This window comes from Rosa rugosa, chromosome 5 (assembly GCF_958449725.1).
Source record: "Rosa rugosa chromosome 5, drRosRugo1.1, whole genome shotgun sequence".
Lineage (NCBI taxonomy): Eukaryota > Viridiplantae > Streptophyta > Magnoliopsida > Rosales > Rosaceae > Rosa > Rosa rugosa.
The window spans coordinates 42517394-42588104 of NC_084824.1; the positions used below are offsets into that span (position 1 = coordinate 42517394).

Consider the following 70711-nt stretch of genomic DNA (forward strand, 5'->3'; position numbering starts at 1 on the left):
AAATAAAAGCTCCAAGAGGGTGAAAATCGCAGCTGGTACTATGGAGCAAGTTAATCAAAGTTTCAGAGTCGCACTCAACGATAAGATTTTTAATGCCTATTCCCGAAGCAATTTGTAAACCAAGGTATAAACCCCACATCTCAGCTTCAAGAATTTGACCAACGCCAATATTAGCTGCAAAACCATGCACCCAATCTCCATTACTGCATCTAATTACACCTCCACAACCAATTCTTCCACTTTGACCAAATCTGGTGTCGTCAACATTTAATTTGCACCAACCCTGGTCTGGTTTGCTCCACGCAAGTTGTTCAACCCGCCTAGGCAGTTTTGTGGGAGCATTTTGGTTGGCTTTATGCCAATCCCAAGCATAAGAAAGGATGATATTCATAAAATTGCTTGGGAGAACAAAGGAAGACTCAAATATAAGACTATTCCTCCATTTCCAAATGTACCAACAGATATAAATAAATAGCTCGCTCCATCTTAAAACATTATAGCAACTGGTATGACAATGCAAGTTAGAAGCAAGCCAGCCATCCCACTCAAGATTGAAAGCAGGAGCCACACTAATAGGGATAATAAAAGCATTCCAAACCTGGTTAGCACGAGGGCAGTCCCTTAGTAGATGTAGCATAGATTCAACGTCATTACCGCATAGAGCACATAGAGGGTTAGGGACAATTTTCCTTTTGAATCTTTGGAGGTTGGTGAGTAGCCTTCCTTGAGTAACTATCCAAGAGAAACATTGGAGCTTAGGAGGAATCTTTAGCTTCCAAATGAATTTCCAGACAGAGTCAATAACCAACTCATCAGAATAGAATAATTGATAGGCAGATTTAACCGTGAACACACCAGATGAACTACTGGACCATATTTGCTTATCTGGAAGATCGCCCCAAATACCGGCTGGGATCTTGATAATTCTCTCTAAAATTTCATTGGGCAGTAAAGTATGCAATTTACTGATATCCCAACCATTACCACTCCATAAATCTTGGACTTTCAAGTCGAGATTGACATCTGCATCATTCAAGGCATGATTTGATAATTTACCAACACCAGCCCAATTATCACCCCAAAAAAGAGTAGAAGCCCCATTACCAATCCTCCAGGATAAACCTCATCGTAGAAGAGATGCTCCAAACACAATACCAGACCAAGTGCTTGAAGAACCAGAAGGTTTTTTGTAGTTTGGATCAAGAAGGCTAGAAGTTTTCAGGTATTTAGCACTGAGAACCTTAGCCCACAAACCTTGATCATGTTGTTGAAGTCTCCACCCCACTTTAGCCAACATAGCTTGGTTCATCTCATTAGTTTTTTTAATTCCAAGCCCACCCTTAGCCTTTGGTTTGCAAACTGTATCCCACTTAGATAAGTGAACCTTTTTATGACCAGCGATGTCACCCCACAGAAAATCTCTGTTGAGTTTATCAAGTTTCTTGCATAAATGGATGGGAAGTTGAGCGGTTTGCATGGAGTAGATGGGCATAGATGAGGTCACGGAATGAATCAGCGTAACTCTTCCGGCCATATTAAGAACTTTGCTTTTCCAAGACGCCAATCTTCCTTGCACCTTATCTAGAATCCCTGCATAAGTTGTTTTAGAGACTCTGGAGTGAATCAATGGCATTCCCAGGTACTTGCCTAAGTTTTGAGTTATTGGGGATCCAATGATCCTGCCAATTTGTCTTGCAACACATCTATTGGTGTTGGGGGAGCAATAGAGAAGAAACTTATCAAAATTCACCGTTTGGCCAGACCACTCACAGAAAATATCCATGCATTGTCGAACAACCTTGGCTTGCTTTGGAGTGGCTCTGGTAAACAATAAGAGATCATCTGCAAAAAAGAGGTGAGAAATGGGGGGGCCAGATTGTGAAGCCCTTACAGCCTTCCAATCACCAATTTGGGTAGCAGAAGTAATTAAATGACTCAACTTTTCCATACATAACACAAAGAGATAAGGAGAGAGAGGGTCACCTTGCCTAATCCCTCTATTGGCTGTAAAGGGGTCTGAGAGTTCACCATTAAGAGTAACTTGGAAGCTAGTGGTGGAGACGCAACTCATTATGAGCTTGACAATAGATTGCGGCAGGTTAATCTCACATAAAACTTTCTCAATGAAAGACCAATTGAGTTTGTCATATGCTTTGGAGAGGTCTACCTTCCAGGCCAAAAAACCAGTCTTACCTTTGGATCATTTGAACTTGTGAAGGACTTCTTGCGCAATAATAACATTATCAGAGATATTTCTTCCAGGCACGAAACTGACTTGGTTGGGGCTAATTAACTCACTGAGCAGTGGACGAAGTCTAGCAACAAGCACTTTGGAGATTACTTTATAAATGGTGTTGCAGAGGCTGATGGGCCTAAAGAGATGCATGTGTTGAGGACTAGAAACTTTAGGAACCAGGGTGATCAGAGCATGATTCAAACTAGTCGGAATTATCCCTGAAGAAAAAGCATTTGAAACCATCTCAAACACATCATTACCACACATATTCCAGTGCTTTTGATAAAAAAGAGCCGGGAAGCCATCAGGACCTGGTGCCTTCAGCCCACCAATATTAAACATAGCACATTTGACCTCATCAACTGTAATGGCACTTGTGAGATTGAAAATAGATGAATCTGCAACGGTAGGGAATAGCATGGGGATCTGAAATCTACTGTCTGAACCTGCATTAAAAGCAAATAAGTTCTTATTGTAATTGGCAGCAGTCAATTGTAGGTCCCTCGGTTCAGTCACCCAATTATTATGCTCATCAAATAAGCCAATCACCTTATTTCTTCGTCTCCTAACCAAGGTGGTGAGATGGAAGAACTTAGTATTTTTATCACCATTTTTAAGCCACTTATCTCTTGATTTTTGTTGCCAAAAGGTAGCTTCTTGGCTGAGAATAGACTCATATTCAGTAGTAAGCTCAGACTCTAGAATCTTGAGGAAAGGATTATCCGCTCTAGCCAAAGCTTTCTGAATGCCTCCAATTCTTGCCAATATCTTTCTTTTTTTCCTGAAAATGTTGCCAAAAACAGATACATTCCAAGCAGATAAATCATTGGCTATTTTACCTGTTTTCTCAAGGATACCACCGTTGTGGAGATTCCAAGATGTGGTAATCATGTTAGTGTAGCTCTCATGGCTCATCCACATGGCTTGGAATTTAAAAGGGATTTTCCTAGAGTTGAACCTTACCATTGGATCCAACTGGAGGAATATAGGGCAGTGATCAGATTTAATTCTTGGAAGGTGGGTGATAAAGGCTTCAGGGAAAGAGCTTCTCCAATCACCATTGCAAAATCCTCTATCAAGTCTCTCATAGACATGGTTATTAGTCCAAGTGAAATCTTGGCCTTGATAACCAAGATCAATCATTGCAGTCTTGTTGATCCAATTTCGAAGCCCCCCAATTCTTCTAGGACTAGCACCACCTCTTTTATCATCAGGAGAAACTAATTCATTGAAGTCGCCAATAATGAGCCAAGGGAGATTGTAGCGATCCTCAATGTAGTCAAGATGGTTCCATAGTCTACTCCGCATAGTAGGACAAGGGCTAGCATAGATAGCCGAGAGAAGCCATTTATTCACACTAGAAGAGGAGATAGCAATGCTAATAACCTGGTGATGAAGATCCACAACATCAATATTATAATTATTATCTTTCCACAAAATCCAAATGTCACCTGAGAAACCAACAGCTTCAGTAATGGCAGAATTGGGATAATTTAATTTCACAAAAAAAGATTTAACCCTAGAGAAAGGTACTCTAGGTTCGCAGATTACCAATAGCTCAGGTGTGTGAGCTTCCAAGTAGTCAGAGATAGCATTCCTGAACTTCTTGCTACCAGCCCCTCTTGCATTCCAGAATAAAATTTTATTCATTGACAATAATATAGATGAGGGAAGGAACCAACAGGCCATGCCTTAAGAACAAGGGGCCATTTCCTCCTCAAGGATAGAGGAGGAAGGCTGCACAACAAGATTACCTGTTACATCAGAGACAAAGTTAGTAGCCATCATGTCGACTAAGGGATTACACAATTCCACATCAACTATAAAAGTACTATCATGAGTTTTGCTGTTGAAGGTTGCAGGGTCTGGAGCTGCAGGAATTGGTTTGTCTTCATTTAGAATGGGCTCGGGAGAGAATGTGCTGTCAGAATCAGTAACACAAAATCCTGCCTCAGTAGTTTTGCTTGGGTTCACAAGGATGCCATTGGAAAAGTTCTTCATGGGTTTCTTGCTTTTGTCTGCTTTTCTTATTTCCCTTCCAAACTTCGCAGGTTTGAGGCCATTAGTCTTTCCCATGTTAGCGTTGTGTGGAGGTGGAAAGGGAGGGGTTGGGGAGGACTGACTAGTACTATTATTGCTTGAGGGTGTCTCAGTCACTTTTGGTGAAGATTGTGGTGTAGGTGCTTCATTCAAGGGTGCGTTTGTGTCCACTTTCACCTTTTGCTTAGCTTTGACTTGAAGGGAGCGCCAAAGTTGCACAATTCCTGGCAAGTCAGCTTCTAGCTCTGTTTCAATGCTTTCAATAGTTCCACCTCCATCTTCATCATTTAGGACACTGAATCTAGAGCCAATATTGTTTTGCTTACCTGGGTTTGGTTGCTTCCCTTTCACAGTTTTCTTCTTGCCTCGCTTCCGAGTAACATCATTCCATGGGCCTAAACCATTCTGGTATGTCTTTGTTTCCTCACAAGGTGGAGTAGGTGTGTTAGTAGGTTTGGTAGAGGTCATGGCAATATCCATAGAATCATTCACATCATTGTTGGTAACGTCAACCCGCATACGGAATTCTATGGTATCTTTGCAAAGACAGAGTTATATCTTTGCAAATACATCTCAATCCAATCAGCAGTTCACAAACAAGAAGATTATATCATCCAAGGGAAGCCTTCTGAGAAGGAAATCCTCAGTTTCCAAATGCGCGCACTCATGATCAACCAAATGGGATTCAATGTTCAGATGTATCGTGTGGGTTCTTTTCTTCAATAGATCGTCCCAGCAAAAATAATCAAATCGAGAAATTGATCTTGGGCACTGCAGAGACATAAACGCTGATTGACTTGTGAACCGGCAGACATTTGACAACAATGACCTCGACAAATGATGGCAGTTCAGATGATTAGATTGCACTCATTGCAGGATGTGGTTTCTTTTTTGAAAAGACACTGCCTCCAGAAGTACTAAAACAAATAACAGTTCATTGCCCATATGATATGCTAGAATAGGATATACGACCTTAATTTCATCTTGCTTGTAAGGTGGGTGACAGATACAAGACTAAAATTGCCACCCAGACTTTAAGGGAATTGTCAACAAAAAATAGACCAACTCATCCACAAACTCTAAGGGCAATATTCTATATCTTCTCTGACATGGGAAAAAAGAGGAGTGGGTCTGAAACAATGAAAAAATTCCCAATCAACAGCTAGCTTAACACAGATTGTGCTGCCAGATTCCTATGCTATCTCAAGCGTAATTAGAGCAGCGCACTGCTGTAATAATCCTAAAGAAAATTAGATATAAAATCCTGCTTGTTCCTCTAACATGATGTTGCAATCAAACCCAGTGGTCCCAGTCCAGGCTGCAAAAAGAAATGGCATGCATAAGGACTGCCATCTTCTGAGTTGGAAACATGACAAGGAATTTTCACGAAACAAATGGTATAGGAAGGCATTTTACCTGGTTTAGATGCATGAAGAGCACACATCTAACTTGTTGCACAGACCATAGCCCAATCCTGTAGTTAACAATCATAATCAGAAAACACCAACTCTACCAGCCACTGCTTGCTACTGGCTGGTTCAGTGATAACTTGGGTGAATAAGAATACAAGCTTCTGTGGAACAAGTGTTTTGCTTAAGGTGCTGTAAAAGCTAAACTAAAAAAGTGAAACTAAAAAGAAAGACCCAAAATACCAACATTCACCGAGAGAATCTTTCAGCAACAAAATTGGAAGCGAAGACTGAAAATATTTCAAAATAAATAAAGGTCTTCTGACACCAACAATGCTGCCAGGGATATCAAAATCATAATACGACTATGAGCACATACTTTCCATAGAAAAAAAAAAACTGCATTATGAAAAGGAGCAATAATTAGATATATAAGCAAATCACTTGCTCCGGCTAAGCAAAAGGAACCGACACTTCCCTTTGTCCAATAGACATTCGCCGAAACACCAGATCTGTAGTAGATATGACACTTACCATCAGTTAAAAGACAACAATAATAAGTTCAGAAAATTATCTTATTAATACATGGCCAACATAAACTCTGCAATATAACATCAAAAAAAGGTAAACTAACAGTCTGATATATTGCATATTCTCATTGTAACAAGAAAATTCCAGCAACAACCTTAATCAGCCTCATGAAAATATCTGTTCATCGCTTTCTACCACCTCGTTCTCTCAATGAAAGAGCAAGCGTTTCTCCTGCTCCAACATTGTAATATGCAAGAGACAAATTGTCCTTGAGAAAGCCAGGTTTTGCACTCAATTTCTGTTTGTTTGCCGGAAGCTGGATCTCCCCAGAAATTTTCTCTTTCAGACTTCCAACAGTTTCAGATAAAGACTGAACTGTGATCTCCAAAAGTTGTCCTTTGAGATTGCCTTCATCAACATTGGGAACAGATACGGTGATACGAAGAGGCCCCTGCATCCAAAAAGTTAAAATTGAAAATGGAAGAATTCTGTCAGGCTACCAACAAAGAAACAAATAAGATGTTAAGTAATCAAGAATTTTCAGTAGTGAAGAGACAAGTATATGGAAGGTATTCATACCGGATGCTGTGCCAGAAATTTATCTTCTGCAATAAGCATGGAGTCATCAAGCTTCTGCCGCTTGGGCTCAGGTTCCTCTGGGAGCGGTGGAGGAGCTTCCTCAGGTGGAGGTGGCGGAGGCATCATTCCATGAGGCATAGGTGGTGGAGGCATCATTTGCATTGAAGGTGGTGGAGGCATCATTTGCATATAAGGCCGGGGAGCTTGCATAGGTGTAAACTGAGAACCAGGTGGAGGAGGTACCGGATTACTAGGAGCATTCATAGACATTGATGGATGCATAGGTGGTGGTCGATTCACCAAAAGTGACTGCTGTCCAGAACTCATGGGCATTGGAGGTCCAGGTGGTCGAACTGATGAATATTGGACTGGCGGCCTCAGTTGAGGTACTGGGAGGCCACCACTAGATGGAGCAGAATACTGAACTGTGTTTGGAGGAACACGAGGAAGATTCAAGGCAAGACCAGGTGGTGGGGGAAGAGGACGAGGAATTGAAGGCACACCAGGTCTTGGAGGAGGCGCTGCTGGACCAGGAAGATTGTTAACATCGTTCTGATCCTCTCCATTGATATTCTGTGACATGGCCTGATTTGCTGTACGGCCAATGCTTCCAGTGTGACCATCCCATATGACCTGCTTTGGTTGCTCATCTTTCTTTTTCTCGATCTCAGCCTTGACAGCATTAGAAACTTCTTCCTCTGTAGTACCAAAAATATCCGGACGGGTTCGTGCAAGGCCCACAATGTTCCTTGAGATTTCATCATCCTGAGCAAGAGTAGTCTCCCTAATCTTCGCAAACATCCTTTCTTTTTGCTCTTTGTATTTTGGATCAATGAGCGAAATTCTCATATGTTCAGACATCTCATTGATAGGGATAAGCTCCCCAGTAATCGGGGAAATGACAACCTTTGTTGGATCTCTTTCAGCAGGAATCCTCTCCTCAGGTCTCTTCCAGTTCTTCACAATTCTCATTGGGGGTTCAGGATCATCTGTTACCTTATTCTCATTCTTCTGTTCATTGCTCTCTTCAAGTCTTGCTTGCCTCATGCCCTCTTCAACAAGCTGCATTTCTTCTTCATCCATTTCCATTTCCATCTCCTTTCCAGGCTCAATAATATCTTCTTCCATATCTGTAACCTTGCTTCTTCTTATAACCTCCTCAAGGGTCATTGGAGGAGGTAAATCCTCATCCTCATCATCAGCAAAGTCTATTGTTTCAACCACAACAAAATCATGCCAATCAATCATAGCCATTTGTATCCTTTCCTGCTCTATCTCATCTTCAGCCTTCTGCCTTGCCTGCTCTTGAGATCGCTCCCACTCCAGCCGATGCACACAGCGTTCAAGCACAGTTGTCATGTCTGCAACACCTTTCTTAAGCTTCTCTGTCAAACCTTTTGGAGGCATCAAGACCTTCGAATATGCATCGGCCAGAGAAGTGAAAAACATGAACATACTATGGGTAGGCTTCAGAAAATGGAACTGGGGGTTATTGATCTCTCTGCTTGTCAATCCTGTCAAAAATGATTTCCCATTTCGAGCAACAAACTGGGCTGTGAGCTTAATAATATCCAATTCTTCTCCAGTAATCCCTTCTGGAAGCCTAACAGTATACTGCTCGGCTTCTGGTGGTTCAAGAACTTTTCGTACCGGTCTAAACTGGGCAGAGGGATCAGGCTTAGTTGTTTCTGCTTCACCATCAGCAGCTGGAGCTGGCAGGCCTGATTCAGGTGCAGCAGAATCATCAGGCTCCAAAGAAGGTTGCTGGCCAGAAGACTGAGCCTGGGCACGAAATTCAGACAACCGGTGCTGATAATAGGCATGGTACGGATCTGAGGAACTCAAAAAGTTAAACTTTGGATTTCCGTTATTACTAGCTATAATCCTCTTCTCAAATTCTGGTCCATTCTTTGCGACAAACTGGGAAGTTTTGTCAACAATGTTTCTGATATCGGGAGGAGGATGTATGATACCAATCGTCCTAGTATGCGTAGCAACTGAGACAGGCACCGAGTTGGCTCTGTTCAGCTCCTCGTTCAATTCATTCTCTTCATTCTTCACTTCAGTGACCTGGGCTAGCGGTAAAGGCCCCAGGTTTCCATCAGTAGGAGGAGCTGGCAAGGGTAATATGGAACCGATCATTTTTCCTTTCGGACAAACAAACAGAACGCTTATAGCAAACTAAAGGGCATCAAAACAAACTCCGTACTTATCTGAACCTGAAAATAACAAATTTAAGGCACATCCAGATTAGTTATTCCAAGATTTACATGAGAAATCATACAGTCTTCAGCAAAAATTGATCGAACACACGACTCTGTTAAATTCAATTTCGCAATACTTCAAAATAAAACTAGTCAAGTTTCACCGCAGGCTCTACATCAAAATCTATTACGCAAGTCTTTGATATTTCGAAATCGAACAGAGAATTAGGGTTTGAGTTTCATAAATCTAGAACCAATTCAGAGAGAGCCTCAAATCCAAAGGAAATTCGAAACCGAAAGAAAACTAGAATTTGCAGAACCAGAGAAGAAGCGTAGTGAATAAAAATTTAGGGAAGGAACTAATCGGCCCTATGCATCGTATCGTGTGTAGTTAACAAACAAGATCCTTGAAGTTTGAGCAATACCAGAAGATTAGGGTTTTAAGGAGAGAGAGAGAGAGAGAGTACCTTAGGGATCCAATTCGACGATTGCACCTCGTCTAGGGTTTCTTTCTGAGCGCAACCGTGTAGGAGAGAGTAGAGGATATTTATACTTCTCAAGATTCCTTAAGAGGATTATATAACTCGATTTCGTAATTGAGTACTAATTTGTTAAAATAAAAATATTCGATTAAAAACAATAAGAACAAGAAATAAAAAACTGATTTGAGTTGCATTTTTTGAATCAATTCATCAATGATTGCATTACTCAAGCCAGAATGGCCATTACATACCCCTCCGCTACCATTCAAAGATAGACAAGAAGTTGTGGAGGTAACACACGGTACATAGTACTAGACCACTCATTAGACAACCAGTTCTCACTTATGAAAGCAAGACTATTACTGCGATAACCTAGGACGTAGTAATAGACCGAGTAAAACTATACTCATTAGTGCTCGAAAGAAAACTAACAAGCATAGGTTCCTAATACAAGGAATTATTTTAATTTAGACAAAACTAAAACATAGTAAAGGCCTAGGGCAATAACCCTAGCCCAAAATAGCAGGCCCAACAGCATCCAAAAGAAAAGTCCAACTCCAGAGCCCATCAAGCTGGTCCGGCCCCAGCCCATCCATCCTCAACGACATGTTGTCTGCCACAATCCCAGCGTGCCTGACGCCATGCCGCAAGTCACAAACCCAGCAGCACTGCCCGACCCGCTCTGCCACGCCGATCTACGCCGCCGCGACTACTCACCGCTTCGGCCCAAACCCCCGCGCCTCACGCCGCCACAGCTCATGCCTGAGACACGCCGCCACAGCTCATGTCGCACCGTACGCCGTTCGAAAACCCGTTGGTCTTGATCAGCACACCCCGTCGCCGATTGAGATGCGGCCAGAACCCCAACCCCGAGCAGTCTGGAAACCCCGAAGCGCACCACCCATGGATGATTCGGCTAAATCGGATCGAAAGCCCGTCCGGCAGCAACCCCAAGACGATGGCAAGGCCCGGAGGCCAACACCGGTCGGGGAGCCGCCGGACGAGATCGAATATTGGTGTGGGAAAAAACCCGACTTTTGAGTTGCATTAGTCTTCCTTTTATAAGTAAAAGATTGTGAGTTCGACTTACGAAAGACTGGTTGTTATATTTGAGTTTGTTGATATAATAAAAAATAAAAAATATTTAGTCCGTGTAGAAGAAATTGTGTCGAAAAAATTGTGTCGATGAAATTTATGGAATGAAAAGGCTATTATCAAAAAATCAAAAAGTTATAACCTATTGGGATTGATCTAATGAAAGCATGCTAGGCTGCAAGTGGAGCGGACATTGCAAGACTTCTCCTGGTAATATGAGGTCCCTGGTTCGAACCCCAACTTGTGAAAAACATCCCTTGGGAAGGGGTCATACTGTTATTCTTCAGAAAAGTTAGTGTTATTCATCGATAAAGTCATTATCATTTTTCAAAAAGTTATTATCCCAAACTTAAAACCTATTGTCGACGAACTAAAAAGTTTACCGTCATTCTTTGAAAAAGTTTCTATCATTTACAATAATCTTTTGAAAAACTATTAGCATCTTCTGAAAACTATTGTCGACGAATTAAAGAGCTATTACTAGAGAACCGAAAAGCTACTGACCCGTTTTCAAGCTAAATTAGACCGAGTCTGATATCCCATTGTCCAGCCACCTTTTCACGGTGGACCAGTGCAAATCTATTATCCTCTCTCTATTTCTATAACTTTTTTTTTTCACATAAGTCACATTATGACTTTATGAGGGACAAATATATACAATGACTAAATTAATAACTAGTTTGCAACCACATTCTCTACATGTGTAAGAATTTTTTTCTAGGGGCTGTGACCAGTTACCCATTTTTAGCCCAAAAAATGCCCACTTACTCCATCAAGAGTTTTTTAACCCCATTTACCCAATCTTACATCTATTGACATTTTAGCCCCTGTTAATTAAATTAAAACCCATCCATCTCTTATCAGTCTCTCTCTCCTTCCCAAACTCTCTCTCTCTCCCCCCGATCTCCACCTCCACTCTCTCTCTCTCTCTCTCTCTCTCTCTCTCTCTCCTCCCCATGATCTCCACCTCCGGTCTGTCTCTCTCTCTCTGATCGCCGCGCCGGAGATGCAGTCCAAATCTGAACACGACGATGAAGCTCCAGTCGGCGATCCAACGTTCTCGTCGCCGTTCGATTGATCGGCGATCCAGCCACTCCAACGTCCTCGTCGCAGTTCATCGGCAATGTGTCTACTGCCCCTAACGCTGCCCCTAAACCCTAAACTTAACACGAAGACATTATTTGGGGGCAGTAATGTGTCTACTGCCCCCCACTAAACCATTATTACTGCCCCCCACTAAACCATTAAAACTTGCCCCAGTTTTGTGAAGGGTTCTGACTTCGTATGAAGACATTATTTGGGGGCAGTAATGTGTCTACTGCCCCCCACTAAACCATTAAAACTTGCACCAGTTAAGTGAAGGGTTCTGACTTCGTATGAAGACATTATTTGGGGGCAGTAATGTGTCTACTGCCCCCCACTAAACCATTAAAACTTGCACCAGTTTCAAGGATTCACAGTGTATTGCACTTTATCACAAACAAATCAACAAGAGATGATTACTGTCTCCTAAGAAAGACATTATTGGGTGGCACTAATGTGTCTACTGCCCCCCAATAGACCATCAAACATTACACCGCTTCCTATGTTTCGCAGATTATACAAGTTATTCACACTCAAAACAACAGATAATGTCTAAAAACCCACATTATGAGGGTCAATATTCTGTCTACTGCCCCCCCACTAGACTAACACAAACAACACAATTTTTTTCATTTATCAACTACTGCAATTTAACACTACATTTACTTTGGAATAGCAGTTTTCAGTCCGTCAATAAATAAAGCAGTCATCATTGGCCCCCAATACAAAGTCTACTGGGGGGCACTAATGTTACAACTTTTATGGTTATGACTGCACAATAGCAGATAGCCATTTTCAGTCCGTCGTCGATTCCTTCAGAAGGTCAACCCCGGCCTCGCCGAGCTTCTCAGCGACGAGGACCGTCGGCTTGGCGTCGAGCCTGGCAGCGGAGAGCACGACGACGAGTTTCGGCGCGGCGATGGCTAGAGCAGGCGTCGTGGGCGACCTGCCGGAGGGATGGAGGGAGGAAGAGAGAGATCCGACGTCTTCTGGAGAGAGAGAGAGAGAGAGAGATAGAGAAATCGGTGAGGGGGGAGGAGAGAGAAATCGGTGAGGGGGAGAGAGAGAGAGAGAGAGAAACTGAGAGTAGAGAGATTGAAGGAGAGGGCAAAAAAGTCCCAAAAATTAATAAAAAGAATTAATTGGGTAAAGGGGAAATAATCCCTTAGAGTGTTTTGGGTAAATGGGGTTTAAAAACTCTTAGTCGGGCAAGTGGGCACATTTTAAGCTAAAATTGGGTAAATGAGCATTTTCCCTTTTTTCTATTATAAAAGAAAATAGTAAAAATTAATTTTTTTTTTTTTTTAAAAGATAGTAGTGGGTTAGGGTAGTTATCTGCATAGAGGTTTTTTTTTTTTTTTTTGCTTTTCTATTATTTTTTAATTATATTTATTAAACATTAATTTAAGGAGAATGAAATTCACATTCTCAAATTTGTAATTCACACTCATTCTTTCCTCTTTCAAAATGAAATTCACTCCCAAAATTTTTTCTTTACAAATTCAAATACAAAATTTAAGATAATAAAAAAGAAAACATGAAGTGTGGATTGTAAAATAGGAAGTGTGAATTTCACTCCCATAGTTTAATAAAATCTATGGTGTAAGAATATTTGAGTATTTTCACGCACACTTTCACTAAAAAAGTGGATTTTCTTATACTCTACTTTTTAATTTATAAAGACAAAAGTCAATTGACATATGCGGAGCACATATTAAGAGACTAGTATATAATAAACTGGACTATAACCACGTTAACTAGTTTAGTGCCTCAAAAATACATACCTTATTATCCCAATCATTGTTATATTATCATCATCTTTCAAGTCTTACCGCCAACTGCCAGCACATTCATGTTGATAAGGTTACATAGAAGCTAGGGATGTCCTACACTAGCTAGCTTGTATGGTTTTCAGAGAAATGGCAGAAGTTGCTAATTTGGTATCAGCAAGAAATATTAAGCTTCCTGGTATTAACCCAGCAAACCCCAGATCCTCCAAGTTGGTTTATTCTCAGAGTTTCAGAATCAAAGCTTCTTCAAAAAGAAACGACTTCTCTCTGGTAAAGTACCTCAACAACACCATCCTTATGTAGCTATTCCTGAACCGAAACACCATCTTCTTTTCTTTCATATTTTGTGATTTTTTTTATGCTTTTCCTTTCTGTGCCGAGCTAACTAGCTAGTTTTTTCATTCTCAAAAAATCTACAACTTGTGTGTACATGTGTACCCAAAACGTCCACGTTGCATATTTGTTCAAGTAGAAGATGGTCAATAAACAACTGTTCTGGCCCGTTCTAAAATGGAACTGCAAACATTTGATGAAATGCAGGAGCCGTTGGAACAATGCAAAGTTCGCAAGTCCGCTTTAGAACGGGCTTGTCTCTTTAAAATATAGCTGATAGGTTGCCTAGTCTGTTGATCAACACCACATGCTTTCCAGACATGATTCTACCTAATCAATGTTTGTTGTCCGACAACAGAACATTTCCCACATTTTTTTTCTACCAATAGTTATGAACTGATATATATCTTCTACTTGGGGCAACAAACACAGATTAACAAAAAGAACAGCAGGCGCAGTGTGATCAGAATATCAACAGCAGATGGGAGATGGCATGGGAATTGGGGTTGTGATTACCTTCTGTCCCTCCAAGACCTGCGTTTGGGAGATTTGGTCGAAGAAGATGATGGAAATAAAAAGGATGCACAAGTTTCAGTCAACCTCTCCGTCCACAAGGTCACTCCCATTTTATTATCTAAATATCTTACTATCATGACCGGCCATACTTGTTATCTACTTGCAACTTCTACAAATAATTCAGACCAGAAAAAATGTAGTACACATTACTCTTCTAATTCAAAGAACATAATCAATCTAAAGAATCACAACCTTGCTATATACCAGTAAAAGAAACAAAAGGAGTTAATATCAAGAATGTTCAGATATATACCAACGAGTATAGTTTTAAAAATACATTATACGTATCATATTCTAGATGGATAAAAATCCATTGGCTAATAACAAAGTATGCAAGTAGCGAGGGCAAAAACACTAATCGTTCTCTTCCAGAACATTAATGCATCAATAATGCATCAATGCATTAGTGCAGAACAACTTCATGCATTGCATGAAATTAGTCTCTCTCTGCATGAAACCGATCAGCATTTATGTTTGAGAGCAATAATGCATCATAGAAGTTTGCATAATAGTTACTAATAAGCCAATTATTGTTTTAGTACTATGGTAACTAAGAGGATAGGTTACTTATTAAACTCATCCTGAAGTCTTTGAAAATAAACGTTTCCTCTTTAATTGCTATCAATATGTGATGCAAATCCCCAACTGAATTGGGCAATCTTTCTATCTAATTCAATCAATTCTGTCAAGAAACAGTTGAAGCAGAACATACTAACTAATTTTCCTTTGTGTTTACCAGCATGCTAGTTTTGGCTTCTCTGTTGATGGAAGGATCTTAACATCATTCACCAGAAAATGTAGCAACTGCTCCTCTCCATACTGCAGAAAGGTATTTGTTTTTGCATAGACCATCAGATATTTACATTTGCATGAGTACTCTAATCATTGTAATCATTCTTCATGACAGTACGTTCGAGGACAATTCATGACTATAACTAGTTTGCCAGTTTGGTGTTGTTGTAATGTTAGAAATTGATGATTGCATAGAGCATTACATTTGTCCTCGCTCGAACTGTCATATGATAAAGCATCAGGGCAACTGTTTCCAAAATGGTCTGTAGTTATCTAATCGTTGCAATTCGAGTTATAGTCATAAATTGTCCTCGAACTTAACTTAAACTAGAATTTGACCCTAATCATCTTTGTTTCAAGAACTGTAAACTTTACAGATCGAACTAATCTTTTGTGATGTAACAGATTGACACACAGTTTAATGTATGGGTTCTGTCATCAAGCAGAGATGACAACACAATTCAACTACCAGAAATCGGTGGCGACGATCCATCATTAAGTTTCTAAACTTTTTCTCTTCATCTTCCACGCCAACCAAGATAGTATCTTAACACAGCTGCTTCAACAGGTGATCTATGTGAAGCCTGGAAATGAAGCGGAACTTGATTCACTGGTACAAGACTCAATACGGCTCGCCACCTCCATAAAGGTTAGTGCAAAGTTGCAAACTACACTAATAACACGTCGAACTGTCTAAACATACAAAATTGCCCTACAATGCCTACATGCTAACATGATGCAATACTTTTCATACACTAAAGGGATGATGAACCACTGAGAGATATTGTACCTTGCAGGATACTTGTTCAGAGCTATGTGAAAAATCTTATCCAACCGTGCAGTGTAAGTATTATTTTTCAGTAGTCGTCTATCAGAAATTTACAAAAAATAAAAAAATAAAAAATTCGTAACGCTATTTCCAATAAATTTCTGGTATGCAGATATTGGTGGAGAGAGCAGGGCTTCTATTGATAAAAGGTGGTCTAGACTCTTGGAGCTCAAGAATTTGCTGTAACAGGTGCATTTGGAGCTTATAAGACAGTTCGAACAAAGTTGGATCAAACACCTTACCAAATTGGAAGAATTATACTCTATCATCAGGTTTATGTCATTGTATATAGTTAAGATAATAAAAGAGTTGTATGTTAAATAAGCATTATCTGCAGTAAAAGTTTTTTTTTTTTTGGTCTCATCAGTCTTCAGTAAAAGGTTACTCGATTAGATAGTACCACAAAACAATCAACAACACAAAACAGAAGCAGGCCCAGCCGCACGACAAACTAGCCTCATTAAAGGTCATTAAACACTGATAGAGAAACTCTAAATGAAGGGAGGGGGGGGGGAACCCTCGACAGTCTACAATCTGATACACATGACCGAGCAACGTAACCAAGATGTACAAGGTATATTCTGTTGTGTGCAGATGCTCATCAACCGAAGAATATTGTACATTCCATCATGCAGCTCTACATCTCACTCCTTCCCCAAAACTGGTAAACTCTTTTCTTCAGCTCCATAATTACTGCTGGAATCCTCGGTAGATTACTCCTGCCCAGATTATCATCATCAAATCAGCAGTGAAAAAAAATTCAAGTTAATAAAACAAAGCAGCATCGGCCGCCCAGCAAAATGACTAACATATGGAAGAATTTAGAATCACCTTTCTAATAAGACTGCTTAACCTTCCCCCTCAGACTGAACCTTGAATCCAAACTCTGGACCTGACCCTAACACAAGGACCCGGGTCCATATTCCCTTTAGCAGGACAGCTTATCCTACAAATAATGAGGGGACAGATTAACATTTTAGTCCAGTATAAATGTAATTATAATACCAAACACTGAATTGGATGATTTTAGTCCAATCCCGTGTCTTGTCCTACACTCCTACCTGCTAAATATGGAGTTTTGTCAGTGTATGCACAATCTAGCCGTGTTGTCATCTTGCACTATTAGAGATGGTAGAACCCAATCTCATCAGACAGGATTAAATTGGACGTAAAGTTCCACCATCAGACTGGATTAAATTCTACCAGCATTTGGTTGCATGTACTCCAAGGTCCTGTGTTGGAAGCACACTTTAAAATATCAAAATCCATGTCCATTGCATTCTAGCAAAACCAAGGGCGATCAAGAAATGAAATTGTAATGGAATAAAAAAATCTAACCATGAAGATGCAAAGCACTAAGCATGGAGAAAATCCAAAATCAGTTTAAACTTGGTGCAAAGGAAATGAAGTAAAACGACATGCATTTTCCTGTAAGAGGTCAAAGAAAAATATTGAATAATCAGGAGAAAGACTACTAAAATAACATACATAATGGGAGGAGAAAATCTATCCAATTTAACATCATGACGGGTGCAGCACATCTGCAATTTGAATTGATGGCTTTCTGCTGCAAAAGTAAAACCAAGGTAAAACCGTGTCATGATGTTGAGAAAGAAAACAAGAGTAGCTATGTTTAGTGGCTTACTCAATCTCACTACTCAGTTAGACCACAGGAGCAAACTCATTATTTGACCTTTTTCAGACCGAAAAGAATCTATGACCTTTGTCCTTAAGTCCATGTAAGTAGTTTCCATGGCGATACGAGAATACCTAAGTATCAGGCATTCGATTAACAATATCCACGATTAAGTATGATTGTCAACATGGATACTTCCAAAAGTCCAGACAAAAAAAAAATGCTAATGTAGTAGACCTGTTATCTTAAACAACAGAGACATCATTGAGAGTGCTTTGGAAAAGAACCATCATAATGATGACATTTAAACAGTTTGGGTCCGAGCCATTTCACGACCAAAAAAAAAAAAAAAAATTCCAGACGTTTTGATAATACTACATTCTTATAAGACAGTGAAGGTGTGTCTACGCACGTGTGCAAAAATTCTACAATATATGGACCATACAAGCATTTTCCAGAATCTCAGAAGATATGGACTAACATCTTAATAATGAAGTGACTAGTAAAATGGAAATATGAATTCGAAACGAAACTTGAATAGCAAGTATCAACAAGCAAGTGAAATCCTATACTAGTTAAACCATAATCCAGTGAAAGAGATACAAAAGAATCTGCAATTTCCTGTCACAAGTTCCAAACTGGAGAAGAGTTGAGCATTAATTTAGAAGCATAATAAAATGCTGAATTACCTGAGCCGCTGATATCCTTTCAGTGTTGCCAACATATCCTTCAGACCTTCACCAGAAGCATTATAATGGTTCAACACTATACTTCACAGCAGTTTTGTAGTTAAGCAACAAGCTCAAATACTTGCATAAAAAAAATAAAGCATAAAAAAGGGTTACCGTTTCATCTTCATAATGCTACAGCAATTCAAGAGTGTAACTGGTCCAAAACGATCATTAACACTGTTTGCAGTTGTCAGGCTTGAAGTTCAATTAGCTGAACCCTTTAGCTCGACAGTATTCTGTTGCAAGCCATTACTTGATTGTCCAGACTCCAGCTTCAAAGAAAAAAAAATATCATGAATAGTTGCTAGTCAAGCAACTGCTAATCTAACTAATTTTAAGATAAAGTGAGAAACATATACAGTTCTACATTTCATTATTTTCTATTTCTACAAGACTCATTGAGGACTTTATTCTGTTTTGCATTTCTTTATCTGACTAAAGCTTTGCAGCTGAGGCAACAGTTTGTGCGATAGCCTAAAAGAAAGAATAATTTCAAGGAAACACAATATAGACTCACCAAACATATTCTGATATAGTCTGACTAGCTGAATGAAGCATCATTTGTCCAAATTTAGTTATTTCTCTTTAAGACCTTTAACATGTTTTCAATTGCTATACTAAACTTAAAGAACTGCTAGAACCTTTGACATGTTATATCAACAATCAGGTGAGTTAGAGACAAAAGTACAAGCAAACAAATTATTTTTATGAAAAAAAAAAAGTAAATAACCCAGGATTCAGAAAGTGGCAAAACTACTAGCCCTTTAAGGTTGCAATTCCGCATATTTAAAAAGGAAAAAAAAATATTACAGTATGGAGAAAGGCACTTCTATCAGTTAGAGAAAATGTCAAGATCATATAATAAACTAGGTCTACAAAGGATATGTAGAGAAGAGATATAAGAAGATTGATGTCATACGTCTATGTTATGCGCGTCACACACGGTGTGTGTGTGTGTGTGTGTGTGTGCGAGAGCGCGCGTGCGTGTCGGTATTCCTGTTATCAATTAGATATTTGGATGTACTCAAATAAAGATTGCTGATCAGCAATACCAGCCTTTCCAACATGCAAATCAAATGGCATACAACATAGATAAATAAACAGTGCACACCTACAACACAGTGATAAGTGATATCTAATAGTCTAACTTGAAAGGTTAAGAAAATCTTCAAAAGAAATGAAAGAGTAAATACCTGCAGGTGCATGCACGATATCTGGTGCCTCGCTGAAGGTAGAGGAAGCACCAACGTAGGTCAGGTAGCCAGACTCAACTCTTGCCCAAATTAGAAACTATTTCCTTTACTAATTCACTAGCCTTTTGTAGCTCCCCTATCGAACACAGTGAAGCAATTTGCTTATAGTAATAATCAAAGTCATGAAACTGAGACCTACTCCCTATAACATCACAAGTTTTTGCCACCTTCTCTACTTTCTTCAGACCAGAAAACTGAATACCCGAATCTGCATTGATGGAAGTTACAGATTTTGAAGTAACTGTTTTAGGATCCTCGCTGTCACAATGCTTCTGTAGTTTATGAGATTGATGGCAATCAATAGATGAACTCCGAACAGGGAAAAACATGGACGCGATTTCATTAAGGACAGTCACTGCTTCTTGGATACTTCCTTGCTCGCACAGTGAAACAAGCAAGCTTTCCAATGACTCTGTTTCCAGCTCAACATCAACTCTATTTATTAGCTCCAGGACAGACTGAGACTGAAGCATTTCTCTCAAGATACTTCTGGCTTCTTCCATCCTTCCCTTGGAACATAAACCTCTTATCAAATTTAAGAAACCCAAAAAATCAGGTGATGTACCATTTCTTTTGAACTCAGTGAAGAAATTTAGAGCCCCTTCCATATCACCCTTTTGGCAAAAGCCATTGATGACAATAGTAACAGTGAATTCATCAGGCCTAAGAGATTTCATGTCCAATTCACAAAGAAGTTTCAAGGCATCCTCCATATGTCCAATTTTGCAAAAACCATCAATAATAGAGTTATATACATGTGTATTCGGTTTAAACCCCTTGAGGACCATGCTTTCAAATAATTGCTTTGCATCAAGCAGAAACCCCTCTCTACGTAGGGAATCAATCAATGTAGCATAAGTGATTTCTGAGGGTACCAAATTAATTCTCTCTAATGAATCAAATAGCCGAAATGCATCAACAAGATGACCTTGGTGGCACAATCCATTTATAACTGAATTATAAGCAATAATATTCAGGGTGATTCCCTTAGATTTAGCAAAACCACAGAGATCTAGTGCCTCACTGATATATCCTCCCTTGCAAAGGCCATCAACCATGTGCGAATAATCAAATGCATCCAGAACGGGTACACTATCTTCAGCCTCCATGAAAAGCTGATATGCAACCAAAACTTTACCCTTCTTCATAAGTGTCTTGAAAAGAGAAATAGGCAAGGTAATGGCTGTAGGTCTGTCCTTGATCTTTTCTAAAAAGCAGAAAGCATCATTGACATCCTTCAGGCACATGTGGTAAGCAAGAATCTGGCTTACTTTAGGTTCAACTAGTCCATATTCTTTTAGAAAGATGTTTAAAAGAGGCAGAGTTAGCCACTCTTTTCCATCATTAATTAGACCTTCTAAAATTGAATAATAAGTTTTTCTCGTTGCAACCGACCCTTCCCTCCTCATCACTGCATACACTTCAAATGCAGACTCATGAAACCCTCTCTTGCACAAGAAACTGATTGCAACATTGCTCATAACATCATACATACCTGGCCTCAAATTTTCCACTCTGTGAACCAAATTTAAAACTCCAGTTGCACTTTTTTGTTTAAAAGTTGCCTTCAAAAGCATTTCGCAGATACCATCATCCAAAGTTAAGCTTTTCCGATTAAGTTCAATAAACACCTCCGTGGCCATATCTACCATGCCCTGCTTACAGAGCCAATTTATTATACAATTATAACATGCAACTGAGGAAAGTGGTGTCCTTCCGAACTCATCAAATATCTCAAGTGCCTCATCAATTCTACCAACTTTACAGTACCCATCAATCATTGTACAGTATGTAATGGAATTTGCAGTCAAACCCTTCTCTGGCATTCCCTTGTACAGTATGTAAGCATCCTCAAATGCCCCCACCATGAATAGCGCTTTAATAAGTATATTACACATAACAACATCCATAAAGACTCCAGCTTCCTCCAATCTCCTCTTGGTTTCCAAAATCCCAGAGGTATTTTCTTCCTCAATATACCCATGTAGCAATGTACTATATGTAATGGTATCTCCAGATATGCCCTTTGAGATCTTCTCAGCCTCCGCAGTCCTCCCAAATTTGCATAATCCATTAATTACCGTATTATATGTAACAATGCTTGGATTAATCCCCTTCTTTTCCATTTCATCTAGCAGACGAAAAACACCATCAAGATCCCCTCTCATACAAAACCCGTGAATTAAAGTAGCATACATAAATTCATCAACTTCAATTTCCAAATCTTCGACCATCTTGTAAATAGCAAATGCCTCCTCCAGTTTTCCTTTCTCGCAGAATCCCAACATGATGGCGGTATAAGTAATCAAACTGGGTTCTAGCCCACCTTTCCTCATCTTTTTCAAAAAGCCAATTGCCTTTTCCACATCTCCAAGCTTCGAAAACCCATCTACGAGTATAGTATAGCTAACTGTATCTGGTCTTATGCCTTTATCTACCATCTGTCTCTTCTTCCGAAACACCTCCATTAGACTCCCTTCCGAAATATAACCACAAATCCAACTACTATAGAAAACAACATCGAATGCCAATCCTTCCTTCTCCATTTTACAAACTAAATCACAAACCTCACTAACTCTTCCTAATTTACAAAGAGCACCTACAAGTGCTGTGTATACCACAACATTAGGCTGCAAAGCTCCAGACTTTAGGGCATTCTCAAAAAACTCAACAGCAATTTCTGGCTTTCCAATTTTACAAAACCCAGAAATCACTGAACTACAAACAAAATTGTTAAATGGGTAGTTGATTTTCTCATCTGTCATCAACTCCACAACCTCAATTGCCTTACTCATATCCCCCATAGAGCTAAATCTATAAATTAACGAGCAAAAAGTGAAAGAAGAAGGAAAGGTACCATATTTTCTCAAGCAATCCCGTAATACCAACAAAGCCTTATCTGGGTCTTTCTGGTTGATACAGAGACCTTGAATGAGAGTGTCCCACATGCGATTCCTCGGAAAATTTGAAGCTTTGACCATCTGGGTCCTCATGAAATGCGCTGCATCTTCATATTTGTGCAGTTTAAGGAGAGCCCATGTGAGAATTGAGCGAGTTTGGGAGTTGCCTTTGATTTGGTTCGACTCCATTTGAGAGAAGAAGTGGATGACTGTGTTGAATCTGCGGGTATGTGAAAGAAAGAGAAGGAATTGGATGATGGAATTGAGAGTGGGAGTGAAGCCACGTTTGAGTAAAGTTTGAAGAGGTGGGAGTTTTGGAAGACTGTTACGAGGAGAAGAAGAAGATGATGAAGACAAGGATCGGCTGGGTTTGGTGTAGAAGAGTGTAGAGGAAAGCTTAGGCATTGTTTGTGGATTTTTTGAATTTGGGGAACGTTGTTCTTCTGGTTCTAATTACAAATAAAACCCAGCTCTTCCGAATGAAATACAGGCATTTATACAAGAACAATTCTTAGATTCACCCTTAGTTAACATACTTTTACTTTATAAATTTATAATCCAACGGTCCATATCTTAAATTAGTATTTAAAGATCATCTCTGTAAAAAATCAATCGAATCGGAAATCGTTTAATTATCTAATTGAACCAAATAAATGGATGGTTCTAACCATACTTACTACTATTATGATAAACCGTCCATGTATTTCATAGAAATAAATAACTAAAAGGTCTTCAATTTGATTGATTTTTTACAGAGCTAATCTTTGTATTACGTTATACAACATAAATGGTTGGATTATAAATTTATTAAGTAAAAGTATGTTAATCGACAATGAGGGTGAATATGCTAGTTCACCCGGAGTAAACCTAAGATTTGTCAAGATTTTTTTGAATCCGATTCTACTGTGCTCATTCACCTTATTCATAGCAGTGATGTGGACTACCATCTTAGACTATCAATTATTAACTTGACCCTAAAGAATTTCTTCAGAAAATAATTATCGTATGCATTTAGTAAGGTTATTATTTAGTATATTGGCCCGAGTTAGGACCGGAGAAAATTATTATTTAATTGAGGTTATTCATTTATTGAGGTTTTATTGTATAATAAAAATTGTGTGAGAGTGGGGGAGGGAGGGAGGGAGAGAGAGAGAGAGAGAGAGAGAGAGCGCAAGGGTTTTCAAAAAAATTTATTTCCTTTTCGTCTGGCGGCATGTCCTCGGAGCGTTGTCGTCGGACGGGCATCTTAGATCCTCGAAGTAGTAGCAGTGTCCTTGATCATAGAGTTTTCGATTGGGAGCGCTATGATTTAAAGAAGGTGAGTGGGATGATCGCGATGGCAGGTCGAGGCTTTTTCAATCTCTGTTGGTCGAGTTTGTGAATCGAGATGGTGGCGTTGGATCTGATTGACTCTAGGTTGGATCAGACTGGTTTGAAAGGTTGGTTGGTTCTTCGATCCAGGTTGTCCTATGGATCGATTTGGGATCTCGAGCATGGAATCCAAATCTCAACATGTGCATCCTCTGTTCGTTTGGTGCCAGTGGACTGGCAGTGGTGATGCTGGAGTCGAGTGATCTCAAGATTGGTGGCTCGAGTTGGCGTAAGGCGATTAGACAATAGTGGAGGCATGACAGAGGCAACGGTAAGAAGTTGGTTGATTGGCAGGGACGAGGTTGGGCTAGGATTAATAGCTGGCGTGCTCTTCCTACTACACTGGATTGGTATTAGGCGAGTGGTTGGGATTGTTGGCTGGCATACTCTCCCTGTTTGATCTGGGGAAGGGTTTATTTGGAAGGGGTGGTACGTGCGTCTCCATGGCACGAAGAGAGGGCGGAAGGATGATGGCGACAGTCTGGAAGGAGTATTTCTGGGTTATAGTTTTTTAAGTTGTTTAATTTTGATAAGTGTTGGCAGTTGCATGGGTCTGGTGCACAACGAGCTGAGGCAGAGGCAATCATCGTTTTGACCTTCTGAAGGGTTGTTCCCATCTGCTTTTGGGTTGGAGGTGATGGCGAAAAGGAGTAGTGGTGGGTTAATGGTTGGTGGGTGAGGCTATCTTCTTCTTGTAAACATCTCAAAGTTGTCTTGGTGTCATCAATGATTGATTAGGATTAGAATCCAAAGGGGTGCAGACGATGGGATCGATCTGATCTGCACGCATGTGAAAGAGGGTATGCATTTGATATTTCCGAACCCATTTTTGGTGTATTTGAGATGGTACAAGTGAGAGAAGGTGACAACCAAGGAGATGACGGTGAAGAGGCGAAGGTGTTGGCATGGTGTCGACTATAGGGTGGTGGCAATTCTAGGTTTACTCTAGTCCCAAATCTAAGTGTCCAGCAATCCAATTTGGTCGGGTCGAAGTCACAAAGAGTGTAGGCTAGGCCATTCAAAGAGAAGTCAAGAATACACTGTTCTTGCGCATAGGTTATAAACTGAAATTATGTTTAGTTGACTCTGCCATAAAGGTGTTGTGCAAGTTTTTTCATTAAGTTCAAGTCTGTAGTTGGCGACTTGCAAGATGAAAGGATAATAAAATTCCCATTGTCTTATTAAATAAGCATTGTTAGTCAGCCCTTGCGGTTTGTTTTGAGTCAAGGCCTTATGGGTTTTAACAATGTGTCAGTATGGACTTTTAGTTTGAAGTTTAGTGTGGGCAAAGTTTGGTTCTATCACATTCATATTGATTGTTGATAGAATGACTTTTGCAACCCATACTCATTGTAATCTTTCATTATGAATGAAGTTTCTCTTCTAATAAAAAATAAAAAAATGATAAATTTCAGTTTAGTACCCTGTGGTTTGGGGGTAACATCATGTCAGTCCCTGCTCTTTCAATTTGATCAGCAATACCCCTGTGCTTTCAATTTCAATCAGCCGTGCCCAAATTTTACTGTTCCATCCAATTTGAACGTTAACTTTAACTGGATTGACAAAGTAAAATTTGGACGGAACAGTAAAATTTGGGCATGGCTGATTGAAATTGAAAGCACAGGGGTATTGCTGATTAAATTGAAAGAGCAGGGACTGACATGATGTTACCCCCAAACCACAGGGTACTAAACTGAAATTAATCCAAAAAAAAAGTATGTAAAAGTATTTCTACAACTAAGTCGTAAATTCAGACATCTTTACATATCCATATATAACAGAAATTAAAAGTACTTTGAAAACTAAATTTTGTAAATTCAGGAATCATTACATATCCATTTATAATGAAAATGAATTATATTTCTGAAACTAAATTGCTAAATCCATATTTAAGGATTTCAATTTCAATGATCAATACTATAAAAAAAAAGTAGAATACCATGAATAACTATCTATTAATGAAAATGAGTTTTATAGATTGGCCAGAAGTCACATTCTATGTATGAAAACTCCTATAAGAAGATGTGTTCGGGTTGTGCTCAGAATATGCAATCACCATCAAAACAACACAATGAAGTTTTCTAAAACTTATTGCTCTGTGCTATTTAGTATTCTCCTGCTATCTTCCAACGTTATTGGTGATCGTGTTTCTTCTGATAAACCATCTCTAAATGATCTAAATCCTTTAGAGTCTGGTCCATTGAATGTTGTCTTAAGGCGCGTACCAATCGGTCCGAATCTTACGAATTCTACTGAGACACATCCTACACTACCTCTATCAGAAGATTCTTATGATTACTCTACAGTCAAACGTTTCAAGCGTAAGACATCAAATAGTATATCCAATTATGATGATATCTAGAGGCTTGTGTCAAAACATTTGAATCCTTTAGAGTCACCACCATTGAATGTCTTATGGCGCGTACCAACATGCCCAAATCCTACAGAATCTCTTAGGACACCACCTGCACTGCCTCTATCAAAAGTTTCATATGATTATTCTATAGACATCGAATAATTTATCCAATTATAATGATATCTTGAAGCTTGTGCCTAAGGATACAAATCATTCAAAGTCTCCACCATTGAATATCTTACGGTGCGTACCAACAGGCCCAAATCTTGCAGAATCTCCTGAGACACCTCCATCACTGTCCTTACCATAAGTTTTATATGATTCTTCTGTAGTTAAAGGTTTCAAGCATAACATATTGAATAATTATGATGATATCTTGAGACATGTGTTTAAGGGTCAAAATCTCTCAAGAATCTCCACCATTATGAAGCAATTGTTTTTGTCGCCTCCACTGTCTTTCAGATAATTTACCATACATGGTCATTAAGATGACTTTTGGATTGCCATATTTTTTTTTAAACAAGCTGACAAATCTTTATTAATAAGGAGAAAACTCCTTATCCATTACATCCCAAATAAAATAGGGGGAACAGACCCCCAAGCTGCGTCCTGAGAAAAAGAAAGTGCATAACTAGCTAAAGTGTGAGCCACATAATTGGCTTGACGGTAAACATAAGTAAAGTAAGAATCTGGAATATGTTGAAGATCATAGGTAATATCATCATACATACGTCCCAACTGGGAAGTATGGAGAATGACACTCTGCTTTGTTGCTTGAACAAGTAACATAGAATCTGTCTCAAAATAACCAGAGAAAGGCTCCAATGCATCAGTGACAGAACTGTCCTCAAGCTGAAAGAGCTGATAACCAAATCCCTTTTCCACTGTTTCCCCACTATTAATTCACTCACTAGCTTCACAGGCGGATCAATTGGTGCAGCTAAAGGAAGGAAAGAAGGTGCCCTAGGTAGCCAAGGGTCTGACCAAATGGAAACCTCCGAGCCAATTCTATCCTACCAACAAACACCCTCCCGTAGCACACTTATGGCCTCAAATATACTTTGCCAGGAATAAGAAGGAGAAGGGTGAGGTTCAGCATTCCATAAGGATGATGAAGGTAAATACTTGGCTTTATAAATCTTAGCAATCAAAGAATCTAGTGTTTGTAAGATCCTCCAACCTTGCTTAGCCAGCATAGCTAAATAAAGACCTTAAGTCCCTAAATCCCATGCCCCCTTCCTCCTTAGGTTTGCAAAGTGTCTCTCAATTAAGCCTTCCAACACTACTACAAAAAATGAAACACACGACATCTCTAATACGATGCCACACTCTTTTCTGTGGTCTGAATGACTTTTCATTTTTGGGATGACATTTTAAAAATGTCCGTCTTCTAATATGAATTCAACAAATGGGTGTTTTTCATGCTGGACATATGAATTGTTTCAGAAGACGTTTACAAATGGAAGTGTTGTGTGAGGTTAAAATGGTTATAGGGCAGCAAGTCTCCCATCATTTGGCACCACTTATATTTTACCAGCATGCAGTGGTGATATGACGGTTAGTTTAAAACTGTGGTATGAATCCATAGGTTTGCAAGAGAGGATATGTCCACCAAAATTCCCCCCAAATCCATTTACCTCCACCCAGACAACAACAAGAGGCAAACTGATAATTTAAAAGTGGCATTCAAACAACACTTATGTGGAAAACCATTGTCTGATGATTTGTACATATGCATCAACTAATGGCTTATCCATGTGTCCCAATAAGCCCATCTAGACCAAAGTACACTTAAGGAAAAAAAAAAAAAACCCTAGAAGAGAGAGGCATTTACTCCACAACTACCAGGCCAAGACATTGAACAACCCCGACACTCTCTCTTCTTTGACAAAGCTCTCTCTCTTGCTTACAAACCCGACCTCTCTCTCTCCTTAACAAACCCTTTCTCGACAGACCCCAACCTTATCTCTTCTTCGACAAACCCCAACCAAAGCACTCTCTCCCTTCGGCAAAGTGGCAAACCCTGACCAAAACATCTCTGCCTCTAGCTAAGTTATTCGATCTGGGAAATAACGAAGGGAAGAAAACCTAATGGATAGCCTTTAGGGTTCTTCAGATATTTCGGTGATGGTAGTTGCTTTTATGCAAAGTTGAATCAAAGAAAGAAGACCTCGCATTGCCAAGGCTTCGAGATCGAAGTCGGATTAATTAGGGTTAGGGATTTGCGTTGATTTTCAACAGGCTTTAGGATTTTGATCGCGATTCAGGTTTAGACTTCTTTTCGGTATTGGATTCGAAATTCAGTTATGGGTAACTGGGATTTGAATTTTGTGGTTTCAGTATTGGATTCGAAAATTAGAGTTGTGGATTTAGGATTGAAGGAAAAAAATGTTAAAATTGGGGCCAAGAAGGTAACTAAGAAGGTTTCTAGGTAAGTGGGTATTAAGGCTTTGCAGTCGATCAATTTCTGTTTGTATATCCTTCTTTCGTCATGGTCTCTGATCCGCAGGTGGATGAGCCTATCGAAGACCCACAGGTAAATTGGTCATGAGGTTTTTTATTTGGATTATTCTTTGAGCATCGCACATAAGTGCTCCTCTTACTATCAATGAGAACTCTGACTCTTATGTTCGTACCGATACAGAGACATTCCTCAATAGGATAGTTCCTGAGGTTAGTATGTTTACCGTAATATCTCATATAGCCTTAGCAGCATACTTGATTCTAAGGAGATGGGTTATGTGAAGTTTCCATCTTTTTATTTTCAGGGGGCATCTGCACCATGGAGACTTGCCTGGTACATATTAAATCATCAATGAGGATCGCTATGGGGCACTCATCCACCACCTCTCTTTAGTTCGCAACAAACGCAAAAGTTGATGAACTGCATAATAAGCTCGCAAATTATGAGGTGAAGAACCTGCTAAAGTTGTGAAGTGTGCTGGGATGAATCATTGTTGGTCTTTTTTGGGTATATGCAACGTCTAAAGTGTATTAGGCTAAATGTTGGTCTTTTTTGGGTTAACCGGAATTGCATTTCTTCTATAGATGTGATTATGTACGAATGAGACTATTTTAGCCACATTTGTGGGTTTTTTTTGCTATGAGAGATCCATAGATGTGATCATTTCCATTTTGTGGATACAATTAGCATTATCGGATCCATTTATGGGATTATAACAGCTATTTATATATTGGGCTAAATACTGGTTACTACCTTGTGGTTTAGGTCCAAAATCAATTCAGTCCCTGAACTTCTAATTTCATCAAAAACACCCCTGTACTTTCAATTTTAATATAATAGGTCCTATTCGTTAATCTTTTGTTGTGGGTTCCAGTTATAGTTGGGTTATTTGTTTAAAAAATTTTATTTGATAGATTTCTAATAATGGAACCCACTCCTAAACTGACTATGCATATCACCTCAATACCAAATCATAAAACATAGGTCTCATATGAACCACGTCAGCAAGTTAACGAACTCAATTAACGGAAAACTAACAGATTGGACCTATTAGATCAAAATTGAAAGTGTAGGGGTGTTTTTGATGAAATTAAAAGTTTAAGGACTGAATTGATTTTAGACCCAAACTACAAGGTTGTAATTAGTATTTAGCCCTTATATATTATGAGAAAATTACTGTTCATTTGGTCAATTTTTTGTTCCAATTGAATCTGAATTTTGCCATTACCAAATCAAACAATAGTAGGAAAAATGGAAAATATGTCGTCTGATGAGGTTTATAGGCTAGAATCAAACAAAATTTCTACAATTCACACTGTTTGTACTGATATCATTGATTGGGAAAAACCATTGTCTCAAATGTTACAGTATAACGGTTAGAGTTATATATGTTGTGTGAAAGCACACATGCACTGAATTTTTAAGTCATCACACCACATCTATGCTAGAAGAACTGTCGTGTGTATAGAATTTGCACGACGTCTTGAAATAAAAACCTACTTCTGAACAACAAAGAGACAAGGCTGGGATCATAAAAATTGTGGTGTTAATAAAAGTCACACAACAACAAATTGCTGTCCACAGGTTGTCGACAGCCGATCCCATCAGATTACGAAGTCAACTGTACACCGTCGACCCTATGATCGATATACGACGGTGAAAAACCGTCGTCTGATGAATTTTTATCAGACGACACCTCGATAGACCATGTAAATTTTCAACATGGGACGACAGTTTTGAACCGTCGTGTGAAGTCATTTATGTAGTAGTGGCAATAAATCTTCTTGTCATCTATATTACTCCCCCACCAGAATCAAGCACAAATCTTTTGAAGGTCACAGAAGCTCTGAGTAAGAAGAAAACAACTCATGGCATAAGTTGGGAGGGATTGAGCCACCACCCTAATTAGAATATCCATACCAGCTCCACTCAATAAATGTCCTTCCCAATTCTGCACCCGTTTCTCCAAACGTTCCATTAGGTATTGAAACGTCGTCATTTTCTCCCTGCCAACATAAGTGGGAAGCTCAAGATACTTCACATGGCAGACCACCACATTAACCCCTAATAAATCAGTCAACTCCTCATGCTCAGTCACCCCTACGTTCTTACTAAATGCAACAGAGCTTTTTGTAAAATTTACTAACTGACCTGATACCTTCCCATAGGTACCAAGGATCTGTTGAATCTCATTACAGGCCTCTATAAAGGCATCAACATAAAGTAAATTGTCATAAGCAAATAACAGATGATTTAACGCATGAGCATTCTCACAAATAGATATACCTGGTAAATGACCTGTAGAAGCACTCTGACAAAGCAAAGCACAGAGACCCTCCGCAACCAATAAGAATAGATACGGTGATAAAGGATCAACCTGTCTGAGGCCCTTAGTAGGTACCACATACCCTCTTGGTTTACCTCTAACCAAGAATGCGTAACGGGCCGAAGAGATACACTGCATAATCATGTCTATCCAACCTGTCTTAGAACCCATTCGTTCCATCACCTTTCTTAGGAAAACCCCTTCCTTTTGATAATAAGCTTTACTGAGGTCGAGCTTCAATGTCATACACTTATCCCCTGCCCTTTTGTTATGAATAAAATGGGCAACTTCATTTGCAGCCAATGTGTTCTCATAATAAGACGCCCAGGGATGAACGCACTCTAGTAAGGTGAAATAATCTCTGTAATATCATCTTTAATATGTTTGCAATAACCTTAGAACAAATCTTGTAAAATACATTACAGAGAGCTATAGGTCGTAAATCAGACATATATTCATGGTTATCAACATTAGGAATGAGACAGATATGTGTAAAGTTAATCTGTTTAAGTAATTGACCTTAATGAAGGAAACTGTGCACCAACAGAGTCTTAGTATGTCAGATCCAATAGAGTCTTAGTATTGCTGAAAGGGAAAAACTCACAAACAGTACCTGAACTACGGGCCACTAATAACTTTCGTACCTCAACTTCAAAAAATATCATTTTAGTACCTGGACTTTTCGCCCCGATCCAAGATTCATACCTGGAGTCACTAACGATGTTGGGGCCGTCATCTTTTGAAGGGTAGAATCGTCCATTCGGTGTTCCAACTTTGAAATCTAAACTTCTCTGGCTGGTTCCAACTTTGCTCTCCATCAATCATTAACGCTTTCTCCAAATCAATTGGGCTTTTGCACTCCTTCATAATATTGCATCTGGAAGAGAGTTGAAGAAAGTTAACCCACATGCATGTTGTTGGGTTTATCTAATCTGGATGGGATCACAATGATATCTTCTTCTCTTTTCTCTAAACTTGCAGAGGAGATAGTGGTGGGCTTTATTGCCCTTTTGGTCGTCAGGAAGAAGAAGAAGCTCTTTCATTGGGGGGTCAAGGTCACACGAGAAGAAGAAAGGGTCTGTTTCTTGAATTGGGTCTGATTCGTTTCTGGGAATGATTACAACAAATTTGTCAATTTCTCAATCAATTTTGAACTGGGTCTGTTTCTTTTGTTGAATTTACTACTCAGAATTAACAATTGCTTTATGGGTTCAGATTATACTATCATTTTGGGGTTGTGTTTGAGTTCCAATATTGATTTGGTTATTAGTTTCATGTCATGAAAGACTTTAATTTTGTGTCTTAAGACTTCAGCTCTTGAATGTTAATGATTCCTTTTTGTTGTTGTTGATCGATTTGGGCCACATTTGGATCTTGTTCATAGAGTCTCTTGTTCGTCATGTTTTGTGTTTCTTATTTTCTCAGTTTGGAAGTTTTGTGACTTGGTCTCGTTTTTCCAATCAATCCCAAGGCAACATTGCAATCAGGGGAGTACTTTCTGGGCCTCCCTCGCTTCTTCTTCCTCGCGGAGGCCGTTGAACAGTCGATGCTGAACCCTCCGTTGCCGCCGCAAGGCCTCAACGATTCGTCGAACGGGCTTGGGCTCATGGAATCTAGCGACTGCGGCTTCGATGTGGGCTGCTGCTACTAGGCCACCTTGTTGAACTGGAACCGACACGAATTCGGCCCGCTGCCCAACATCGCAGTCAAGTTGTTGTTGTTGGCGGTGGCGGTGGCGGTGGTGGTGGTGTTGTTGTTGGGGTTTGATGGTGGGGTTGGGCATGAGGGAGGGGTAGGAATTGATACCCATTATCATGTTGGGCTGCGGCGGAGGTTGCAGTGGGGCTTCCCGTGAGTCCAATCAAGGACAGATCAAGGAGTGTAATGGGGGAGCTGAGAGAGACTGAGAGAGAGAGACGTACTTTGTTTAATGAGAGAGAGAGAGAGAGGTGATGGAGAGAGCTTTGAAGAAGATGAACAGTGAAAGGTCAGATTTACCCTTGCAAAGTTAACACCGTTAACGGCGAAGTGGATCCCAGTTATGAATCTTGGGTCGGGGCGAAAAGTCCAGGTACCAAAATGATATTTTTTGAAGTTAAGGTACGAAAGTTATTAGTGGCCCGTAGTTCAGGTACTGTTTATGAGTTTTTCCCTTGCTGAAAAAATAATAGAGGCATTCTGTCCGGTTCAAGAGATTTTGTCGGATACATCTGAAACAATGTCACATTTACCTCTTCCACAAAATAAGGCCGCATTAACATCAGATTCATATCAGTCGTCACACAGGCAGTATACATCTCCTCGAAGTAATCAGTCACAACCTTCTCCACCCCAAGGTCATCCTCCAACCAGTAGCCGTCTTTATCATATAAACCCAGCAAAGCGTTCTTCCGCTTCCTTTTAGTTGCTCTACGGTGAAAAAAGCCCGTGTTTCTGTCACCCTCCTTAAGCCAAGTCACTTTGGCTCTTTTCTTTCAATACGACTCTTCCTACGTCAGTAGAGTTTCCAACCGGCACACCAACCATTCTTTTTCCTCTTGCAGAGACTGAGTACTAGGCAAACCCATAATCACCTCCAACACACCCATAACAGCGTCCATCTCTTGCTTCCTACCTCCAAAAACATCTTTCTGCTATTTATCCAGCCCAATGCTCATGTTTTGGAATTATTTTTTTTTGTCACACAAAACATAGGCTGCCCATGCACATGCTTCTCCAATTTTCCTTCACCACGGCATCACACTTATCATTCTGAAGCCAGAAACTCTTAAAGTGGAATATGTTGACACGTTTACACGGTGCAATATTTTTTGAGCTCACCTATAGTGTGATCCGAAGTACTGGGAGGTAAGTGTTGTACTCTAGAATGCTGAAACAGATCAATCCATGTTTGTGTTGCTACTGCCCTATCTAGATGAACTTTAGCCACTGGATCGCTCCAAGTGAAAGGCACCCCAAATAACCCAAGTCAATCAAATCAGTATAAGCCAAAGCATCTCGAAAGCCCAGCATTTGGCTTTCAAGACGTTGTCGCCCTCCAAGCTTCTCTGAAGAATTCAAAATCTCATTGAAGTCGCCTATCACAACCCACGGCAGCGAGCCTGCATCACCCAAAGCCTTCAACAAATTCCAGGATTGAATCCTTTCCGCTGCAGCATGGCCATAGAAGCATATTAGCCTCCACCGAGGACCACCGCAGCCATCCTCCACCTCGACATCAATATGTCGGCATGTCTCTCAAACTTTGACCGAAACTGGACCTTGACGTCGTCCGTCCAAAACAGACCTAGCCTGGCTGATTGTCCCATCGATCTTGAGCTCATGACCCACTCCGATTTTGGAAAACCCAAGTCACGGTGCAGTCGAGCGAAACCCTCCTCCAACCGGATCTTCGTCTCGCAGAAGAAAATGAAGGCCTGCCTCTTCTGCACCACCAAACCGTTTAGCGCCCTCCTCGTGGTATCATTGTAGATACTCTTGCAGTTTCAACTGATCAGATTCATTCTTGATGAACTGAATTTGCCAGGAAAACAAACCCTAGCAGACGCGGCTTTAGGTATAAGAAAAAAAATTACAAATTAAATAATATGAAAGTTGAAATTGGATTGCAAGTTCTTTGAACTAATAATGATTTATGCTAAAAATTAGTCTCAAACTTATGTGATGCACCTGTTATGTTAGTGAACGTGGAAGTTTCTTTATTACATACTTCTTCTATTCTCCCCTTTTCTCATATTTATGTTTCTATGTTTTATTTTATTTTACTACAATAACTATCTTAATTGATTTTATTATGAGTATTTATTTTTTAAGCAAAAGGGTATAATGGACATTCAATAATTTGGTGAAGCCCATCACACCAAACTCCAGGCTTTTCTTTATTTATTTAGGATTAAATTTTGTTTAGTCCATGTACTTTGCCTCTCTCATCGTTTCAGCCCCTGACATTTTTCAATGTCATCCAAAAACTCCCTGACCTCTCAATTTCCTCTAAATAGGTCCACTCAGTCCAAATACTATGTTAACTAGCTGACGTGACACACAATTAGATGTCGCCACGTCAGCACCATGTAAGCGAGGTGGATGGTAAAATGTCCACTAAACCTCTGTTTAATTTCCTTTCTCTTTTTTTTTTTTTAATTTTCTTCATTCTCTCTTTCTTTTCTTTTCTTTACACCCAAAATCCACCACCACCACCACCAAGCTCACCATCCAAAAACCTCCTCGGATTTGCCCAAAACCCCAAGGTCTTTTTTGGATAAGGTGATTTGGATTCAAATTACCCAAATCCAAATCAATCTGAGGTATCGGCCGACTCCTCTCTCACTCCCGATTCTCCTCCTGTTCCTCACTTCTCTGACGGGTAAACCCTAAACCCTAATTGTCACGTATTCCTTTTGCTTTCGTTTAGTTTCTGTCTTCAAGGTTTTCAATTTGCGATTTACTTCGATTTGTAGGCGAAAACTGCGCGGTGTTTCTGCTCTTCTTTGTTATTTTGGTCGTATTTCGAATTTGTGCGGCAGCAATGCATGGTGAGAAAGGCTCAGCGAAATCGAAAGAGAACCCAACCAGTCAGTAGTTGAAGGGCGCAAAAATAAGAGAGATGGCTAAAGCAGGAACCAACAGGGGAACATTCGAGGTGGATCTTCCGGAGGCTGAGGTTAGAAAGGTGAAGTTGAGGTTTGCGCGGGAACCAAGTGGTTATCTTCACATTTGGCACTCGAAAGCAGCTTTGTAGAATCAATATTTTGTTCAGCAGTATCAAGGTCAAGTTATTGTGTGGTTTGATGATACGAATTCTGCTAAAGAAGGTATGGAGGTGGATATGGTGGATCTAGTTAGGGAGGTGGCAGAAATGACAACAGTCGGTCTGTGTATGGATGGAATGGCGGCGGTGGTGGGTTTTCGGGTAATTTTGAGTTTTGGAGAAAGAATTGGGTTTAATTTGAGGTGGACTTTAGTTTTGATGAACTTGGGAAATACCCAGATGTTGGATATGCTGGCTTGATTGATTATGCAGGTGTAGTTCTTGGAATTTGCTGATATATGATGGCAATGGGATTGCTGATTTTTGTATTTAGAAAAAAATTGTTTTTCAAGTTAGAAATGTATATTTTAGTGTCTAGACAAATATACCCTAAACTTTAACAGCTTCTAACGGGAGATTTAACAGTAGTGAGTTAAGTGTAAAATAATGGTAAACGTGAGTTAGTTAAATGTCGCACGGGTCATAACTCAATAATTATTAGTGATTTTTTTGCCTATATTTTATAATTGTGTTATACTAACCATTTTGGATGTGTCCCCACGCTCGTACGCTTCATCATCTGTTTTTTGCAGACTATAGTTTTATGTTTGGTACAGCAACTGAACATGAGTGCATTCAGTTTAGACGAGTACTAGATACCTATGAGAGAGCATCAGGGCAAAAGGTGAATTTTCAAAAAAGTAGTGTCGTTTTCAGCAATAATGTCAGGCATCAAGAGCAACTAAAATTGGCATCTCTTCTTGAAGTGAAATGTGTCAAAGAGCATGATAGATACTTAGGGTTGCCCCTCCGAGTTGGAAGATCAAAAACAGCAAAGTTTGCTTACATCAAAGAAAAGTTTACCAAAAAAGTGAAAAACTTATCATCTGGAGATCAAAAATTCTGAGTTCAGCAGGAAAAGAAATTTTGATTAAAGCAGTTGCTCAGACGATGCCTCTTTATGCCATGAACTGTTACTTATTACCGAAGGGTCTCTGTGATGATGTTATTACCAACTTTGTGCTTCTTTTATTTGGAGTGAAACTGAAGGAAAAAAGAAGATTCACTGGAGAAGCTGGGAAAGGCTTTGTCTCACAAAGAATGAGGGAGGTATGGGTTTCAAAAATATCTATGCATATAATTTAGCTATGTTGGCAAAACAAGGATGGAGGATTCTCTCCAATCCTGACTCTCTTATTGCTAGATTATTCAAGGCCAGATACTTTCCATCTTGCTCCTTTTGGGAAGCTGAACTTGGTGACGCTCCATCCTTCTCTTGGAGAAGCATTTTACAAGGCAGACTAGTGCTAAAAGCAGGAGTTCATTGGCATGTTGGAGATGGAAATAACATCAATATTTGGTGTGATAAATGGATCCCAAGCTGCCTACAGTATCGAATTTAGAAGCCATCAAACACCAATTTGGAAGTAGTGGCAGACCTTATTGATGCTAGAGCACGTGTGTGGGACACAGAGAAAATTAGAGGTACTTTCCCTTATGATATTGCTGAAAAAATACTTTGTATTCCTTTGAGTAGAAGGAACATGAAAGATACTTTTTTTTGGAGACCTGAAAGCAAAGGTTTCTTCTCTGTTAAGACTGCGTATTGGATTGCACGAGAGAAGGTGTTAGAAAATGTGCTTACATCCTCATCTCATGTGTGAGCCCCGATAATTTTGTTTAGTTACTTTGAATTTTCTCAGGCTTTGGTTTCGAATTTCATTTCTGAAAATTTAGGTTCGAGCGAGTTCCGGTTAGGTAAAACAATTTTCCGATTTAGCTCGGAATTAGAGGTTCTCATTGGGTTTTAATTTGGCGTATTTGTAAATTGGGCCTGTAAGAGACTTGGGTCAGCCCACGTTATTAAACTTAGTGAGGGGGTTTAATTAGAACAGTAGCTCACTTAAGAGTGCATGAGCTGCTTGAGGCGTGTATCTGGGAATGAAACACGTTAGTCTTGGTAAGTCACATGTCTACACCTCTTGCCTACACCACTCACCACCTTACTGACAGCATCCTCCACCCAAGCACTCCCATTTTTACTTCACTCTCTTGGCTGAGCACATTCTCAGAAAACTACAGACTACAAACACTAACCCAACTCACCTTTCTTACCCAACCTTGACAAGAACGGAGGAACCAGGCATGGCAACAGGTTAGAAGCCACTGAAGTTTCCATCTCCTCCTATTGCAGAACATAGAAGCTTGGGCTTTAGAATTTAGATTGAGCTTGATTCACCCTAAGTGTTAATGTCTAAAAGTTCGGCGGTAGCTGAACCTTTGTTAACGCTGATCCGGAGGGCGGATCGATACTTGTGACGTTCTCAAAGCCTCCGCTACCTGTCAAGTAAAATACAAAGGGCGTCAGAGGGAGACCGCGTTGGGCGGTCTTCAACTCTCCGATGCCTAAGTTAGTCAATGTATTTATGTTGACAAAGTAACAGTAGGTAAGTATTAAATGCGTCCTTAATGAGGAGAGAGGAGAGAACCTTTTATAGGTGAGGAAGAGGTTGATCTTCTCTTTGTTTTCGATGTGGGACTGATGTGCTTCAGTCCCCAGCTCTGGGAGCTTCTGATGCTATCTTGGCGCGGCGCGTGGCGGCGCGTTAGCGGTGATCTGGGGGTGATCCGCCGCCGAGGTTGTAGCCCGCCTGGCGGTGTGTTTGCATGTCATTCCTTTGGTTGGAATTAGTACCTTTGGCGGTCGAATGAGCGTGGCCCATTATAGCTAATTATGCTTGCAAATGTACATGTATGTACAAGTCCCCCAATTCCCCAGTCAAGGAGGGCAATCTTGGTTGGGGAGTTGTTCGGCGGTTTGAAGCGTTTTCTTCCGCTAGGCTTGCAAGAGCATAATTAGCGTCAGTGCGTTGTCAACCATGGATTTTACTGAGCAAACGCTTTATACCCTTTCGGGTAGGCCTCTGCTAGGCCCCCCAGGGAGTCCCCCACTCCCCGGCTAAGATAGACCTCCGGATGGTCTGTAAATTGTTTGTTGAGGGGGAGCTACGCGGAGCAGAGGGTGTTGGGTAGCGAGCCCAATCTTTAGCACCCAAGTGACGGGGGTCAACGTGCCTGATCAGGGCCGTCGTAGACTGTTGACACAAGTCCCCGTGTCCCGTAGGGACCGTCTGACGGTAACGCCGCGTGGCGGTCGTTGTCAGAGTGAGGCGTGGCCTCGGGATCCGCCGTTGGCGGAAGTCCCCCCGCTGATTGGAGCAGGAAGCAGCGTCCAATAGACGTGCCTGGCGGTATTTTATTGAGCGATACTGCGCTGAACAAAGTACGCGGCCTGCAAGATGATAAGGGGCTCCGCTAGAGGTGTGTAGCGGAAGATGCCCCGCTTGCAAGATGCCAAGGGAGAAGTTCCGCTGGCGGGGTTTCGCTCAGCGGAGACTTCGTCGCTTGGAAAATGACAAGGGAGAAGTTCCGCTGGCGGGGTTTCGCTCAGCGGAGACTTCGTCACTTGGAAAATGCAAGGGAGAAGTTCCGCTGGCGGGGTTTCACTCAGCGGAGACTTCGTCACTTGGAAAATGACAAGGGAGAAGTTCCGCTGGCGGGGTTTCGCTCAGCGGAGACTTCGTCACATGGAAAATGACAAGGGAGAAGTTCCGCTGGCGGGGTTTCGCTCAGCGGAGACTTCGTCACTTGGAAAATGCAAGGGAGAAGTTCCGCTGGCGGGGTTTCGCTCAGCGGAGACTTCGTCACATGGAAAATGACAAGGGAGAAGTTCCGCTGGCGGGGTTTCGCTCAGCGGAGACTTTGTCACTTGGAAAATGCAAGGGAGAAGTTCCGCTGGCGGGGTTTCGCTCAGCGGAGACTTCGTCACATGGAAAATGACAAGGGAGAAGTTCCGCTGGCGGGGTTTCGCTCAGCGGAGAATTCGTCACTTGGAAAATGACAAGGGAGAAGTTCCGCTGGCGGGGTTTCGCTCAGCGGAGACTTCGTCACTTGGAAAATGACAAGGGAGAAGTTCCGCTGGCGGCGTTTCGCTCAGCGGAGACTTCGGAATCGCAAGTTGTTATTTCCACCAGACGCTTCGTCTGGTGGTGGTTAACACGTGTCCAACCCGTAGAGGGTTAGCGTGCGGAGGTCTGTCTCCTAAGCCTAGCCGTCTTCTCGCCATTAATGATGGTAATCATGGATTCCGTAACCGAGGCGACGCCTCGGTTAATCCGGAGAGTAAGTGGAAGATCGCGACACGTGTACGGCCGGTGCGTGATGTCGTTTTTAGCGGACGGCTGAGAACGCGCTGATGTTGACATAAAAGGGGGGGAAACTCAGCGAGATTTGACACTTTGGCAAAAGCTTCAAACGTAGTCGTCGTCTTCCTGCCTTGCTCGTGTGATACCGAAGGGAGAGGCTGCCAGAGTTTGGAGGTATCGTTTCCGGAAAAACGAAAATTTTCCCCCCTGAAGGCTCTCGCTCACCACTTCTCCGGAGCTTTCGTCACTAAGGTTGGTTTCTTGATTTCTGTCCCTGTTTTATTGAATCTGCTATTTTCTGGGTTTTGGTGTTGTGGATTTTGGGAGTTTTTCTGTGCTTTTCCGTGTTCTGAGGTGTGAGGCGAGATTTGGGGGGGGGGGGGGGGTGGTTTATTGTGGTTGGCAGAGAGTTGGTGTCTAGGGATGTGCTAGATGGTCGAATCTGGGTGGAGTGTGCTTGTTCTTGTTTTGGCATTTTCTGGGTAAATTGCCCTTGATGTTCTTGGCTGTGACTGATGTAAGAATAGGCTAGATCTGTGCTTGTGCTAACTGGTGTGGGTTTTAGGGTTTGGGATGGCTAACGTCATAGAGATTTCGAGCAGTGAGGATTCCGGGTCTGACGTGTCATTCAGCGCGGCGGATAGGGCTTTTATTGACTCGTTGCGTCCGTCTGCCCATGCAGGAACCTCACTGCCAGAACCGCTAGAGGTTGAGCCGCTACAGACCATATTCTGGGAAGTAGCCATGGGTCGTGGTCCACGTCCAGAGAGCTCTAGGGCGGGCGAGGCCGCTGCTGCAAAAGCTAGGTGCGACGAGCGTTTGGCGAGCAATAGCGCCGCCAGCGGCTCCGCTGAGGTAGAAGAAACGGCGGGGGAGCACGTTGAGTCAGCGTGGTTCTTCCCGGATGGCACTGCTGTTGATGAGGCAGGAGGGCGGATGAATGCCGCCGCCGTTACCCGAATGAAGAAGGCCTTTCGGCTGCCGGGATCGGTGAAGCTGCGCCCACCGACAGTAGATGAGAAGGCGTCGATTCTCCCAGAGGGCGCGGCGGCTGTACACGAGGCGATATTCCGCTAAGGAGTGACACTCCCGCTGGTGCCGAATCTTCAAATCCTGGTGTGCGAGTTTGGCCTTGCTTTTGGTCAGATTTGCCCCAACATGTGGCGGTTGATGTTGGCGATGAACTCGCTGTGGCGGTTGTCCGGGTGCGAGGGGCCTACTGTGGCGGAGGTGCTGCACTTCTACGAGCTAACCTACGTGAGGCGCCAGGGTTGTAGAGGGCAAGTGAATCTGAGCCGCCGCCAGGGAGCGCCCAAGTTGATTGAGAATCTAAGGGATTCCATGTCCTATTGGCGGGGAAGCTTCTGCGTCGCCACAGAAGGGTGGGAGTACCAGGCTGTGGGGAACGAGGGAAGGCCGGCGTTTAGGATTAAGTCGGAGTTCCAACCTATTCGAGGTCGGTAACGAAGTTCCACTGACTGCATCTGGCGGGTGCCCGTATTGTATGTATTTTGACTAATTGGTTCGTGCTTGTGCAGCGGGATTGCGGTACAACTTAACGCGCGAGGAGGAGTGTCGCGTGGCGCGGATTAGAGGTTGTTGGCGGAACCGCAACTTGCTGGACTTCCGACTTCTGACTGGCTGGGAGTTGCTAGTTGCTCAAAAATTAACTCGGGCCGTTGGTAAGAAATTGCCGTCAGGTTGCCCTAGTTTTTTTTTTTTTTTTTTTTTTTTTTTTTTTTTTTTTGCAAAGTAGCCAACGGACTGATTGAGTTTTTTTTTTTTTTAGAAACGCCGCCAGGTAACAAATCGAGCCGGGACGCTTTCGAAAAAGCCATGGACCGCGCGGAGATTGATAATTTCCTGGAGACGATGTACGCCGAGGGGATGGTGGCCCAGCAGACCGTGGTGGACCCCGAGACACTGGCGCTAAGCCAGTCAGAGGTTCCCGTCTTGTTGCAGATGCCGCTTCACTCGCACCTTGGCGATGATGGGCTACCCGCTGTCCAAGGGGCCGCCACAGCGGCTGCGACGAAGGAGAGGGTACCCGCCAACCGGCGTGGTGCTCAGAAAGAAAAGTCGGTGCAGCCGGCAGGGAATGTGACCGGCCCAAGGGAGGACCCGCCGCCGAGGGTGACGAGGGCTGCTGGCGGAAATACCAGGGTGCTTGAGAGGAAGCGCCGGCAGATAAACTCCCCCAACGAGGAAGAGGATGAAGATGTGGAGACGATTGGGGCTCGGCATCAGAAGAAGGCCCGCCAAGCTCCGCTGAAAGCTGCGGTAGTGGAGGGAGAGGTGCCCACCGCCAGCGACCTGGACTCATTTGCCGCCTACGCGGAGTTTATGACAGGTGGCGAGCGGGAATTCCTCTTCCACCTGTGCGAAAGGCTAGGGTTTGGCGGCCTAGCGGGGATCTCACGCCCGACAGCGATTGACCAATCGCCCTACAGCTCGGCGTTTGGTCAGGTATCAGCCGGGCTGTACGACATGTTTGAGGCGGTGAAGAAGCAGCCTCTGGTCGAAGGGGAGCTGAGGGAGGAGATTCAAAGTCTCCAGAAGGAGCTGGGGGAGTCGAGGGAGAAGCTGGCGGAGACAGAGAGGCGGCTTGTCAAGGCTGAAAGTGACTTCGCCGACGTCCGCGGTAAGCTCAACGTGGCGATCGAGCGGGACTTGGAGAGAAATAACCGCGTGATTAAACTGGAGGAGAAGAACTCCCTGCTGGAGGAGCGGATAGCTGCCAAGGATAAGAAACTTATTATCGTGCAGCGGGAGTCGGTCGCCAGGGCGACGGAGCTGAAGCGGCTGGAAGGCCAGGTTGCCCGTCTGACGGCTGAAGGGGATGCTGCCGCGGCCGCCGCTGTGGAATCGTTCAAGCGGTCGGCGGAATATGCGAAGGCAATGACCGAGTCTGCGAAGGCCGGGGCTTTAGCAAACATAGAAATGCTGAAGCGGAAGGGCGCCATCGACTTCGCCAAAGCGTCAAAGCCTGATGCGCCGCCGGCCAAGAGTGCCCCGCCGGACAAAGAGGTCGTGCCCGGCCCAGCGGGAGGTGCCCGCTCAGGCAGTGGGGAAAGCAGTGCACATCCGATGGAAGGGTCCCAGCAGACCCCCACTCCCACACCGTCGGAGGTGTCGCGTGCCGGATTTCTGGGGGCGAACACCCGGGCGGATGGCACAATAGAGACCCCTAGCCCGACAGCTCGAGGGTCCGATCAAACGAGTCGAGCGATCGTGCCGCCGCCTGCTGCAACAGAAGGTGCCGAGGGCCACCCCTGAAGCCAGCTGGGACCGCCAGAGATTCCCCCATGAACTTTGTTTTTTGTTTTTTTTTTTATATATATGTAGCCGTTGAGGTACAATAGCTTGTAACAGAAATTTTGAAATGGAATGAAGTTTCGACGTTTGTTATGATGTGTTTGTACCGCTAGTACCTTGACTTGTATATTTTTTGTGTCAATGAAACATTAAAGGAATTAAGATTGGTCCAAGTGCACCACGTAGCGGACGAGGTCCGCTGACGATTGCTGGCGTTGCCAGTTGCCCTCAGTGCTAGACTTGGTAACAATGGTTTGAATAATTCCTCGTTTCATTGATAGCTGACTGATCAGCGTGTACAAAAGTGGGGTAGTACCCGTTGGGTAGCTTCCCTTAGCTAAATATTGAGCAAGAATTTAGCTAAGTCAAGATGCTCTTGGGTAGCGGTATGACTATTTGTAGTAATACCGAAGGTGTTCGGTATTCCAAGGGTGGGTCGTCGTGACGCCATCCTTGTCCATTAAGTAGAAGGTGCCTGGGCTAACGACTTCCACAATTTTGTATGGACCTTCCCAAGTTAGGCGGAGTTTTGTTGGCGGTGGAATCACTTCCTTCATTACCCAGTCCCCCAGTTGGAGGTTCCGGGCCTTGACTCTGGCGTTGTAGAAACGCGATACCCGTTGTTTGTTTTGCAAGTTGTGCAAATGGGCTTTGTATCTTTTTTCTTCTAGGAGGTCTCTGTCCAGGTTGATGCCGTCGCTGTTGGTCTCCGGGCAGTAGCCTTCGACCCTAGCGGTGGGCTGAGTTACTTCAACAGGCAGGACAGCCTCTGTTCCGAACATCATACAAAAGGGTGTCTCGCCGGTGGCGGAAGTTGAAGTAGTCCGGATGGCCCATAGAACCTCTGGTAACTTCTCCGCCCACAAACCCTTGGCGTCGTCGAGTTTCTTTTTGAGCAGCTTCTTGATTATCTTGTTGGCCGCTTCGACCTGGCCGTTGGTTTGGGGATGAGCGACTGACGCAAAATTCATCTTGGTGCCAAGGTTGGCGGTGAAAAATATGAGTTCCTTATTGTTGAACTGTGTGCCGTTGTCTGTAATGATTGTATGCGGGACACCATAGCGGCAATAGATGTTCTTCCAGAGGAAGCGAATTACCTTGGCGGTAGTTATTGCCGTGAGTGGTTCCGCCTCTATCCACTTGCTGTTGTAGTCGATGGCGACGATGATGTACTTGAACTGACCCTTGGCGGTTTGGAACTTTCCCATCAAATCGAGGCCCCACGTGGAGTGAATCCATGGGCCGACGATAATTGACAGCGGCTCTGCCGGTGCATGTGGGAGATCTGCAAATTGTTGGCATTTGTGGCAAGATCGCGAAATCCGCCTGGCGTCATCGCCAAGTGTGGGCCAAAAGTAGCCCTGCCGCATTGTGCGGTTGGCCAAGGATCTGGCGCCTGAGTGGTTTCCGCATTCTCCGCCATGGATTTCCGCTAGGACGGCCTTTCCCTCCTCTGGGGTTAGGCAGCGGAGGTTGGGATGAGTGAATCCTTGGCGGTAAAGTTTACCATTCTGGATATTGTAGCGGGTTGCTCTCCGCTTGAGCTGCCGCGCCTGAACCTTGTCCTCCGGCACCGTGCCGTTGCGCTTGTATGCAATGATCTCATCCATCCAGCTGGGGTTGATCTCAATGTTGAAGATCTCCGCCAGGGTCTTTGTGATACTTGGTTTGTCAAGGCATTCCACCCTTGTGTCCGCTGGACTTTGATGTGGTTGGGCGGTTGCCAATCTCGCAAGTGAATCAGCCTTGGCGTTCTTTTCCCTGGGGATTTGTGTGATGGTGTGAAATTTGAACTTTTTGAGCAACGTTTTGACGTACCCCAAATATGCCGATAACTGCTGGTCCTTGGCCTGGAAGCTGTCGTTGACCTGGTTAACGACTAACTGAGAGTCGCTGAATATGTTGACGCTGTCAGCCCCTGAGTCAATGGCGAGGAGCAAGCCGGCAATGAGGGCCTCGTACTCCGCCATATTGTTTGAAGCTTTGAAGTTGAATTTCAACGCATACTCCGCGTTCAGTCCCCCAGGTCCTGTTAAGATGACTCCGGCGCCGCTGGCCTTGGCGCTTGCGGAGCCGTCCACATGCAGGTTCCAGTCTGAGTGTAGCGGAGCTGCCTCCTCCGCGATAACCATTTCTGTTCCAGGCTCCGCCCCGGTGCCGGGTTCTGGCTGACGCTCGGTGAGCTCGGCGATAAAGTCCGCCACCGCCTGACCTTTCATGGCGGTCCTTGGCTTGTATTCTATGTCAAACTCGCTGAGCTCAATGGCCCACTTGCTGAGGCGCCCTGAGTGTTCAGGGTTCTGCATAACCTGCCTCAGCGGTTGATTGGTTAACACGTGGATCATGTGAGCCTGAAAGTATTGGCGGAGGCGTCTGGCGGCAACTATGAGTGCGAGGGCGAGCTGCTCCAAGGGAGGATACCGTGTCTCTGCCCTGTTCATGCCCCTACCGGCGTAGAACACTGGGAGCTCGTCCTGAGCCTCCCGCCTGACAATGGCGCAGCTGATTGCCGATGTTAAGACCGCTAGGAATATGAATAGCGTCTCCCCTTGCACAGGGACAGAAAGGAGAGGGGCTGCCGCCAAGTATTCCTTCAGGCCTTGGAACGCCGCCTGACATTCTGGGTTCCAGTTGATGACCTTCTTGTGAGTTGTTTTGAGGAGCTTGAAGAATGGGGCACACTTGTCGGTGAGTCTGGAGATGAATCGAGAAAGGGCGGTTAACTTGCCCTGGAGGCACTGGATGTGTACCTTATATTCAGGGTCTGCAAGGTCAAGGATGGCCTGGACCTTGTCTGGGTTAGCCTCGATGCCTCGCTCACTGACGATGTAGCCCAGGAATTTGCTTGCGGTGACCGCAAAGAAACACTTCTCTGGGTTGAGGCGCATGCCGTAGGCCAAGAGAATGGTTACTATGACCTTGAGGTTTGCCACATGTCCGCTGGCCCTTACGCTCTTGACTAGCATGTCGTCTACGTAGACCTCGATGATTTTTCCCAGATGCTCAGCGAACATGGCGTTCATCAACCCCTGGTAAGTTGCACCGGCGTTCTTCAGACCGAAAGGCATGACATTGTAGCAGTAGAGGCCTTTGTCGGTGGTGAAGGTGGTGCATTCCTGGTCGCTGGGGTGCATCTTGATCTGATTGTATCCGGAGAAAGCGTCCATCATGCTGAGGAGCTCATGTCCGGCAGTTGCATCGACTAGCTGATCGATACGAGGTAGCGGGAAACTATCCCTTGGGCATGCCTTGTTGAGATTTTTGAAGTCAACACACATCCGCCACTTGTCGTTGGCCTTTTTGACCATTACCAGGTTTGAGATCCACTGGGGATAGATGACTTGGCGGATGAACCAAATGTCCTGGAGTTTGGCAACCTCCTCTCTGATTGCCCGGTATTTTTCCTCATCAAAGGCCCTTCGCTTCTGCTTGATGGGATAAAAGGAGGGTTTGATGGTCAGTTTATGAGTGATAATTTCAGGAGAGATACCTGGCATGTCCGCGTATGACCATGCAAAGACGGCGGCATTATCGCGTAGGAACTGAGTGAGTTCCGCCTCCACCTCTGGGTTTAGATGGGCGCCTATGCGGACTGTCCGCTCAAGGTGCTCGTCCGAGAGGCAGACAACCTTTAGCGACGTGTCAGGGTCGACCGGCTCCTTCCGCACATACTTCTCCTCCTCATCCCTAGGATCCTCAAAGATGTTTGGTGGCGGTGCCTCACTACCCACTGTCAGAATTTCATGGCGGCGCGTCGACCGCGCTATAGTCGTTGAGTAACATTCTCGTGCCAGCTGTTGGCTTCCCCTGACACAGCCCGCGCCGTTAGGTGTGGGGAACTTCATGAGAAGCATGTACCCGGCAATGATGCACTTGAGCTTGTTAAGCGCTGGTCGACCAATGATGGCGTTGTACGAACTGAAGCAGTCGACAATAATGAATTCCGTATGCACCTCCGCCATACATGGACTAGTGCCAATAACCAGTCTCATGTAATCAGACCCCAGCGGTTGTGTGACGTCGCCGGAGAAGCTGAGCAGTGGTTCGTGATCCTGGAGTAATTTCCTGTTCCGTTTGAGGTTGTTGTAGCAGCCGTTGAAAATGACATTGACAGCGGAGCCGCTGTCCACCAAGATTCTCCCCACTGAGAATTTGCCAAGAATGGCGTCGACCAAGAATGGGTCGTCATGGGGTAAATTGACTCCGCGCTCCTCCTCCTCCGAAAAGGTAATAGGTTCCCATCCTGATTTTGGGAGCTTGGCGGATCTTTCGTAGCGGATGTTGCAGACTTCCTTTGGGGGATTAGCGCGTGCATAGCGCTTCCTTGCCCTGTGAGACATGCTGGTGATTGGAGCACCGCCATCGATGGTGTTGATGCGGCCCAAGGTCTCAACGTTGGCAATTACCGGTGGTGGTTGACGCACCTTGAACTGCTCCAACTTGCCGTCACGGTACAAGGTCTCGATGGCCGTTTTGAGAGCATTGCAGCTATTGGTATTGTGGCCGCTGTCCTCGTGGTATTTGCACCACTTGCCGGTGTTCCTGGGTTTGCCTGTTTTTGGGTATTTTGGAGGGGTGGCTGTGGGATCTGATCCTTGCACTGATTGTAGATGTCTTCATATGAGGCAGTCAGGACCGTGAAAACTGCATACCGCTGCGAGGACTCAGCCTGCTTGTTGCGGTTATCCCCATGGGTTGGGCGGTTGCCCTTATGGTAATGCTGGTCCTTCTGCCGCTTGCTCTGGTGGTGGCCCTGTTGCCACTCCCTTTTCTTGTCAGTTGATGGTGCTGAGGGGGTCTTGCTAGCGGTTTCCTGATGACTGGAAGATGGCTGTGTTGATTTTGGTGTTAGTGGTGGCGGTGGGGTTTCTCCGTATGTGACGAATTCCGCCTGGGCGTGAATGACCGCCTCACTCATGACGTGGTCATACGTCGCACTGGGATGATTGTAGTTGAGGTGATAGAGGAACGGTCCCTTGAGCAGTCCCTTCCTGAAGGCCGCTGACGCCATTGTTTTGTCTAGGTCACGGCACTGAGATGCTGCCGCCCGCCACCTTGTGACAAAGGCCTTCAGTGATTCGTCCTCCCCCTGCCTGACGCTGAACAGTTGACTTGTGTTGTGGTGTCCGGCGGACAATAGGATGAACCGGGAGAGGAAGGCATGTGATAGTGCATGGAATGAGTTGACAGACCCCGGCGGACACTCAAAGAACCAGTTCATTGCCTCACCGTCTAACGTCTCACTGAACAAGTGACACAAGGTGGCGTCATCGAATCCTTTGTTGTTGGTGACTTTCTTGAAGGTGTCCATGTGGACAAAGGGATCGGACAATCCGCCGTAATGCGCCATCTTTGGGGTTTTTGCTGACGCTGGTCTGATAGCTTGCAGAATCTCAGCGGTGAATGGCCCAGGTCTGGAAGCGAAGAGTGGATTCTGGGTTGGCGCTGGTGCGCCCGACTCCGCCCGGATCAGCCTTTGCTCCAGTTGGTGCATCCTTTCCAATATCTGGGCGGTTGCATCGCTGGCGGTGTCAGCCCGGGTACTCCGCTGGACCTGCCTGCGCCGGATGGCCCTCAGTTCTTGCCCTAGCCTCCGAACGGTTGGCACGCGGCACCGATTCCGCTTCCTGCTCAATCATTAGTTGGGGGATGGGTGGTGGTCTCATTCCCGACAACTCAGGTGGGTTCAGCGGTACCTGCATCTGTATGACTGGTCCTGGTGCCAATGTGTCAGTGCTGGGTCGACTACGCCTGGTGCTGCGTGACTGCTCGCTCAGTGCTGGGCGGGCGGTAGGCTCCAGGGTCCTCTTTAGCTCTTCAAAACGTGCCAAGAACGTAGCCACTTGTCCCTGGGCCTCGGCCTTCTCCTTACGCTCCTCCTCCCGCTCTCTGTTTGCCCTATGAAGATCCGCCAGTGCCATCTCGTACATAGCGACGAGATCCTGGCCCGGCGGGCGGCTGCTGCTTGGGTTTGCCTCGCCGCCGGGGTTGACCGGTGTTGTAAATAGTGCGCGGTTAACGCCTATCGTTGGATCGGAGGGTTGGGGAATGGTGGACTGGTCCGCCCGCTCCTCAGCGTTCCCTCCGCTACCGTTAGTCATGGTGGATGTAGTGGGATGACCTTTTGTTCAAGGATTCCCACAGACGGCGCCAATGTTAATGTCTAAAAGTTCGGCGGTAGCTGAACCTTTGTTAACACTGATCCGGAGGGCGGATCGATACTTGTGACGTTCTCAAAGCCTCCGCTACCTGTCAAGTAAAATACAAAGGGCGTCAGAGGGAGACCGCGTTGGGCGGTCTTCAACTCTCCGATGCCTAAGTTAGTCAATGTATTTATGTTGACAAAGTAACAGTAGGTAAGTATTGAATGCGTCCTTAATGAGGAGAGAGGAGAGAACCTTTTATAGGTGAGGAAGAGGTTGATCTTCTCTTTGTTTTCGATGTGGGACTGATGTGCTTCAGTCCCCAGCTCTGGGAGCTTCTGATGCTATCTTGGCACGGCGCGTGGCGGCGCGTTAGCGGTGATCTGGGGGTGATCCGCCGCCGAGGTTGTAGCCCGCCTGGCGGTGTGTTTGCATGTCATTCCTTTGGTTGGAATTAGTACCTTTGGCGGTCGAATGAGCGTGGCCCATTATAGCTAATTATGCTTGCAAATGTACATGTATGTACACTAAGGTAATCTCAAACTCATCCATGGTGCTCAGTTGGTATTTTCGAATTGATTTTGAGGTTGGGAAATTGATAGCTCTTTTGAATCAAGGTCTGAAAACTGAGGAAGGTAGAGGAGTGGAGCTGGGTTTTGTGTAAGGACTCCTTGACTGGGTATTGCTCAAATTGAGGTAAGAAACATTCTTGGATTGAATTCAATTCTTATTTGGGGTTTAATTGAAACTAGAGTAGGGTCTGGTATCAAGGCAGACTTGAAAGGGAATGGTGTAGTTAGAGGGAGGACTTGCTTCCCAAAGGTATACTTGTATATCCGGGTAAGCTAGACCTTACTTGGATATCCGGGTAAGCTAGACCTTACTTGGATAATGGTAGAAGTAAAGTATTGTCGATACCTTAATTGAATGTTGAAGGCTTTGTATGGTTTTGAGATTCCATTGAGCTGCATGTTGGTATATGTATAATTGTCCTATTCTGGAGTTAAGTTGCAGATTCGGTTGAGTTTGGCAGAAACTAAATTATAGTTAAAGGTTTGGTTTGGTCTTGTGGAAACTAGTTGTTCGCTTGAACTATTTACGTGAATTTATGATTGGTCGAAATTGGTATATAGGTGAAGGATAAAATATTTGGTCTAAGGAAGTTACTAACTTAGAATTGTCGGGTTTAGGATTCCAGTGACCCATGGCTTGACAAACGACGGTGAGAGCTCAGAGATTGTCAAAGCATGGATTCCAGGTAGGGGGGACTCACCTACGCCTCGCTAGAGTTTTCTTTACATATTCGTTTTAAGTATTGCATGACTTATGCACGGTTTCGGTATGTTTTATTTATTTTATTTATATGTATATTTCCTATTTTGTTTTATTTTATTTTATCGACACGGAAATAACTATTAACGTGTCGGGCTGTGCTATACGGTCAAGTAAGTTAGATGACTTGAGAGCGGGTGGCTCTGACTTCCTTGGGTTCGATCCTCAAAACCTCCGGAGGGTTAGTTACGCCGGTCGTCCGGATATTTCCGATCGTAATGACGGGCCCGGTACGTGTGTGTAACTAGGTAGTGGACGCTCTCGCTACGCTTACCTGGTAAACATACTAGTTGAGGTAAGGTCGTGTAGTTGGTCTATGGGACCGGTCATCTGGTTGGTGAGATATTGGGATCCCGTATACAAATCGTACACTTTATGATTTTCTTTACGTTATTTATATGTTTTACGCATTTCTAAGTTCGTGATAATCCTTTACTGCATGCTATTTATAAAACCTAGTGGGGTTGAGCTCCTCTACTGGGCGATGAACGTATGTGATGCTCACCCCTACTTTCCCTCCAGGAACTGAGTAGGAGCCAGCTGAGGACCAGGCTTAGACACTTGGGTGTTGGCATTGTCAAGTTGTGAATAGCTTCTTTTGGACTTGACTGTTGGTTTGGCAGGTGTTGGTCAATCTCCCTTCTTTTGAAATTGTGAATGTGACTTTGTTTTGTTGTGGGAACCTTGTAAATTTGTTATTATCTGCCTGCCATTCTTTTGGTGTGTGTTACTTTGCATGAACTTGAAACCCGAACCTTGGACTCGTGACTTTGTGGAATGTAAATAAAGTACTCTTTTGTTGTAAAATCTTTACACTTCTGAATCGTACTCTCAACCTCAATTGTAAACGTTCTTCTCACCACATTTCTAAAAGGCCTTGCAACCTTTTGTGGCATGGGTTTGTGGCACAAGCTGCAGACTCATGTTCAGAGGCTTGCGGTGCTATAACGTAATCCTTCCGGGGCGTTACATCATGGAAACCCTTATCATGTATTGTGGAAAAAAATTTGGAGAGCACAAGTTCCAGGGAAGGTACAGATTTGTGTCTGGCGTGCATGCCAAGATCTATTACCTACAAAAGCAACATTACTTTGTAAGGGTTATACTGGGGACACTGATTGCCTACTATATCCTGCAAGATTTGAAGACAGAGCGCACATTTTTTGTAAGTGCCCTACAGCTCATACAATCTTATCCTCAATCTTATCCTCTCCTCCTTTTAATCTGCAAGCTAGTCTATTTCCAAGTTTAAACTTCATTGAATAGATGCTAGAGCATGCTATGAACCTAAAGCAAGATACTTTCGAGAAGTTGCTTATGATACTGTGGGCATTGTAAATTTGTTATTATCTGCCTGCCATTCTTTTGGTGTGTGTTACTTTGCGTGAACTTGAAACCCGAACCTTGGACTCGTGACTTTGTGGAATGTAAATAAAGTACTCTTTTGTTGTAAAATCTTTACGCTTCTGAATCGTACTCTCAACCTCAATTGTAAACGTTCTTCTCACCACATTTCTAAAAGGCCTTGCAACCTTTTGTGGCATGGGTTTGTGGCACAAGCTGCAGACTCATGTTCAGAGGCTTGCGGCGCTGTAACGTAATCCTTCCGGGGCGTTACATCATGGAAACCCTTATCATGTATTGTGGAAAAAAATTTGGAGAGCACAAGTTCCAGGGAAGGTACAGATTTGTGTCTGGCGTGCATGCCAAGATCTATTACCTACAAAAGCAACATTACTTTGTAAGGGTTATATTGGGGACACTGATTGCCTACTATATCCTGCAAGATTTGAAGACAGAGCGCACATTTTTTGTAAGTGCCCTACAGCTCATACAATCTTATCCTTAATCTTATCCTCTCCTCCTTTTAATCTGCAAGCTAGTCTATTGCCAAGTTTAAACTTCATTGAATAGATGCTAGAGCATGCTATGAACCTAAAGCAAGATACTTTCGAGAAGTTGCTTATGATACTGTGGGCATTGTGGAAGAACAGGAACAATAAGTAAGTTCTAGAATGGATGTGCACAAACATCTATTGATATTGTGTTCAGCTCCTTCTCTTGGTTGGATCAGTTTAGGAAGGCAAAACATGATGCTGCTGCCAAGCCAAAAACAATGCAAAAGAAAAAAAGGAAGCCTGATCCGGGAAAGCGGTGGAAGCTAAATGTTGATGGTAGTTTTTTACCGAACCAGCAAATGAAAGGTGGTCTAGGTGGAGTCCTGCGTGATGGGGATGGTTGTTTCAAAGCTGCTTTTGCGCAACCAGTACAACATGTTGATAGTGCCAGACAGGTAGAGCTTCTAGCAATCAAAGAAGGATTGCAACTGTTACAATCTTTGGAGGTGCAATCTGTGGTGATAGAGTCTGATTGCCTGGAAGCTACGCAGGACATAAAAAACCACCAGTATGAACTGATTGATCATTCTGCCATTATTAATGATATAAAGATGACTATGGCGTCCTGCCCAGGAATGCAGATTTGTTTTGCTCCTAGAACTTGTAATGCAGTAGCTCATAGGCTAGCTAGTATAGCTTTTGAGGATAACTATACTTCAATTTGGATTGACAAGGCTCCATAATGCATTTTGGACGTTCTACAATCAGATTGTAATCAGCCTGTTTAAGGCTTCTTTCATTAAAGATAATTCTTCTTCTTTCAGTAAAGATAATTCTTCGATTAAAAAAAATCATTTTGGATGATTTATTATGAGTTTTTATTTTTTACTTTCCTTCTGAACGGCATTATAAGTTACTCATATTTCAGAGAAGTTTTTGGTGTCAAAGCTCTTGTCTTGTCTTCATAATATAGATAGGTTATTTATTTTATCTAAAGAGAATATATTAAACTCATGAAAAGAGTACAATCTAAGGGGTCAAATAAGTCTTTGCATAGAGACCACCTTTGCTTTTAACTAGTCTGCATCAATTAACTCAACTAACCTTGGAGGACCAATTTCCTTACAAAACATTGATTATACCATCTTTAGTGTCAATCTTGCTAATCCATGAGCCACTTTGTTTTTCTTCTTGCTAACATGCTTTCAAGTTACTAATTAACTCTAAATTATGCATCAACAAGCAGATTTCATCAAGGACAGCCCCAACATCACTTAGATCCAAACTTGTAGGTAGATGAAAATGCTAAGTGCATCCCCTTCGATTATCATTTGCTGCAATAAGTATATTTTCGACTGTTCCTTTCCAGATCCCTATCATATTGCAAATACTATTTTGAGTTATCTTATTGAATGACAGAGGAAAAATAGGAAGGTATCAGATTATCCTACTACTAGAAGTCTAGAATTGAACTGCATAGCTGGGGAAAACTAGGACATGCCAGTCAAAGCTTAATGTTGCTGGTTCTAGAACTAACTTAGGCTTGATTGGTGTTGGAGGAGTTATTTGAGATAGTAAACGGTGCTAGGGTGGATGGTTTTAGGAATGCGAGACATGGTGAGGTTATCCAAGCTGAGGCTTGGGGGCTGTTCACCATATTACAACTAGATACTAAACTTCTAACTAGAAATAATATGGTTGAATCTGATTCTATAGTGCTCGTTCACCTTATTCATAGTAATGATGTGGACTACCATCCTTTAGGTACATTATTGGCAAATTGTCAGGCGCCTCTTATACATACTTTTGACTGCTTTGTGATTCATCGCATACATCGGAAGAGTAACATGGTGGTTCATGGTCTTGCAAAGAGCAGCACTGACGAAAAATTAGATATGTGCAAACTTACTACAATGTCTCACTTCATTGCACAAGTTGTGCTTGATAATGCTATGGGCCTTATGAGGTCTAGAGCTGTAACTACAGCTAGTAGTACTTAGTCTTGCTCGTTTCTTTGTTTTTTGGTTTTGTGCCCCCATTGTACAAAAAAAATGGTATTTGTCTATATAATTACCTTCATTAATATGTTTTATAACAATAATGTTCAAATTTGACATGCAGAGGCGGAACGTCATTAGGGCCGGGGGGGCCAACCTTATTAAATCTGGGGAAAACATCACAAATGGTGTATGAACTTTAGGCCATTCTACACTTTGGTGTACCAACTTTCATAATTATCAGAATGGTGTATCAAGTTTGCTCAAATCTTTCATTTTGGTGTACGCCGTTAAATTTTCCGTTATCTTTAAAAAATAAAAAATAAAAAACTGACAAAGCTAAAGGAAAGATAACAGAATTTTTTTTTTTGGGCTAAATACTAGTTAGTACCCTGTGGTTTAGGTCCAAAATCAATTCAGTCCCTGGACTTCTAATTTCATCAAAAACACCCCTGCACTTTCAATTTTGATCTAATAGGTCCAATTCGTTAATATTCTTTCAAATAGTTGGATTATTTGTTGAAAAACTATTTATTTTTAATAGTAGGACTCACTTCTAAATTGACAATGCAGACCACCTTGACACCACATCATAAAATATAGGTCATATATGATCCACATTAACAAGTTAAATAACTCAATTGTCGGAAAACTAACAAATTGGACCTATTAGATCAAAATTGAAAATGCAGGGGTGTTTTTGATGAAATTAGAAGTTCAGGGACTGAATTGATTTTGGACCTAAACCACAGGGTAGTAATTTGTATTTAGCCCTTTTTTTTTTTTGGCAAAGATAACGGAAAATTTAACGGCGTACACCAAAATGAAAGATTGGAGCAAACTTGATACACCATTCTGATAGTTATGAAAGTTGGTACACCAAAGTGTAGAATAGCCTAAAGTTCATACACCATTTGTGAAGATATCCCTTAAATCTGATATGGCGATGGACGATTAGCATATGATTATTGAAGAAATTGGACAATAATTATGTTATCCCCCCCCCCCCCCCAAACCTTGTTGAAATCTGATATGGCGATGTATGATTGGTAGATGATTATTCAAGAAATTAGAAATTAGACAATAATTATGTCCTCCTCCCAAAAAAAAAAAAAATTAGTTTGTTTTATATGTGAAAGGAAAATAATAATAATTTTTTGAATGTATGTATGTAATTACTTCAACCTATAAGGCTACAGTACGCGCTCCACGCGCTAGGGTTAGAGAACAGTTATAGCAGTTATCTCTCGATCTCGTCCGGCTGTGCTGTGGGGTGAAGGTAGGCCTCTGGCCTCGCCGGCGTTCATCGAGTGCGGCCGAACGGGCTATTGTCTTAGGAGGGGGATGGTCTGGCGATCGAAAACTGTGGTGGAGTGGGTCCAAGTGTTTTGGATCTCGGTTAATAGTGACAGCTGCTTAAGGAGGGGGTGCGCGGCAGATGGAGGAGATTGGTTGCCTGGCGGCAGTCGGGTTTTGGAACCTTGCAGTAGGGTCTTTGTCTCTTGATGATGGGTATGGGGAGGGTGACAATGGGTGCCCAGCTTCTGGTGTTGCTTTTCATCAAGGGTTTGAACGTTGGAGTTTTGGGAGTCTGGTGGTGAGGGATGGCTGTTACTGGTTCTCTGTCGGCGGCGTTTGGTTGGCGACGGTCTGAGTCTGTAATCGGAGGTGAAGTGACAATCTGGCAGGTGGAAAGGTAGGGCCGGTGTTGTCTGTGCAACTACGGTATTGGGCTGGATCCACAGTTTGGGCTTGCTTTGCCCTAACTCAGTTGTTGGGCTGTCTTGGGCCTGGGGGTTCTCTCTAGGTCCAAGATGCTCTGTTTTTTATTTCAAAGTGTTTGGTTGTTTTTTAATTTTCAGTTTATTAATAAGTTGCTGCCATTTTCTGGTACGACGAAGCAGTGGGCTTGGTCCCAGTCTATGCACCTTGTGTCCCTTGTCTGCTCTAGTTAGGCAGCAAGCTCCTTGCTTTAGCAAATGGTCACAACCGCCTGTGACAGTAATGTGTCTGCTCTAGGTAGGCGGTGACCTTGCTTGGTCAAATGGTCGCAGCCTCCTAGTGGCAGGCTAAATTAAGTGTTACTGGAGTTATATTTCAGTGGCAACATAGTGGGAAAGTTGTGCTATTGGTAATGATGTTTCTTCGTAATAGAGTTATTTTGTCGGTATGTCACCACAATTGTAAAGCGAATAGAGCACTCTTCACTAGTTGGTGCTTGTTAGAATATATTGTTTTAGTTGAGACTTTTGTTATTATGTCAGGAAGTTCTCTTGATTCTTATTGTAATCTGGAGTTTAAGCATCATGTCCCCCCCCCCTTATATATTCTATAGTTTCATTAATCAAGACTTGACGGCAGCCGCACCGGCTTTTTATAAATAAAAAAAAATTAAAAAAAAAAAAAAAAAAAAACTTCAACCTATTAATTAGTGCTTTTGGAGAAAGAAAATTACATATTTTAAGGAATTCAATTCTGAAAGAAAAGCTTTAAAATGGTCAATTATTTTGTTTTTTTTTTTGAATAAATGGTCAATTATTTTCTACGTATATTAAATTGTGTATGCATTTTTTTTTTTTTTTTTGATCAGGTTAGTTGTTAGTAACTCACACACCCATGCAGTGGTATCCCAGCGCCAGGACACCTGCACCGACATTGCGGCGAAAGCCTGGCAAAGCCAGACTAATCCACTGCACCGCAGACGCACGAACCCAAAGGGTCCCTCAAATCTGCTGGCCACGGGATGGAGCTGAGATTCGAACGCTAGACCCGGGTTCCAGATTAGGCCATTCGACCAACACACCACACCACGTGGTTAATTGTGTATGCATTTAAAAAAAACAAAATATATATATATATATATATATATATAATTTATTATTTTTTTGCCCCTCCAAGAACTATTTTCAAGTTCTGTCAAATGATATGATAGTTAGCTCTAACATATATATGTATATAGATACAGGGCCCTTCCAATAAGGGATCCTTTTTTTTTGTCTTTTATAGGGATAGGCATTAGACAAACTTTTTTATTATATTTCGACATCTCAACCGTTCATTTTTTTAAGTCCTAATGTGTAGATCACTTCTGCAAATTTTCAGCCAAATCGGTGATCGTTAAGGCATCCAAAACTGCAATTTACAATAACAGACTGAATCTGTCGAACCGGAACCGTCCGTATTTATAATGGTAAATTGAAGTTTTGGATGCCTTAACGCTCATCAAATTGGCTGAAAATTTGCATAAGTGATCTATACATTAGGACCTAAAAACTGAACGGTTGAGATGTGAAAATATGATCGAAAAGTTGGTCTAATGAGAAGGGCCAAAAAAAGGGATCCCTCACTAGAAGGGCCCTGTATATATATATATATATAGGGAAAATTTCGCAAACAGTACACCAAGTAAAGACCACTAATAATTCTTATACATAAAGTTTCAAACCAAACATTTTGGTACACGAAATTTGAAACTCGACCCACTATCAGTACACGACGTCAATTTTTGACACCAAAATGTCCATTATGCCCTCAGTTTTTTTTTTTTAATAATTTTTTTTTCTGTTATTTTTTTCTATTATTTTTTTTCCTTCTTTTTTTCTGTTATTTTTTTTTCCTTCGTTTTTTCTGTTATTTTTTTCTATTATTTTTTTTCCTTCTTTTTTTCTGTTATTTTTTTTCCTTCGTTTTTTCTGTTATTTTTTTTCCTTCGTTTTTATCTCTTTCTTCTTCCTTCTTCCGGGCTCACTCCCTCGCTTCCAACGCCGCCTTCCTCACCTCCACGCTCACTCCCTCGCTTCCAATGCCGCCCTTGCCCTCCAATTGGTGAGATTTATGGTCCTACAGCTTATATTTGTAACTCAGCAAATATTTAGTCATGTGAAAAGAAAGAAAGAGATAAAAACGAAGGAAGAAAAAAAATATAACAGAAAAAATTAAGGAAAAAAAATAATAGAAAAAAATAACAGAAAAAATGAAGGAAAAAAATAACAGATAAAACGAAGGAAAAAAAATAACAGAAAAAAAAAATAGAAAAAAAGAAGGAAAAAAAATAACAGAAAAAACGAAGGAAAAAAAAATAACAGAAAACAAAATAATTAAAAAAAAAAAAAACTGAGGGCATAATGGACATTTTGGTGTCAAAAATTGACGTCGTGTACTAATAGTGGGTCGAGTTTCAGATTTCGTGTACCGAAATGTTTGGTTTGGAACTTTATGTATAAGAATTATTAGTGACATTTACTTGGTGTACTGTTTGCGAAATTTTCCCATATATATATATATCGATCATATCCAGAGCGATGCCTCGCTTTGAAATTTCAGAGCGATGTTAGGGTTTAAGGTCACTTTTCGGTCTCATATCTACATCTCGACCGTTCAGTTTTTAGGTACTAATGTATAGATCATCTCTGATAATTTCAGCCAAATTGATGATCTATAAGGTATCTAACTCGTTCAAACCAATGGACGAACTAAATCTGTCCAACTTGAACCGTACTAGCTTTAAGGCAGTTATCAATGCCTTAACCACCATCAATTTGACTGAAATTTTGCAGAGATAATCTATACATTAGTACCTAAAAACTGAACGGTCGAGATGTGGATATGCGACCGAAAAGTGACCCTAAACCCTAACCTCGCTCTGAAATTTCAGAGCGAGGCATCGCTCTGAAATTTCAGAGCGAGGCATCGCTCTGGATATGATCTGTGTGTGTGTGTGTGTGTGTGTGTGTGTGTGTGTGTGTGTGTGTGTGTGTATGTATATATATTTATATGATGTAGAACGGTTGGCGAGAGGAATCGAAGAACAGTTAGATCGTGCAAAAGGAGGAAAACCCAAGTTACTATTGCAACTTTCGCATTCGGTGTCCGATTCGAGCGTGCCATAGCTTTCCGGAAAGGGAATCGTGCCAGGAACAAAACTTGTCGCTATGCCATGACGTGTGGCCTTTTTCGGGCTTTCGGGGTAGTTTAGGGCCTCAAAACTGCATTTGACTGTTTTTTAGAATTTTCGATTTCCTAGTTTGTTTTGGATTTGTTTTATTTTTACCCGTGGGTTTTAGGGTTTCATTGTTAGTCGCCCTAGGGTTTCTTTTCTCATATATATGCAGCCTTAAGCAGCTGCAGAACCTAGCTATTATCTTTTTATCAATCAAATAGAGAATTTTCTTTTTTATCTCTGGTGGACTCCAGAATCCTTTGTTTAGGTTTATTGCTTGTAAACCTAGTTTACTGTTCCGACTGCGTCAGGTGGTATCAGAGCAGGTCTTCCCTGTCTCTCCTATTTACCTTGATAGCAATGGGTGAAGTTACGAAAGCAGATCTTGATGCTCTTACCGCTTCTCTTACAGCAGCGTTTACCGCTGCCATCAACACCATGAACAATCAGATTGGAGAAATTCGTGGACTGCTGGGAGAAAGAAACTCTAGGGCGACTAACAATGAAACCCTAAAGTCCACGGGTAAAAATAAAACAAATCCAAAACAAACTAGGAAACCGAAAATTCTGAAAAACAGTAAAATGCAGTTTTGAGTCCCTAAACGACCCCGAAAGCCCGAAAAAGGCCACACGTCATAGCATAGCGACGAGTTTTGTTCCTGGCGTGATTCCCTTTCTGGAAAGCTATGGCACGCTCGAATCGGACACCGAATGCGAAAGTTGCAATAGTAACTTGAGTTTTCCTCCTTTTGCACGATCTAACTGTTCTTCGATTCCTCTCACCAACCATTCTACATCCAATATATATATATATATATATATATATATATATATATATATATATATATATATATATATATATATATATGTATGTATATTTTATTATTTTTTTGGCCCCTCCAAGAACTATTTTCAAGTGAGAACTGGAAAGACTTTTAGAGCGAGAAACTCCCGCATCTCTCTAGGAAACCCTCTCCCCTAAGTATCCTTCTCCACCCCCCCTCTCTCGCCAGATCTAGATCAGTTCGATCTGGATCATCGGCTTGAGAGTCGGGGGAGGCACCGTTTTTCCAGTTTCCTTGTTTCTCCCCTACCCTTCGTGGTAGCTCTCTGCACCGGCGGTGGCAGGTCTGCTTTCCGATTGAATTTCGTTTCCTTCGTTTCCCCTATCACCCAAATCTTCTTCGTCCTCAGATCCCAGATTATCCATCCTTCTCCTTCCTTTCAAATCTCAGATTATTCACGTTTCAGGTGCACATATTCCAAACCCATTAGCGTGTTAAACGAATGTTCGCCGATTCGAATTCCCGAATACGGTGTTGTATCGGATGTCTTACATAAGCACGTCGGTGTTTTCACTGCTGCTTATCTCGAATCAACTTTCTTTTTTCTATTTCTCTTGGTTACCTACTGGCCTGGAATTTTCTTTCCTGGCCCTTTGCTGATGGGTTGTGGTTATGTTATGTATGGTTTTGAGGTTTGGATTATGGAGTTCTGGTGTTGGAATCTGGGTTGGTGTTCATGCGCTAGTAAGGTTTGGCTGGCTTCTCAGGTCTTGGTTGCAACTCTTGTGACGTTTCTGTGTCACGTGGTGGCTCGATTGGTGACGGCGACGGCACCATCAACCTCCTCTTCTGCTGTACTTGCATGCGGGCTGGTTGCCTTTGGGCTTCCTTGTTGTTGGATTTTGTTGTTTGCTTCCTTGCTTATGTACTTTTGGCCCATAGTTGGGTCTTTGTGTTGTAAGTTTGTGTTTGTGAGTTAATAAAAATCCTTTCACTGCCAAAAAAAAAAAGAAGAACTATTTTCAAGTTCTGTCAAATGATATGATAGCTAGCTCTAACATATATATATATATAGGATTTTTCTCAGGTAAGGATGTCCTTACCTAAGGTTTAGGTACGGATTTGGTGTTTTCACCCACTTTTCGATCACATTTTCACATCTTAACCGTTCAGTTTTTAGGTCCTAATGTATAGATCACCTCTGCAAAATTTCAGCCAAATTGGTGATCGTTAAGGCGTCCAAAACTGCAATTTACACGAACGGACCGAATCTGTCGAACCGGAACCATTCGTATTTATAATGGTAATGTTTATACCTACACTAGCACGCTAGTTCTCTACATCACCAAGCATAAGTAACACCCACTTTGGGACATCCACGAGACATGGCAAGGCCCAACCGCGACATCCATCGTGTAGCCTTATGTTCAAGCTACGCCACGGTATCCGGAAGAGGCAAATCCGTCGCCGGGAAGCCACGTTCCCGCCCTTGCCAAGATGCCTCCACAACATGGCTTTCTACATGCTTCTTGGACTAGCTAGAATTGTGTGGTTGCTTGTCCCACATCGAAAACCATGTAAAGGAAGAGCACTCCTTCACCTATAAAAGGAACTCTCCTCCCACTTAAACACCATTCATCCCATTACATCTCTTGTAATCTTGTTAGGCCGCAAGGCTCGACACACTAGTACACATTCAAGTGGACGTAGTCTCCCGCTAAGGCGGGAGGTGAACCACTATACTTCGCTTGTGTCTCTCTCTCTCTCTCTCTCTCTCTCTCTCTCTCTCTCTTTACTTATCGTTAATTAGATCCCCACGGATCAAAGCATTAACATTGGCGCCGTCTGTGGGAAGCCAACACAAAGGCTTCGTCACCTACCACGAACTTTGACCCGAAAGTGTCGAGTCAACGCTCATTCAACATCAATTTGGGGTCGGTCAACGCCCATCAAGGGTTGGTCAACGCCCAACTCAAAAAAAAAAAAGTCAACGCTGACATCTCCAACAAAAAAAAAAAAAAAATTTGGGCGCCAAATTTCTCGGGGCACCCAGAGATTCCCTTTGGCCACCCTTCTCCATCTTCGCTGCATCCTCCGCTCCGCCAGTCACACACTCAGCGCCACCACTCCGCTAGCTTACCTCCGCCAGGCTCCATCCGCTGAGCATCCTCCGCTGAGGAATCACCGCCACAATTTCTCACCTCAGCGCCACCACTCCGCTAGCTTACCTCCGCCAGGCTCCATCCGCTGAGCATCCTCCGCTGAGGTACCACCGCTGAGGAATCACCGCCCAACTCCTCCGCTCACTGCAGCTCCGGAGCTCCTCCGCCCAACTTCGAAGTTCCGCCCAACTGCCAGATCGGGGACTGCACTCTGCTGTTACTTTCCTCCGCCGACGAACTTCCTCCGCCAAGCGGACACCGCCGGGCTGTACACCGCCGAGCTGCACCACCGGAACTTCACCGCCGAGCTGATCCGCTGCAAGTTCACCGCCGGATAGCTCCGCTCAGCTAGCCAAAAGCTTCTCCGCTGACCGAGTCATCCTCCGCCGAATAACATCCGCCGGCCAAAAGCTCCGCTCCGCTAGCCCCCACCAGCGGCAAACCCAACTGACGGACACTACCGCTAAACACCAGTGAAGCTTCAAAATTCAAAAATTGGTCCGCCAAGCTTCAATTCTACCAACTCAACCTGACGGGTTCATCACCGTCAACTGAACTTGACGAACTCGTCAAGCTTTGGATTGTTCCGCCGGACTCCCGGTCTCCAGTGGGCACCAACTCATCGATATGCAACTTCCGCTGTACACCACAGTATTCAGGCAATTGGCCACCGCTATCTAGGCCATGTTCTTCAAACCCAGCAACCGCCGATATGCTCTGGACACCCGACGTGTGGCTGTGTTCTTCTTCGGGCACCCAGAGGTCTTGCTTGTTCGAGCAAGCAGCTCACGCTCTTCCCTGCGAAATCACGCTCTCCCTGCACGTTTCAGAGAGAGGCTTCAACCAGATAAGTACTTGTGATTCATCATCTCTGGTTGATTGATAGCCATGTGCGCTTCACCGTACACATATACTATCTGCACATGACTGCAAAGTAGAAGCCCACGACAGCATATGTATTATGTCCTTGGTTAAACTGAGCAATCAGTGCCCACACACAAACCAACATTTTATATCTTTACCATGTCTTCGTATTTGCATAAAGTTAACTCAGTCACAAATTGGCATGCATGTGTCATTAAAACCAGGTGTCAAGACTCGTTAACACCAGCTCATTTCTCTTTGAGTTACTACGTGCCAAACAGCACACACACTGACCACAACGTGGTTAGCCATTGCCACTGCAATTTGAATCATTCATGAGGCAGTTCTAAAAAGCATAGTTGATATTTCATAACTCGCTTGCTATTTATGTTTTTGCTGTGCACAAATAAGCCACACACACATTACAAGCATGTGATTATCTGGGTATATGTGCCGAAAGTTGTCAACATAACATTGCTTAAATGCTTTCCCCAAATATGCAAGTGTCGTTTCAATCAATACCACTACTATATAAATACTTTCATTTATGGTCAGTGACAGTAGCTCACAATATGAAGATGCACTTTGCATGGCTTCATTAGCTTGTGACAATATGATTATATTTATGGGCTAGCAATCTAGCAACAAGTACTCATTCATACTTCGACGCATTGTACTTCGTGTGTAAATGATATTTATGCCTATCTAGGTTCAATATCTCATGTCAACAAATTTCGTGGCCAAAATTAAAATTCGTAATTTCATGGCCAAATTGACATGCATATTAGAGCACATAATTAAATATGTCATTCTGCCATCAACTACAACTTCACATATACTTTGCTTACAATTTTGTCAAAGTACATATGCAAAATACTAGTATTGATTCTACATACTCATGAACTAATCACCTATTTCGTTCTAAGGAAATTCAATTATTTCTATCAAGCATTCAAGCGCAACTACGAGTTGACGGACATTATCGGAATACTTTATCCGCCACAAGCAATGGACCGTCACGCTCGGCCAACTCCAACTCGCTCCAAATCGGCATAAGATAAGTCACTATTTCTTATCTTTTCCGCTCTTGCGATTAGAGCTATTGCCATGTCTATACATGTCTCTATAACCCTTAAGCATGCCTACAACATGTTATTAGCAACTTTCCTACAAGTACATGCTACACACATACATGCTTAAATTCACTTTCATGTGACATTCATCTAGAACCTTGTGACACTTATAGCTCAATTAAACATGCTCGGATAAATGCTTGCGAAACGGTTATGACTCGCTTGGGTATCAAAGCATGGCCGCGACTCGCTTGGGCTACGCCCCGCACGCTCATACAGCGCCTACACCCAACTTGCTCGAACACCTAACTCGCTCCACTTATCCAACATGCTTTAGTTACGCTCTCGGTTCACAATGCTTCTTACATATGGTCTAGCCTCCGGGCTCCACGAGTCTATGGTCCACGACCTACCGCCATGCGGCAGGGCGACACCCCATTATCTCATGCACTTCATACATTAGTGCACCTCCGATGTAACTACATATACGAATTTTTGTCTTTTGTGATACAGGATAGCGAGTCCCTTCTTGCTTGCGGAGCTCGGGGACTTGTAGGGGCCGTGCGCCTCTCAGATATTACTTATGCTTGATGACTTCATGATTTGAACTCCCCAACCAAGAAGCTACTCTTACTCGGGGACTTCGGGGACTTCTTTCAAATGAAACAATTGGACAAAGGATGTACATTGAACTATCGCTGAATAAAATGAAAACCTGAGCAGCATAAGCCATAAGCATTGAGTAAATGATAAAACATTTAAAAGGTGAAAGAAAAAATCCAAATTGACTAATAAAATGAAATGGAAACATATTAGAAGATGAACAGGCATCATAAATGGGCATCACTGACAAGTCAGTTGAACTGATGCATCTTAGTTTAGTAACAAAATAACTACCACCTTACAATTTGCAAATGGAGCTCTTCTGGTCTAAGTAGAGGATACTGTTGGCTGGCCTCTGGAACATCTATCTATGTTGGAGTCAGCTCCTCTCCAGCAAAGAAATACCGAGTGCAACAAACCTGGTGTGAGAATCAGAGGCATAATGTTTGTCTGCTTTAACAAATCATGTAGCTTTTCTGGTGAGAAACAGTTACCCCTGATATCATTGTTGGGTGTGCAATAATATAAACTCAAAAGAAATCTAGCTTTCAACAACACCACCACCTAAAACCTGATGTAAAGATTGCAACTTTCACACCCAAAATGCTCAATTTCCAGCACCCAATTAAACAGAAAGCTGAAAGATACTGCTTTCCCACCCAATTAAAATTTGAAGGTTCTATGAGGCATTTCATCGAACAGGTGGTGTGCACTAGAAAAAAAAAGAAAACCGTCAAGTTCAGTTCTTTCTAGATTATGCATTTAAGCCAAGATCAATTCTAGTTTGCTAACAAAGATACCATTCCTCGACACACACATAGATATGACCCAATTTATATGTAATTTAATTCTAGAAACTGCAAATTTCCAAATGAATCAAAATTCAATTAATCAAGCCATATGAAAATGATTATTACCAGATATGACCCAAATCCAATGAGACTAAGCTGCAATACTGTAACCAGAAAACAAAAATTAGCAGATCAAAACTGAAAAAAATAGACTGAAATTCTACCAACATGAAAAACCCTAATTCGAGATTTAGGGTACTAAACGAGGATAAGGGAAACTAAGGAGATGGATGAGAGGGATTAATGACAGAGATACCGCTGCTGGGAAGTAATGGTGTTCAGAGTTTCTTATGGGGAAGTCGCATTGCTGTGAGTCGAATATTGTTGAAGAACTGAAACCGAGAGCTTTTTTTTTCCCTTAAGAGGCTAGTTATATGTGAGATCTATCTCAATTGTTCTGCTTTGTTGCCGCTGTGCAATTTTTTTGGCCAAATCGCATACAAATAAAAACTTAAAAAAAAAAAGCGCCAAAAAAATTGGTAAATTTTTCGGTACTTCTTTTCGTTCAAAATTGGAATTCAGCGTAACCGCTTATACTTTTATCAATTATTTGCAAAGTCCAAAAATAGGAGATCAAATTAAATTTCTATCCCCAACATTTTTAATTTTTAATATTTGTAGATCGATAACGGTTTTGACTGTACCGTTGTATAAGTTAAATTGACAAATTACTAACCAAGGGACCAACACTTTGTTAGTATCTATAGATAACGGTTTCAACCACACCGTTGTACAAGTTAAATGAGAAAATTTCTAACCAATGGACCAACACTTTTTAATATCTATAGATAACGGTTTCAACTATACTGTTGTAAAAAAAAAAAACCACAACGTTTTTTATTGAACCGTTATTTAGGTAACGTTGTCTATTTTCGATTTTGTACTAGTGAAGAGGCAAATCCGTCGCCGGGAAGCCACGTTCCCGCCCTTGCCAAGATGCCTCCACAACATGGCTTTCTACATGCTTCTTGGACTAGCTAGAATTGTGTGGTTGCTTGTCCCACATCGAAAACCATGTAAAGGAAGAGCACTCCTTCACCTATAAAAGGAACTCTCCTCCCACTTAAACACCATTCATCCCATTACATCTCTTGTAATCTTGTTAGGCCGCAAGGCTCGACACACTAGTACACAATCAAGTGGACGTAGTCTCTCGCTAAGGCGGGAGGTGAACCACTATACTTCGCTTGTATCCCTCTCTCTCTCTCTCTCTCTCTCTTTACTTATCGTTAATTAGATCCCCACGGATCAAAGCATTAACAAGTAAATTGCAGTGTTTGATGCCTTTAACGATCACCAAATTGGCTGAAAATTTGCAGAGGTGATCTATACATTAGGACCTAAAAACTGAACGGTTAAGATGTGAAAATGTGATCGGAAAGTGGGTAAAAACCGGAAATCCATACCTAAGGCTAGGTAAGTACGTCATTAGTGTAGCCGGACTGTATATATATATATATATATATATATATATAATTTATTATTTTTTTGGCCCCTCCAAGAACTATTTTCAAGTTCTGTCAAATGATATGATAGCTAGCTCTAACATATATATATATATATATAATCTTGCTCAGGTGCGGATATCCGCACCTAAGCAAAAACGTACGGATTTTGTGTTTTTCCCCACTTTTCGATCACACATTCACATCTTAACCGTTCAGTTTTTAGGTCCTAATGTATAGATCACCTCTGCAAAATTTCAGCCAATTTGGGGATCGTTAAGGCATCCAAAACTGCAATTTACACGAACGGACCAAATCTGTCGAACCGGAACCGTTCGTATATATTGTTGTAATTTGCAGTTTTGAATGCCTTAATGATCACCAAATTGGCTGAAATTTTGCAGAGGTGATCTATACATTAGGACCTAAAAACTGAACGGTTAAGATGTGAAAATGTGATAGGAAAGTGGGTCAAAACTGGAAATCCGTACGGATCGAAAAACTGCGGACGTCCGCAGTGGAGAACTGCTATATATTATACTATATACGAAAGGCCGGTTGGGTGGGTACTGTTACTACTGTTTATATTAGGAAATGACGGTTTTACCCCTATCTTTTTTTGTAATCACTGCGTGGCCATTGGTTTCTTCCTTCGCTCTCCTCCACTGTCTCCAATTCAAAGTCCAGACAAAATGAAGCCTCAAGATGATTCTGGATTGCAAGCAAACAGTATTCAGAAGGGAGTAACTCAAGGATTACATTTTTGCCCCCTTGCTATAAAATCGACGTCTCCAAATCTTTTTCAGCTCGAGAAGCCTCCATCAAGGTCAATACCCACTGTTCGCCGATATCAGGCTTATCCATCGCAATCAACATCGGCAGAACCTTGGTAAAATTTCGCTTTCATAAAATCAGTTGATTTCGTTTACCATGTTATCTACCTTTAACTTTCTACCCAGGCCGATCAATTTTTTCATCTATGTAAACCATATGTTTACAACTTCTTCTTATTTTTTCTGATCTCGAAAACTTTGTTCCTTATTATCGTATTTGTTTTTGTTTTTCAAGAATTGGGAAACTGAAATTTTGTTATTAATCTGACAAAATAGAGTTACAGTAGAAACAAATAGAAGAAACTCATTAGAAATCAAAATTCTGTTTTGCCTATTATTCTATTAGTTTTTATGTAGTACGGCTTCTATTAGATTATCTATTGTTCTCAATTTTAAACTGATACCAGTTTTTATCTTCTACAGATTCTGTGTGCTCTGCAACTTCACATCTAGGTGGTTAATTACAGCAACTTCAAGGTATGCTTTTGATCTGTCACAATTTCAACTTTTTCACTACTGATCTATACATCTGCTTTGTACTCTTAATTTCAATAATTCAATTATCTTCCAGTAAAACTAATTGTCTTCCAATGTTTTTTTTCAATTTTTTTTTCAGATTAATGTAAACTTTAGGCACTTAGTTTCTATGAATGTATAGTTTAGTTCATAGATTGTTTTGAGTTCTTCAGATTTATACTTTCTCAATTTGTCAAGCAAAGTTTTAAATTATTAACGTTGACCATTATGAAAACTTGGTGACATTTCAGTTTAGTAGAATCAATAAGAATACACTCTAAATTGATTTGATTTCTTGGATGAGATTTGATCCAAAACCTTTACACAATTGTACAACTGAGTTAAGTTCTTAGTTGTCTTAAGAAAGTGAAGATATAAGATTTCAGGTTTTGGTTTTATTGTTTATTGGCAGTCTAAGAAAGTCCTGGTGAATAAAGTCATATAGTTTGTTTCTTTGTGAACGGTTTCTGTGCCTCTGTTCTCTGATCAAGTTGCTTTAGTGTAAACAGGAAGTGTCTTCTGGGTGATTAAGCAAAGAAGAAAAAGACAACTCTGTGTCTTTATTTATTTGGGAATCTTTTCAAACACATTTCTGTCTAAATTAATCCGGTAATTAAATAGTAACTTTATGTTTCATATTGGATTGCTAGTGTGTGTATATATATATATATATATATAATTTATTATTTTTTGGGCCCCTCCAAGAACTATTTTCAAGTTCTGTCAAATGATATGATAGCTAGATCTAACAACTTTTGGAGTAAACGAAGCTTGTTTGATCAGTGAAGAAGATGTTGATCTTCAATTATGTGACATTATAAAGTAGAGCCGTTCTCGGTCGTTCATAATCGAGGAAAAAGGCTAAAAGAAGCAAAGATGTGGTCATGATCTCCATTAACATTGTATACAATTTTTGTCACACTCGATGGGCCTTGTGAAGTTCATGGTGCCGATGCCCTTGCCCCCACTTCTACGAATATAGTAAACTTTGGAAAGAAGTCACATGTGAGTCATCAGAAAATTACAAAGAATTCATAAACCTTTTGTCACCTTTCTAAAGACCCAACAAAACTTCATGGAATAAGATGGGACAGTGATGTCCTTTCGTTGACTGGTCGAACGACTCGGTCAGTAAATTTATGTATGATCATCATGAATTGCAATAGTTCGAAATCGAGACTCGGTCATTCTGTTTTTTAAGTGTAAAATCAGAAGAATCACATTATTTTCATAGTTGTAATATGAATTAATAGTTTGTCACTTCATATAAAATAAATTATATAGAATGAATTACAAATTTGAGAATTTACTTAAAATCCTAAATTTAACTAAAATAATTTCAATCTTCAGACCAAAAGTCACTTAGTTATCTTAACAAAAAGTTTGAGTTTACCTTAAAACAGAATGTCAAGATTGAAACCCTCTCCATGTCAAACCAAAGAAATAAACTTAGGTAAAGAGTACCATAATGTTCATATAAACTAGCTGCAATGGTGGATCAGTAACAACTAAGGTGGTATAAACTCAATGGTAGGGGATCTAGGGATCAATTACCCCTTCCGCACGCTTTGTTTAAATCGTATGGAAGACTTTAACTAATAGTTTCCCATTCAACTCATGAAGTATTTCAATGTTTCTTAAAGCATCTAATACTCAGTCCAAAAAACAATTTGATAATAAAATGACACTTGAGATACATGAAACGGTTAATTTAAGGAATTATATATTAATTAGTGCTTTTGAAGAAAGAAAATTACATATTTTAAGGAATTCAATTCTGAAAGAAAAGCTTTAAAATGATCAATTATTTTCTACGTATATTAAATTGTGTATGCATTTAAAAAAACAATATATATATAATTTATTATGTTTTTGCCCCTCCAAGAACTATTTTCAAGTTCTGTCAAATGATATGATAGCTAGCTCTAACCTATATATATATATATATATATATATATATATATATATATATATATATATACAACCATTCTCAGGTGCGGACGTCCGTACCTAAGCAAAAGGTACGGATTTCCATTTTTTCCCCTCT

At 42.0% G+C, this 70711-nt stretch overlaps 3 protein-coding genes and 3 long non-coding RNA genes across 24 annotated transcripts; 3 read left to right on the forward strand and 3 right to left on the reverse strand.

Annotated features, from left to right (window-relative positions):
• Window positions 1-5199: 5199 nt before the first annotated feature.
• Window positions 5200-9615, reverse strand: LOC133712631 (probable splicing factor 3A subunit 1). 3 transcript variants are annotated; one of them, XR_009847516.1, is made up of 5 exons: window positions 9467-9615; window positions 6796-9014; window positions 6371-6667; window positions 5693-5750; window positions 5200-5594 (listed from the first exon to the last, which is right to left on the reverse strand). XR_009847516.1 is itself a non-coding variant. In XM_062138738.1 (3 exons), the coding sequence occupies exons 2-3, from the start codon at window positions 8935-8937 to the stop codon at window positions 6398-6400; spliced, it is 2412 nt and encodes an 803-aa protein (XP_061994722.1). In that variant the 5' UTR covers window positions 8938-9014; window positions 9467-9615; the 3' UTR covers window positions 6076-6397. The 3 variants fall into 3 exon arrangements, 1 of the variants encoding a protein (XP_061994722.1); XR_009847515.1 differs by having other exon boundaries at window positions 5228-5594; window positions 5693-6197; XM_062138738.1 differs by lacking the exons at window positions 5200-5594; window positions 5693-5750 and having other exon boundaries at window positions 6076-6667.
• Window positions 9616-13456: 3841 nt separating this feature from the next.
• On the forward strand, window positions 13457-16340 carry LOC133709296 (large ribosomal RNA subunit accumulation protein YCED homolog 2, chloroplastic). Of its 2 annotated transcripts, none has more exons than XR_009846203.1 (7): window positions 13457-13719; window positions 14215-14397; window positions 15098-15187; window positions 15556-15645; window positions 15719-15799; window positions 15912-15993; window positions 16092-16126. XR_009846203.1 is itself a non-coding variant. In XM_062134998.1 (7 exons), exons 1-7 carry the CDS (start codon window positions 13564-13566, stop codon window positions 16163-16165), a joined length of 720 nt encoding a protein of 239 aa, XP_061990982.1. In that variant the 5' UTR covers window positions 13458-13563; the 3' UTR covers window positions 16166-16340. The 2 variants fall into 2 exon arrangements, 1 of the variants encoding a protein (XP_061990982.1); XM_062134998.1 differs by having other exon boundaries at window positions 13458-13719; window positions 15948-15993; window positions 16092-16340.
• An 8-nt stretch (window positions 16341-16348) lies between these two features.
• LOC133709294 (pentatricopeptide repeat-containing protein At5g57250, mitochondrial) lies at window positions 16349-22981 on the reverse strand. 15 transcript variants are annotated; one of them, XM_062134990.1, is made up of 8 exons: window positions 19540-22981; window positions 18461-18618; window positions 18305-18350; window positions 17625-17749; window positions 17318-17407; window positions 17041-17211; window positions 16811-16925; window positions 16349-16698 (listed from the first exon to the last, which is right to left on the reverse strand). In XM_062134990.1, exon 1 carries the CDS (start codon window positions 22902-22904, stop codon window positions 19614-19616), a length of 3291 nt encoding a protein of 1096 aa, XP_061990974.1. In that variant the 5' UTR covers window positions 22905-22981; the 3' UTR covers window positions 16349-16698; window positions 16811-16925; window positions 17041-17211; window positions 17318-17407; window positions 17625-17749; window positions 18305-18350; window positions 18461-18618; window positions 19540-19613. The 15 variants fall into 15 exon arrangements, with proteins under 15 accessions (XP_061990974.1, XP_061990970.1, XP_061990973.1 ...); XM_062134986.1 differs by having other exon boundaries at window positions 17318-17546; XM_062134989.1 differs by lacking the exon at window positions 17625-17749.
• A 27057-nt stretch (window positions 22982-50038) lies between these two features.
• LOC133711073 (uncharacterized) lies at window positions 50039-51565 on the forward strand. The gene is made up of 2 exons (XR_009847056.1): window positions 50039-50122; window positions 50617-51565. It is a non-coding gene; the product is annotated as an uncharacterized LOC133711073 (long non-coding RNA).
• Window positions 51566-64121: 12556 nt separating this feature from the next.
• LOC133710902 (uncharacterized) lies at window positions 64122-66289 on the reverse strand. 2 transcript variants are annotated; one of them, XR_009846959.1, is made up of 3 exons: window positions 66127-66289; window positions 65937-65974; window positions 64122-65731 (listed from the first exon to the last, which is right to left on the reverse strand). It is a non-coding gene; the product is annotated as an uncharacterized LOC133710902 (long non-coding RNA). The 2 variants fall into 2 exon arrangements; XR_009846958.1 differs by having other exon boundaries at window positions 65937-66289.
• Window positions 66290-67982: 1693 nt separating this feature from the next.
• On the forward strand, window positions 67983-69308 carry LOC133712186 (uncharacterized). Its single transcript, XR_009847219.1, has 3 exons — window positions 67983-68204; window positions 68572-68625; window positions 69174-69308. It is a non-coding gene; the product is annotated as an uncharacterized LOC133712186 (long non-coding RNA).
• The last annotated feature ends 1403 nt before the right edge of the window (window positions 69309-70711 follow it).

Excerpts from the sequence above, each read along its gene's own strand:
- LOC133712631 (XM_062138738.1), bottom strand. The coding sequence starts at position 8,937 with ATGATCGGTTCCATATTACCCTTGCCAGCTCCTCCTACTGATGGAAAC. Across the intron at positions 6,668-6,795 it reads AATTTCTGGCACAGCATCCG|GGGCCTCTTCGTATCACCGT; the intron begins GTATGAATACCT and ends TTTTGGATGCAG.
- LOC133709296 (XM_062134998.1), top strand. The coding sequence starts at position 13,564 with ATGGTTTTCAGAGAAATGGCAGAAGTTGCTAATTTGGTATCAGCAAGA. Across the intron at positions 15,188-15,555 it reads CCTCTCCATACTGCAGAAAG|ATTGACACACAGTTTAATGT; the intron begins GTATTTGTTTTT and ends GTGATGTAACAG. Across the intron at positions 15,994-16,091 it reads ATCTTATCCAACCGTGCAGT|ATATTGGTGGAGAGAGCAGG; the intron begins GTAAGTATTATT and ends TCTGGTATGCAG.
- LOC133709294 (XM_062134992.1), bottom strand. The coding sequence starts at position 22,904 with ATGCCTAAGCTTTCCTCTACACTCTTCTACACCAAACCCAGCCGATCC.